Consider the following 72,089-nt stretch of genomic DNA (forward strand, 5'->3'; position numbering starts at 1 on the left):
TGAGCACTTTTTAATGAGATTATTAGCCATTTTTTGGAGAAAGGTCTATTCAGATCCTTTGCCCATTTTAATTTATTTTTATTTTTTTTTCCAATTTGAAAGCAGTCACTGTTTATTAACTGACCAGATTACAAAAATAATCATGGCAGATACCTTAGTTCATCTTTCTAATAAGCCTGTTGATCTGGTCTTCCCTGTTGCCAGCATCTCCACCTTCTACCAAATGGGCGGTCTTTTTCTTCATTCTGCTTTGTGGAGAAAACAATTTAAAGGGCCACAGCAAGTTGTCTGCTTCTTTGAAATGTTTTCCAATGGTATAGATCTCATGAATCAGATCCTTCCTGCAGATGGTGCCATATTTGCCAAGAGATGGAGCAACCAAGGCGTCATCTGTCAGGGCACTTCGCTTCTGTTGAGTTTGCCATAACCACGCTTGTAGATCAGTTCATTTACTGACTTCAGGTTTGGGTGTCCCTCCGCAATGTACGGCTCCACAATTCTCAGCATGTTCATTAACATGCTGAGAATTCACAAAGATGCCATTGAGCTTCACAAAGGTGCCACTGAAGATCTGATGGAGGCTAAGAAGCTGCAACACTTTTCGAACCTTTGGGCTCACACGATTGACACCTCTGATCCTGATGACAAATGCCAACTTGGGTTCTGCAGGTACATAGAAGTTGCCGGCTTTTCTTGCCATCCTAGCCATTCGAATTTCTGTTCTGTACATCTGCCTGTATTCCTTGTGATAGTGATTAGCTTCTTCATAGATAAGCTTCCTCCTTGCCTTTCGAAGCATCTTTTGGGCAAACTTCTTTCTCAGGCACTTGATCTTAAGCTCTGCAAAATTCTTTTGCTTTTTCTTAAGGGTTTCTGGCACAGCAGGAACCTTCTTTTTCTTCTCTTCTGCACCCTCCATGTTTCCAGCTGGGAAAGAGCTGCCCATTTTTAAATTGGGTTATTCATTTTTTAAAAATTATTGAGTTATAAGAATTTTTTATACAGTCTAGATACAAGTTCTTTAGATATATGATTTGCAAATATTTCTCCCATTTGGTGGGTTGTCCTTACGTTTTCTTGATGGTGTCTGTTAAAGCATAAAAAGTCTTAATTTTGATGAAGTCCAATTTATTTTTTTCTTTTGTTACTTGTGCTTTTGGTGTCATACCTAAAAATTATTGCCTAATCCAACGTCATGAAGGTATTTGCAGGCTTGTTTTCTTTTGAGTCTTATGGTTTTAACTCTTACAATTAGGTTTATGATCCTTAAAGTTAATTTCTGTATATGGTGTGAGGAAGGAGTCTACTTTCATTCTCATGCCAGTGGCAGTCCAGTTGTCCTAGAACCATATGTTGAAAGACTATTCTTTCTCCATTGAATTATCTTGGCACCCTGTCAGAATTCATTTGACCAAAAAGGTGAAGTACCAGCTTCTCAATTATATCTCATTGTTCTATATGTCTAATTCTAAAAATTCGTTTGTTGATTTGCAGTATTAATTCCAAAGGTTTGACATGGTGGGAAAGTAAGAAATTTCTCAGGATGGTGGAGTTGGAAGGTAATATTGCTTGGTGGCCAAGCTAAGATTTGTGAAGAATCAAACCAGTGTCCCGTTCTTTGCTCTGCATCAAAGTAAACTGTTGACAGGCAATGTTTTTACACAGGGTAATGGTTTCTTGGGCGGAGACTGAATAAGCTATTATGTTGTATTTCTGTAGATATTTGGGTAGGCCTCATGTGGTTAGGAAGATTTTTTGGGTAAGGTTATGTGTGCCTCAGAACCAAGGAAACATGGAACAGCTGGGCCTCAGGAAGTCAAGGAGCCGTGATAGGGCTGGTCGTTGTAAAAACTGCAGTCGGAAAGCCTTTTCTTTTTTTTTTTGGCCGCACCGCACAGCTTGTGGGATCTTAGTTCCCCAACCAGGGATAGAACCTGGGCCCTTGGCAGTGGAAGCGCAGAGTCCTAACCACTGGACTGCCGGGGAAGTGCCTCTGGTCTCCCTTTTGATTGGTTTATTTTTCAGTACCTCAAAGCTTCTCAGTTTTTCTTCTTTTTCCTTAAAAAACCCCAATTTGGGACTTAAATGAATGATAAGTAAATTTCTATCATGTTTGGATAGCTATACTTTTTTTTAATTGAGGTATAAGTGACATATGACATTAGATTCAGGTATACAACATAACGGTTTGATGTTTGTATATACTGTGACATGATCACCACAGTAAGTCTAGTTAATATCTGTTAACATAAACAGTTAAAAATTTTTTTTCTGTGATGAGAATTTGAGCTTTACTCTCTTAGCAATTTTCCAATCTCTAATGCAGTATTATCAACTACAGTCCCCACCCAGCACATTGCCTCCCGTGGCTTATTCATTTGGTAGCTGGGTCTGTGCCTTTCACCCCCCATTACCTATTCTGTCCGGCCCCAACTGCCATTTCTGGCAACCACCCATCTGTTCTCTGTTTCTTTGAGCTTGTTTGTGTGTGTGTGTTTGTTTTGTTTAGATTCCACATATAAGTGAGATCATAAAACATTTGTCTTTCTCTGTTTGACTTACTTCATTTAGCTTAATGCCCTCAGACTCCATCCGTGTTGTCACAAATAGCAAGATTTCATTCTTTTCTTATGACTGAATAATATTTACATCACATGTTTTTTATCCACTCGTCCATCAGTGGGAACTTAGATGTTTCCATATCTTGGCTATTATAAATAATGCTGCAATGAACATGAGGGTGCATGTATCTTTTTGAGTTGGTGTTTTCAGTTTCTTTCGATAAATACTAAAAGTGGAATTGCTGGGTCATATGGTAGTTCTAGTTTCAGTTTTTTGAGGAACTTCCATACTGTTTTCCATAGTGGCTGCACCAATTTACATTCCCACCAACAGTGTATAAGGATTCCCCCAGTACCTGTTATTTCTTGTCTTTTTGATGATAGCCATTCTAACAGGTGTGAGGTGATATCTTACTTTAGTTTTGATTTGCATTTCCCTGATGATTAGTGATGTTGGATGTTGAGCACCTTTTCATGTAACTGTTGGCCACCTGTATGGCCATCTTTGGAAAAATCTCTGCTTAGATCTTCTGTCCATTTTTTAATCAGATTGTTTGGAGCTTTTGTCTGTTCTTTGCTATTGAGTTGTATGAATTCTTTATACATTTTGGATATTAACACCTTATCAGATATATGACTTGAAAATATTTTCTCCCATTCAGCAGCCTGCCTTTTCATTTTGTTGAAGGTTTCCTTTCCTGTGCAGAAGCTTTTTAGTTTGATGTAGTCCCACTTGTTTATTTTTGCTTTTATTGCCTTTGCTTTTGGTGTCAGATTAAAAAAATCATCACCAATACTGATGTCAAGGAGCTGACTGCTTATGCTTTCTTCTAGGAATTCTATGGTCTCAGGTCTTACATTCAGATCCTTAATCTATTTTGAGTTAATTTTTTTGTATGGTAATTTTTGTATATGGTATAAGATACTGGTCCAGTTTCATTCTTTTGCATGTAGCTGGTCAGTTTTCCAACACCATTTATTGAAGAGACTGTCCCTTACCCACTGTACATTCTTGACTTCTTTGTTGTAAGTTGATTGACCATATACGTGTGGGCTTATTTCTGGGCTCTCTATTCTCTTCCCTTGTTCTATGTGTCTGTTTTTATGCTAACCATACTGTTTTGATTACTATAGATTTGTAATATAGTTTCAAATCAGAGAGTGTGATGCCTCCAGTGTTGTTCTTCTTTCTCATGATTGCTTTGGCTATTTGGGGTCTTTTGTGGTTCCATACAATTTTAAGGATTGTTCTATTTCTGTGAAAAATGCCATTGGAATTTTAATTGGGATTGCATTGAATCTGTAGATTGCTTTGTGTAGTATGTTTTTGGTGACAGGTCTTTCACCTCCTTGGTTAAATTTATGCCTAGATATTTTATTCTTTTCAATGCAATTCTATTTTATTTATTTATTTTATTAAAAAAATTTATTTATTTATTTTTGGCTATGTTGGGTCTTTGTTTCTGTGTGAGGGCTTTCTCTAGTTGCGGCAAGCGGGGGCCACTCTTCATTGCGGTGCGCGGGCCTCTCACTATCACGGCCTCTCTTGTTGCGGAGCACAGGCTCCAGACGCGCAGGCTCAGTAGTTGTGGCTCATGGGCCTAGTTGCTCTGTGGCATGTGGGATCTTCTCAGACCAGGGCTCGAACCCGTGTCCCCTGCATTGGCAGGCAGATTTTCAACCACTGTGCCACCAGGGAAGCCCTGATGCAATTTTAAATGCGATTGTTTTCTTACTTTCTCTTTCTGATAGTTTGTTGTCAGTGTATAGAAGATTTTTCTATCTTGATTTTGTATCCTGCAACTTTACTAAATTTATTAGTTCTAACAGGTTTTTTTTGGTGGAATCTTTAGGGTTTTCTATATATAATATCATGTCATTTGCAAATAGTGACAGTTTTACTTCTTCCTTTCTGATACGGATTGCTTTTTATTTCCTTTTCTTGACCAGTTGCTCTGGCTAGGACTTCTAGTACTATGTCAAATAAAAGTGCCAAGAGTGGGTATCTTCTTGTTCCTGAAAGCTTTTCACCATTGAATTTGATGTTAGCTGTGGGCTTGTCATATATGGTCTTTATTACACTGAGTAATGGTCCCTCTGTACCCACTTTGTTGAGTTTTTTTTTTAATTAACTAATTTATTTATTTTCAGCTGCATTGGGTCTTCTTTGCTGCACATGGGCTTTCTCTAGCTGTGGCGAGCAGGGGCTACTCTTCGTTGCGGTGTGCAGGCTTCTCATTGCAGTGGCTTCTTTTGTTGTGGAGCACAGGCTCTGGTGAGTGGGCTTCAGTAGTTGTGGTGCGCGGGCTCTAGAGCACAGGCTCAGTAGTTGTGGCACACAGGTTTAGTTGCTCTGCAGCATGTGGGATCTTTCTGGACCAGGGCTTGAACCCGTGTCCCCAGCATTGGCAGGTGGATTCTTAACCACTGTGCCACCACGGTAATCCCTGTTGAGAGTTTTTCTCATGAATTGGATATTGAATTTTGCCCAGTGCTTTTTCTGCATCTGTTGAGATGATCATATGATTTTACCCTTCATTTTATTTATTTATTTATTTTTAAAGATTTGTTTTGATGTGGACCATTTTAAACTCTTTATTCAATTTGTTACAATATTGCTTTTGTTTTGGTTTGGTTTTTGGCCACGAGACATGTGGGATCTTAGCTCCTTGACCAGGGATCGAACCCACACCCCCTGCATTGGAAGGCAAAGTCTCAACTGCTGGACTGCCAAGGAAGTCCCTATCCTCCATTTTATTAATGTGGTGTATCACATTGATTGACTTGAGGATGTTGAACCATCCTTGCACCCCTGGAATAAATCCCACTGGATCATGGTGTATGATCCTTTTAATGCATTGTTGAATTCAGTTTTCTAATTTTTGTTGAGGATTTCTCATCTATGTTCATCATGAATATTTGCCTGTAATTTCCTTTTCCTGCAGTGTCCTTGCGTAGTTTTTGTATATGAGGGTAAAGCTGGCCTCATAAGATGAGTATGGAAGTGTTCCCCCCCCTTCTATTTTTTGGAAGAGTGTGAGGAATGGTATTAATTATTTAAATGTTTGGTAGAACTGTTTGGGTTTTTTTATGATTTCCATTTCCTTATTGATATTCTCCATTTGATTAGACAGTGTGATCATACTTTTCTTCAAATAGTTGATTTGATTTTTGCCTGCTAAATCCAATATTTGGCCCCTCTCATAGGCAATTTCTGTTGCCTGATATTTTTTTTTCCATGTGTATGGTCACACTTTCCTGTTTCTTTGCATAACTGGTAATTTTTTAAAAATTTGACATTTTAGATAATATACTGTAGTAACTCCAGTGTTAATCCCCCCTCCCTCACCCCAAAAGGACTGTTGTGTTTTGCTTATTTTTCTCAATAACTTGGCAGGGCTACTTTACTAAAATCTATTTTCCTTGGCTATGTGCACCCTCTGAAGTTGCTCATCAGGGGGTACAGCCTTAGGCATACATAGTCACCTCTCTTTTTCTGATCTTTTTTAAGTTGTCTGTCACTTTTGGTATCACACCCAGCTGTTAGTCTTCAATAATTGCAGGCAAATTGCTCTACTGTCTTTAGCAATGCCCTGGAGCATACGTTTTGCCACATTCCGATTCAACTAAATTCAGGTCACTCTGCAGGGGTAGTCTTTAAGGCCAGTCTTTGGGTTTTGCTCTTATCCCAGTAGGCTCTTCTTAGCAGTCTCATTCTTTGGTTCTTTTTGGTAAACTTGCAGCTGGTTTATGATTTAACTTTTTGCTCTACTGAATCTGCCAGCCTCCTCTTCAGTGCTTACCGCCAAACTTTCCTTTACTTTGGGGAGCACTCTTAGGCTTGAACTTCCTCGCATTCTATTCCAAATAAGGTCAGATCCCTTTGGAGCTCTCCATTCTTTTTTTTTTTTTTAACTTTTGGCCATGCCATGTGGCTTGTAGGAACTAGCTCCCTGACCAGGGATTGACCCGCACCCTTGGCAGCGAAAGCATGGAGTCCTAAGCACTGGTCCTCCAGAGAACTCTCTGGAGCTCTCTATTCTTATAGCTTGCCTCTGTACCACTACTCTGGAGCTTTTCTCAGAGTGACAGTGCCAGCTTCTCTTGGAGTGACAGGCATGATTTATAAGCAGGGTACTGGGTGGGGCAGTAGTCTCTGGTCTTCTTGGCTTTTCTCTCCTGGCATAAATCATCTGCACTTTATTTGAGCTGGGGTGAAGACTGTTGGAGCCCCAGTGTTCTTGGTCTGTTGTGCCTGGGGGTAGAGTTTTCACCCTATGAGTGGGTACTAGGTAGAGAAGAAAGACCCAGATCTCTCAGCCACTTTTGCCAAGAATTAAGCTTCTTCAACATGTATTTGGGAGAAAATGAGAAATGCTGGTGCCTTGTCCTTCACAGAAAGATACCGTAGCTGATAGCTGGGAGGTGGGAGAGAAAGCCTTATGTTTTTGTGTGGATCTGCCCAGGGTAGAGCTTCATCACACTGAGCTGGGCCAGGGAGGAGGGGGAAGGAAGTAGGTGGTACCTCAAGTGCTAAAGACTCTCCCTGCTCTCTTAGAAAGATTTAGATTTTCTTGGATCAATGTTTCTTCATTTGTTGTATGCCCTTAACACATTTCCAGAGACTTTAAAATAGTTGGTTTCTTAAAAATAATTTTTACCTGTTAGAGTGGTTTCACTAGGAAAGGCTCCTCATATCATTATTCCAGAAATCATCTCCATGGATTAGATTTTTATTTTTAAAAATCTTTTATTTATTTATTTTTTGGCCATGCTGCGAGGCTTGTGGGGATCTTAGTTCCCTGACCAGGGGTTGAACCTGGGCCCTGGCAGTGAAAGCACTGAGTTCTAACCACTGGACCACCAGGGAACTCCCCTAGATTTATTTTTAAATCTCATGTTCTATTTGGGATAAAATTGTATCTTTTATTATTATTATTATTTTTTACAACACAATGGTGTTTGTTTTATGTTTTTTACTTGGTATTTAAATTTTTGACTTTTTCATCTCTCTGTATATAGCTGAATATTTTTCATATAAAGAGGTATTTTCATATAATGACATAACTTTTATTCTTTTAAACCAGTTGTTCACCAAGTGTTTGGCAATTAAATCTCTTATTTTCTTCCCTCCTCCTTCCCTCCTTTATTCCTCTTTTTTTAAATTCTTATTTTATATTGGAGTATAGTTGATTTACAATGTTGTGTTAGTTTCAGGTGTGCAGCAAAGTGAATCAGTTATATATACATACATATATCTATTCTTTTTCAGGTTCTTTACTCATTTAGGCTATTACACTATATTGAATATAGTTCCCTGTGCCATACAGTAGGTCCTTGTTGGTTATCTATTTTATATATAGTAGTGTGCATATGTTCATCCCAAACTCCCAATCTATCCCTCTTCCCCACCTTCCCCACTTTGGTAACCATAAGTTTGTTTTCTAAGTCTGTGAGTCTGTTTCTGTTTTGTAAATAAGTTCATTTGTATCATTTTTTTTTAAGATTCCACATATAAGTGATATCATACGATATCTGTCTTTCTCTGTCTGGCTCACTTCACTTAGTATGATAATCTCTAGGTCCATCCATGTTGCTGAATATGGCATTATTCATTCTTTTTTATGGCTGAGTAATATTCCATTGTATTTAGGTACCACATCTTCTCTATCCATTCATCTGTCTATGTACATTTAGGTTGTTTCCATATCTTTGACGATTGTAAATAGTGCTGTTATGAACATAGGGGTGCATATATCTTTTAAAGTTAGTGTTTTCATTTTCTTAAATTGTACCTTAAGATTTAGAAGGGACCTCTAATGTCAGTAAGGTCAACCTTTCAGTCAATGAAGACATACCTAAATATCCTTGATTCATAGTTCTTTCATCTCTGCTTGGTGACAATTTTTGATTTCCTACACAGGCAAATGGTTTGATGCTGGACAGCTTATGTTAAAAGGTCATTTTGACCTGAAATATGTCAGCAATTGATAACAGTTTTGAAAGCAAATAAATTGTCTAATCCTTCCTGTGTTAAACAGTTCTTCAAACATTTGAGACCAGGCATCAAATCTCCCTTTACTCTTCTCTTTTTAAAATTAATTAATTTTTTTCATTAAAAATATTTATATATTTATTTGGCTGTGTCAGGTCTCAGTTGCAGCAGGCAGGATCTTCGTTGTGGTGAGCGGGCTTCTCTCTAGTTGCAGCGCATGGGCTTAGTTGCGGGCTCAGTAGTTGCACCACGTGGGCTTAGTTGCCCGGCAGCCTGTGGGATCTTAGTTCCCTGACCAGGGATTGAACCCGCATCCCCTGCATTGGAAGTCAGATTCGTAACCACTGGACCACGAGGGAAGTCCCTAAAATTAATTAACCAACGTTTCTTTTTTTAAAAAAAATATTTATTTATTTATTTGTTGATTTGGTTGCACCAGGTCTTAGTTGTGGCTCCAGGGCTCCTTAGTTGCGGCACGTGGGCTCCTTAGTTGTGGCATGCAAACTCTTAGTGGCAGCATGCAGGTGGGATCTAGTTCCCTGACCAGGGATCGAACCCAGGTCCCCTGCATTGGGAGCATGGAGTCTTTTTCTTTTTTTAAAAAATAAATTTATTTGTTTTATTTATTTATTTTTGGCTGCATTGGGTCTTCGTTGCTGCGTGCAGTCTTTCTCTAGTTGTGGCACACGGGCTCAGCAGTTGTGGCTCGCGGGCTCTAGAGTGCAGGCTCAGTAGTTGTGGTGCACAGGCTTAGTTGCTCCGTGGCATGTGGGATCTTCCTGGACCAGGGATCGAACCCGTGTCCTCTGCACTGGCAGGCGGATTCTTAACCGCTGTGCCACCAGGGAAGTCCCACCAATGTTTCTTTAAATGAGGAAATTTCTGAAACTCTAAACATCATAGCTGCTTTTAAAAAATGTCTCTTTTAAAATTGTTCTAAGTTAAATGCAAAAACCTAAATGTGACCCAAATAATTCTGTGTATGAGAATATTATTTTCAGTACAGGGGTATAGGAAGTAAACAGATGGATAAATAGATCAATATACATGGACAGATAATTAGATTAGTACCTTTCAAAAATACATTTGCTCAAACTTCAGAGGCCAAAATAGGAGAGACAGTGAACATAATATTCAAAGCTGGAACTTGGGAAATTCGGCTCTCCAACAAACTCAATTTATCAATTCCTTCAAAAACCTCTGGGGAAATGAAATGTGCCTCTCCCTTACTTGAGAAACGGGTGTGAGGTGAGTCTGAGAGATGCCACGAGAGCAGTGTCCACCTTGCACTGACACCAGCAGAAATGTGAATGTAACCTCTTTGGGTGTGTGCTCCTGAAAACTGTCTCAGTAACAGAACTCAGACCAGCATCCTGGGGAGAGCTAACACAGGCACCATGTTGGGCAAAAGTGCTGATGTCTAGCCCTGGGGTTTGTATCCCATCAGAAGTGGACTGCCAAGTTCTTCTGGTGGGCTTAGATTTAAATGAATTTATATTTGATTTTAACTCAATTTATTAGTTGCTGTTCTTGGATAAATTACTTAATTTCTGAACCTAAAACTGCCAACTATTAAAAGAGGGTATTGTTGGGACTTCCCTGGTGGCACGGTGGTTAAGAATCCGCCTGCCAATGCAGGGGACGCGGTTTCCATCCCTGGTCCGGGAAGATCCCACATGCCGTGGAGCAACTAAGCCCGTGTGCCACAACTACTGAGCCTGCGCTCTAGAGCCCGTGAGCCACAACTACTGAGCCCACGTGCCGCAACTGCTGAAGCCTGGACGCCTAGAGCCTGTGCTCCGCAACAAGAGAAGCCACCACAATGAGAAGCCCGCTCACCGCAACGAAAAGCAGCCCCGGCTCGCTGCAACTAGGTTAGTTTTAGCTTAGACAATGGCTATCTGAAGGGGGAAAAGGATGTGAGTGGCTGCATGAGCAGGAGGAGGTGAGATGAAGAGGTTAGAGGAGGAGGCGCAGCATGTGCCAGTGCCACAGGCACAGTCCCGGCCTTGTACAGGCCTGCAAGTAGGAAAGATCGTGAACTTGTATGATGTGTCTCCACCTGTGGCAAATGCGTGTCAAGCGTATTTTGTGCCAGGTCCAAGTCCTGTGTTTGGAAATGGCAAAGTAGAAAGATTTCATTTTACTAACTAATATCTTCTGGGTACTCTGTTCAATATGGCAGTATTCCCCCAAGTAGTTCTAGAGTACCAGTGGAAACCAAAGAAGTACGAGGCCAGGTGAGGGGAGTTTTCTACAGGAGATTCCCAGTTCTTATTCAGGTGTTTCCTTATGTCAGCGCAAGAGCACTCTTAGCTTTCAACTTCTTTCCGTAGTAAAAACAAAAGAAGGATCACAGTGGAAACTACTCACAAAGTTTTCTAGGTCTTAGGTAACCGGGGTAGCTCATAAGGAGGTTTAAAATTAAACCTGTATCCATGCAAGAAGGTATTTATTTAGCTGAGGACTATTTAGTGCTGTTCCTTCACTCTTTTGGTTTTTCTTCACTATCTCACATTAAAACATATTTGAGATTTATATTTGGAGCCAGAATTTTAAAGGACATCAAGGAGGCTTTCCATTTGTATGTTATTGTAGTATGGTTGGAGTTATTTTCCAAATGAAAACCAGCAGATAAATAGTCCTCTGGTTACTATCCTACAAGGATTCCAATTTTCCATATGAAAAAAGCCATATTGTTGGACAGAATTTCAGCTTGATGTTTCATCCCAGTAACTGCAATTAAATTCTACTACGGGTTATAGGTAAATCCTTGTCTATGATGTAAAAATCCAACTGTTTTTTTGAATAATCTCAAATGCATTGAACTCATGTCTGGGGAGTATCTGATACTTCACTTCCTAATCTTGCTTCATTTTTTCCATCACAAATAGCTCATTATAGAAAAGAAAGGGGGCTGGGCTTCCCTGGTGGCGCAGTGGTTAAGAATCCGCCTGCCAATGCAGGGGACATGGATTCGAGCCCTGGACTAGGAAGACCCCACATGCTGCGAAGCAACTAAGCCCATGCACCTAGAGTCCGTGCTCTGCAACAAGAGAAGCCACCGCAATGAGAAGCCCGTGCACCACAATAAAGACCCAACACAGCCAAAACTAACTAAATTAATTAATTAAAAACAAAAAAAGGAAGGGGGCTGAGTCCTATTTCGTGTTGGTGAAATAACAGGGATCACTGGTAGGGGGAAGTTATAATGGCCCTATGAGCTAGAACATGAAGAAGAGAAAAGGATAAAAGAGTTTCAGGAAGAGGGTAGATTCTAGGGCAGCAGCACTGAGGGGTCTGAAAGTCCCAGATTCTCTAAGGCAATGATTATCACAGTGCAATCCCAGACCAACACCAGTAGCACCACCTGGGAACTTATTAGAAATAAAGAATCTCAGGCCTCACCCCAGACACACAGAATCAAAATCTGCATTTTAACAAAATCCTCTGGTAATTTGTATATACAGTAAAGTTTGAGAATCACTGGTTGAAAAACACCAAGAGTTTTATCCTTTGATGCCATAATATTCTTGCCTTATTGAGGACTTTTATAACGGAGTCACCCTAAAATGGACTTGGACTTGGAAGAGGGTTCACGATCACAAGGGATAAAGTGGTCCCTTATGCCGTCCACGTGTCAGCTCACAGCTCACCCTAATGACTCAGTCAGGAAGTTTTAATAAACTCCTATGAGCAAAGTACTAAGATATGTGTTATGGAGGATGTATACTCTTTACAAAACCTTAATTTTCATGACTGGGAGACAGGCTATCCTTAAAATAGGAAATAATCCACATATCCTGTTAGGGTCTACTCTAATTCTCTAATGTATTAGACTTTTAAGGTTCTAACTAGCTGCCATGAGAAACAAGGCATGTGGCTTTAATACATGTTTCATTCAACCAAATGTAAAATGCATGTTATTATATGGAATTAGATTTGTTCTCCCTGTGCACATCCTGCTCTTCATTAGATGAGTCAAATTTAAATACTACATTGAAAATTCAAGAGTAGTTTCATAAGCTCTCTGCTAAATAAATACAACTACAATTTTAAGCACAGTGCAGTATAAAGAAAACAGCAGTAATGGCTGTGGATAGTTTAAAAATGCTGTACAGGAGACTGCATGCATTACTTCAAGATCATTCAGAGAAATAAATGTATCATTGCCAATGAATTTGGTTATCTTAAAAAAGAAAAGTTAGGCTATAGCACTTTTTCTACCAACATTGGCCAAGAGTAATCTACTCTCCTATGAACCAACCGACAGCTACAGATTACTGAGTGGCTCTGTATAACCAACATTGTGAAAGACATAAAAGTATAGGAAACAAAACTTGTTCCCCAGGAATTTATAGTCTAGACTGAGAGAAAAACTAGATGCACATAAAAATAATGGTCAAGACAGTATATAAGTCTCAAATGAGGGATACAAACAAGTGTGCAGAAGTTAACCTTTCTTGGATGATCACTGAAGCTTCACACAGCACACAGGATTTGAGCTGGGCATTGAAGCTCAATCTAAGCTGAATAAAATGATAGAATTGATATTTGTCTGGAGTGAAACGTTCTCCGTCAGCCATAGTTCTCACAGTGCTTTTCTTAAAAGAAACATTTTCTTGCGACTATCTCATATCAGAGGTCTAAGGTCCAAATGTGTTAGTCTTACAATGTTATTATCCATTCAGTTAAAAAAAACACAACAACAGGGCTTCCCTGGTGGCGCAGTGGTTGAGAGTCTGCCTGCCGATGCAGGGGACATGGGTTCGTGCCCTGGTTTGGGAAGATCCCACATGCCGCAGAGTGGCTGGGCCCGTGAGCCATGGCCGCTGAGCCTGTGCGTCCGGAGCCTGTGCTCCGCAACGGGAGAGGCCCCAGCAGTGAGAGGCCCGCGTACCGCAAAACAAACAAACAAACAAAAAAACCCAACAACAGAATGACCATTTTTGAATGATAAGTTAGCTAATGCTACATGGAACTTTGTTTATCTGGCAAAATGTTAATGTATTAGCTTCATTTCACCATCCTGGTGGATTTTTTTCCCTCATGCTTTGGCCGAGCAGGATTCTAGTTGAAAACAGTAACATGAAACTATGCAGCAACATCCCTCCCTTGAATGCATGTTCACTGTGTCCTCCAGGGCCATGCTCTTCATACACGGGGCTTAACAAATGTTGTTGGCAGATGGATTAACAAAAAGAATGATCCTGGTGCAGCTCTCTAGGCCATCTTTCCTGGGTTACAGCAGAAAAAACACTCAACAGTGAAAGAAGAAGGAAAAAAAAAGGCTGGCTGGGATTGGATACCAGCTGACTGGTTTCTATCAGTAATAGTATATTTTTTTGTTTACCAAACAACCTAAACTACTTAGAGGCTAAAGTAAAAGTGAGGGTCTTAACATTATACCAAAGAATAATTTTCAAAAGGCTAAAAACACGATCTCTCACATATAAAATAAATGCGTGGTGAATGATTCTATTCAACTCATTAGTTAATGAGGGAAATGGTAAAAGACTGAGTTCAAATGAGAATTGGAGCAGCTAAGTATTAATAAATTTAAAAAGGAATGTTATGACAACTTTACTAGGTTAGATACAAAACTAGTTAATGTCCCACAGGGCCACAACCTACAACCTCTAGGATTATCTTTCCCACTGGACAGAAATTATTTGTATCTCTAACCAGACAAAAATCTACAAGTTAACCTCTGCTCCTACAGAGATGTCAAATAACCTAGTCAACAGTCAAAGGGGGCTTCCCTGGTGGCGCAGTGGTTAAGAATCCGCCTGCCAATGCAGGGAACATGGGTTCGAGCCCTGGCCCAGGAAGATCCCACATGCCGCGGAGCAACTAAGCCCGTGTGCCACAGCTACTGAGCCTGCGCTCTAGAGCCCGCGAGCCACAACTACTGAAGCCCGCGCGCCTAGAACCCGTGCTCTGCAACAAGAGAAGCCACCGCAATGAGAAGCCGGCGCACCACAACGAAGAGCAGGCCCCACTCGCCGCAACTAGAAGAAAACCCGCGCGTAGCAACAAAGACCCAACGCAGCCAAAAATAAATAAAATATATAAATTAAACAGTCAAAGGTGCAAGCCCGGCAGGGCATTGGAAGAACACCCAGTAATCTCATCGCTTGTGTCTATTTCGAGTTTTGAATAATTGTTCTGACACTCAGAAGAGGCTTTCAAAAGGCAATGGCAAAGGTCCAACATCATGCTAGAATAGTATGCAGATCTTTATAATGCATATGACATTGTACCAATTATAAAAGAACATTGTTAGGGCAGGTATTCATTCTGTACAGTTTGAGGTAACATGATTTGATTTATGTAATGACAAGACTCAGAGAAGTAGGGCACAAAAAAAATGTTCTGGTGAATATTAATGACCACAGAGTTCATATACAGTGGCAACCTCAGTGATCTGGAACCTAGTTGGGAACCAAACTAGATATAAATTTAAAGAGTATTTAAGTCCAATTTTAGATTTAATTCTAACAGTCTTGCTTGTCTGAAGAATACTGGACACAGTCATAATTCAGCAGAGAGGTGCCTTTAGAGAGGAATACATAATCCAAAAGCACCTGGGTCACTTAGTTATAGGCTGTAGCACTATAAACCTCTGAAGGCATCAGTGCCTTATATAGTAAAGTCCTATAAATCATCTTCATATAAGGGTCAGTTATCAAAAGCCCTAAATTGTTTTTTAATAAGCTCTGCTGAAGAAAATGTGCAAATATAGAATTCAAAACTACTTCTATGAAAAATGTTTTAAAATGTAAAAGGGTTGGTATTTATAGAGTTAACAAATCAATTCAACCCCCAGTATTGAATATATATCACGTGCAGGATACCTTATTGGGCCCTGAGTTGTACTAAAAGGAATAAGATATCGTTCCTGCTTTCTAAAAGCTTACGACAGCGAGATATCTTTGCAAACATATTTAATACGAGAAAGTCTGAATGAAGTGTTAGTGCACATATCGAAACACACAGGAAAGAAAGAGTGACTCAGACCTAAATTAGAGGAAGTCATGGAAGACTTTGTGGAGAAAGGGACATTTAGGTTGGGACTTGAAAGATTTAATATTCATTTGACTGGGAAATTCTCTAAAAGGAATGACTGTGAATAAATGAAATGTTGCTATATTTTTTCTCAAAATGACTCCAATTATGTAGAAAAATACACGTGATACTATAAACAAAGACAAGTGACAAATTGAGATGAAAACATCACAAAAGACAGACCCATATTGTGGACAATTCACAAAAGAAACAGTAGTGGCCATGAACATCCAAAATTGTATTTGATCTTGCTAATAACCAAAGAAATGCAAAGTAAAATCAGATACACTTTTGCAGAGAGCAGCGTGACAAAGATTAAAGCGAGAGATAGTACTTGTGGTTGGTAAGTGTGTGAAGAACCTAGTGCCCTCGTGTACAGTTATTAAGAATTTAAACTGGTATAACCTTTCCTTTAGATAAAGGATTTATCCTATGAAAATAATTACACAGTAGTACAAAGATTATATCCATACGAATGTCACCAAAACACATAACAATTTTTTTTTTTTTTTTTTTTTTTGCTGTACGCGGGCCTCTCACTGCTGTGGCCTCTCCTGTTGCGGAGCATAGGCTCTGGACGCGCAGGCCCAGCAGCCATGGCTCACGGGCCCAGCCGCTCCGCGGCATGTGGGATCTTCCCGGACCAGGGCACGAACCCATGTCCCCTGCATCGGCAGGCGGACTCTCAACCACTGCGCCACCAGGGAAGCCACATAACAATTTTTAAAAGGAAAAAGCAAAGAAAAAAATATCCAACGGTTGAGAATTGGTTAATAAATTATGGATCCATGTTATATCATGTGGCATTAAAAACTGGGCCTCCCTGGTGGCGCAGTGGTTGGGAGTCCGCCTGCCGATGCAGGGGATACGGGTTCATGCCCCGGTCCGGGAGGATCCCATATGCCGCGGAGCGGCTGGGCCTATGAGCCATGGCTGCTGAGCCTGCGCATCCGGAGCCTGTGCTCCACAACGGGAGAGGCCACAACAGTGAGAGGCCCGCTTACCGCAAAAAAAAAAAAATTAAAAAAAAAAAAAAACTGTAATCACATAAAATCTAATGATGTGGAAAAAAATACAAAATATTAAGTGAGAAAAAAAAGCATGTTATAAAGGTCTGTCAGTCAATATGGTCCCAGTTTTGATTTTTAAAACACAAGAAAAAAAGGATCTTTGTTTTCCTGTTCGTTTCCAGATTATGCCTTTAGGTCTCATCTCCCACATTTAACAATGATCTAATTCTAAGCTGATACATTTTTTTTCCTTATAAGAAACTCCGGAATCAACTAGTGAAATAATGTTTCTTAACTATTATAATGCTTAAGAAAATCTGAGAGAGTATATACACCAATAAAGTTAATATAACTTTTAATTTTCTTATTCTGTAAAATGTCTGTGATAACATATATTACTTTAAAATCAGAAGAGCAAACATACAATTATTTATAAGTTGAAAAAAATGGCCTTATTTTATTTTTGGTATGGGATCTTAGTTCCCCAACCAGGGATTGAACCCGCGCCCTCAGCAGTGAAAGTGCTGAGTCCTAACCACTGGACCTCCAGGGAATTCCCATGGCCTTATTTTAAATAGCGTTAACATTTCTAGGAATTTAGTGTAAAAAATTAATCATAGGGCTTCCCTGGTGGCGCAGTGGTTGAGAGCCCGCCTGCTGATGCAGGGGACACAGGTTTGTGCCCCGGTCCGGGAAGATCCCACGTGCCGCGGAGCAGCTGGGCCCGTGAGCCATGGCCACTGAGCCTGCACGTCAGGAGCCTGTGCTCTGCAACGGGAGAGGCCACAACAGTGAGAGGCGCACGTACCGCGAAAAAAAAAGGAATTAATCATAGATATACAGAAGAATGTTTGTACACCACTGTCTTAGCCTGTGTTCCCAGAAAAAGAACATGAGGCAAAGCGTACATACTAATAATTTCTTAGTGAGGGGAAGGGGAGTCAGAAGAGCATATCCAGGGGCACACGGCAAGCTTGCCACGGCACCCTAACAGTCAGCATGGTCTCACAGGGTGTCTTCAGTGCGCTGTTATAAAGTGCTGTGTCTAGGAGCAGTCCATTCAGGGGGAGGAAGGGAAGATAACTCATATAACAGTTCCCTTCCTTTCCTGAACTCTCGATTGTCAGTCAGCCTCAGAGGACATTAAGGCCCCTAAATTTCCAGGTTGTGCTACCTGGCCTCTCCAGGCAGTTACTGGGGAGGCCAGTGGGCAGGCACAGCAGATGGGCTTCATTGTCAAGTTGGTGGATGGGGCTCCTTGATTTGCAGGGCTACGGTGGCAGCAGCTGTTACTGGGTCCACAACCATGGAGAACTATGAGCCACTGCAAGTGTTGCTCTGTGTGTGTGTGTGTGTGTGTGTGTGTGTGTGTGTGTGTGCGTGTAAGGGGGTAGGGGGTAGTGGGGTGAAATAGGCATGGCTGTGCAGATTTCGGTTGGCACACCACAGAGTAAGATATTGTCAACCCCCTTGCACCACTTGGATCTACTCATATCCTCTTATGATATCCAGATCTCGTAAGAGAGCACGATGCCCTCACTTCCTCTCCAGAAGAAAGCAAAGAGTCATCTTAATGGTAGTAGCCACTCATCTCCTTGAAGCACACCAAGACCCACTCTCTGCCGCTGTAGCTGGCCCCAAATTTGTAACTAGTATTGGTGTCATTTCCTGTCACCTCTTCCAGATTGCCCTCCCTTTCAGCCAAGCATTTTGGCTGTTCTGAGTTGCCTGCTGGACATAGTTTGAGCCCTTCACTGTCTTGTCCTTGTTGGGTCATGGATGCTTCAATTGCTCACTTACAGTTATCAGTGGCATGGAAACATCACAAGATACTCTCATTTGATAGAATAAAGTGTACCTACTCATTTTACACAAGAAAGGCATATCTACCACCCATACCAAATCTTACTACGGTACACTGCTGAGGCACCTCCCCACCAAAAAAGGCAAGTCAGCGGGTGGTGGGGGGATCAGTCTGAAATACTGGTATCTGTGAGGATTCCTTTAATCAAAGAACCATAAACCCACAGCAGGTTTTCATGCTTCCCCTCTCTTATTCATTAATGGTGGGATAGCTTACAGAGTGCGTCCGTGGAGAAAACACAATTCTTTTAATGACCTAACTAACATCTCTGATTATTTAGAAGAAGGCATCAGTTCTGAAGGAGAATACCATGTGAGCAAAGAGGCATCTACACAAAATATTGAAGGCAGAGGATGCTCACTTCATCCAGGCAATAAAATGGCAAGGATTTATGTCCTCTACCTACTACCTACCTACCTGCCTACCTACCTGCCTACCTACCTACCTACCTACCTACCTGCCTACCTACCTGCCTACCTACCTACCTGCCTACCTACCTGCCTGCCTACCTACCTGCCTACCTACCTACCTACCTACCTACCTACCTATCTATCCATCCAATAATTCAAATAGTCAAGATTTATAAACATCATCTTGGGAAATCCCAATCTGTTACAAAATGCACTTTCTCTGCATTTTCTGAGTTCTTGACAAGGGGAAGGAACTTCGGCCATGTGCTTGTCTCAGTTGTCTATTTCAAAGAAGAGGGATGAATATTTCCATGTTTACTTCTGACAGATGAACTTCCAATGAAAGAAACATATATTCCAGCTAAGTTAAACCTTCATATTAATGTTCTAATTTCACTAACTTTTAGATTACTGGATTTTAAAATCCATACTTATTTTTTAAATTGGGGCAAGTCTCCTTCCTGATGCTACCCATCAACTAATTCTGTTCATTTATTCAGAACTACTATGTACTTATAAAATGCAGATTCAACTTACACAGCTTATGAAGAAATAAATTTCCAGCACATTTACTTTGTGTTACCCATTATTTATCAATATTTGAAATACATAGGTTGTTTCAACCAACTGTATTCTACTAAGAGCTGTAGTAATTATTCAGTTATTTAATACTTGGAACCTTAAGATCACAGGAGAAAATTGCTTCTAATTTAAATTTATATACATATTTTTGTTGCAGACATGTGATCAGGTCAACAGTCAGTAATGGACTTTTAAATATAAAAAATATGTTAGATCAAACTTCTGTAGGGGGAAGGAATTCAGGAAACTAGTAATGATGTAAAAATTTTGACTATTAAATACAAGCTTTACTTTTAAATCTATTTTTAATTTAAAAACCGGCGGTAGGGCTTCCCTGGTGGAGCAGTGGTTGAGAATCCGCCTGCCAATGCAGGGGACACAGGTTTGAGCCCTGGTCTGGGAAGATCCCACATGCCGTGGAGCAACTAAGCCTGTGCGACACAACTACTGAGCCTGCGCTCTAGAGCCTGCGAGCCACAACTACTGAGCCCGCGTGCTGCAACTACTGAAGCCTGCGCGTCTAGAGCCCATGCTCCGTGACAAGAGAAGCCACCGCAATGAGAAGCCCGCGCACCGCAACGAAGAGTAGCCCCACTCACCGCAACTAGAGAAAGCCTGTGTGCAGCAGCAAAGACCCTATGCAGCCAAAAATAAGATAAATAAATTTATTTTTTAAAAAGGTGTTAAAATACACATAACATAAATTTACCATCTTAACTATCGTTAAGTGTACAGTGCAGTAGTGTTAAGCACATTCACACAATCTCCAGAACTCTTTATCTTGCAAACTGATACTCTATAACCATTAAACAACTCCCCATCTCCCCCTCCCCCCAGCCCCTGACAACCACCCTTCTACTTTCTATGTATTTGATCACTCTACAAAACCCACATAAGCGGAATCACACAGCATTAATACAAGCTGTACTTTTGTATTTAGAAAAAGGGTGGTAGGTATAAAATTGCTATGATATGTAGATTTCATTGGATATATTTAATAAACATTTTATTTTAAAGTATTAATATGTCAGAAATCAAACTTTTTGCCACTATCTAAACTTATGAATTCAAGTTCTGAAGGTCAGTTCAAAAGGTGTAAGGCAATACTTAATTTTCCAAATTTCATTTAGGGAGTATGTGAGTAGAAAAGAAGCCCAGTGATCCCAATTTACTCTGTTTGTTTGTTTTTTTGGCCGCGGCCTGTGGCTTGTGGGATCTTAGTTCCCCCATCAGGGATTGAACCTGGGCCACTGCAGTGAAAGCACCAAGTCCTAACCACTAGACCGCCAGGGCATTCCCTACTCTTTTTGTTTTATACACAAGAGATTAAACAACTTGCATATAGTCAAGACCTAGTTGACTGTAGCTCCTGAGAGAGAACCTAAGACTCCTGATACCTAAGAGCCCCTTTGCACCACAGAGTCTGTTGTCCATACATTTTATATATTTATCTCAATTTTAACCGCATTATTCACATATAATCTGTGTGAATACTTAGTATAGTCAAGAATCCTTTGTAATAAAAAAATACTTTATATCTCTAGCATGAGTTAGACTTTTATATAATAAATTTAAATAGATGAATCTGTATTTGGTAATATGGTATTCTGTTTTAAGTAAGATTAAGTGTATCAACCTATAAATGATCAGTACACTAACATGGACTTACAGAGGTAGGACAGGCCTCAGAGGTCATCTAATCTGAAAAATACAGAATAAATTAAGGCACAGTGAAGTACATTGCCCACAAATAGCCTTCAGGAAATTCTGAAACATATTTGAAATGTTAAAGACATGAGTTATGTGACTATCCATAAATATTTCTTAATCTTTTAAAAGGGATCCTTTAAGAAATTTCAAAATAAATGAATGAAATCCAATAATTTAAAACTCAAGTGCTGTTATTTCTACGAGATCTCTGATTATATGTTCATTTGTTCATTGGAAGAAAAATCACATTTTCATTTCTTATATTTTATTTATATTAGAGCACTTCAATATTAATTCAAATATCTATCCATTAAATGCAAAAACGTTAATGCAATATTAAAAATGAAATTTAAATGAAAGCAAGGGGATATCACATTAAGGTTCCCATGGCAACTCTCACTACACTTTTCAGCTTCTGAATTGTAACATGGTCATTTATTACAGGCTCATATAAAATATAATTTTGCAAATATTTACAGATGTATAGGTTAATTCATGTCAATTTAAGGCTTCATATGCAATGTAATATAATACATCAGACCAAGAATACTCTAAATATTAACCCATATTCTTAATTTAGACATACTATATAAAACAGATGCAAACTCCCTAAATTTTGAATAATCTGTTATTAAATAATTTGTGTTTTGAATAGCACTCACATGCATTATAGCATTTTGCAGTTACCATCATGGTTGAAATCTGAACTTTATGTTACGTAAATACGAATATAGGCGGGGTCAAGTGCCTCTCTCTTTAGCTTAGCAAGAGTTTGAAATTACAGATTACACATTTTGCCAGAGTAGGCACAATGTAAATTCATTAGTTCACACAAGTTAAAAGTCCAGGAACTGAATTATGTAGAAGATCAAACGATACTGTCAGAGACCTCCTGGCTCTGCTGTCCTACAGCCTTCAGCAGTACACAGTTACGTACTGAGAACTCAAAAAAGGAACCATCTGTTAACCAAGCAATATCTCTTTATTTATCTAAAGGAAAAAATGGGACTACCACAAAGCTATATGTATAAGGATTTAGAAAAAAATGTGGACAGTCTAAATATCCATCAATAGGCTAGGTTAAGCAAACTACGGTATACAGAGCTTTGACAATGATTAGACCAATATCGATGTGGAAAGGTGTCCATAGCACGTTGTCAACTAAACAAAGTACAAAACAGCATGTACAGTAAGGAAAAAACCAGAACAAATCGAAACAAAAAGCCAAACACTATCTCACAAACAATGTGTATACATGTATAGAGAAAAGTCTAGAATGATATACTCCAAATATTAATAGTAGAGATCTCTGGGTGGTGGGATTATGACTACTCTATTTCTTGATATTATTTTTCTGAGTTTTTGCAAGTGAATATAATTAGAAAATAAATATAAGGTGTAAATAAAGTAAATACTCTCTGTTATTGGTGTGAAGATACTGATATTCTTCTCCAGAGAGCAGGAGTATCAATTGGAAACAACCTCCTTGAGATATTTGATATCGTGAAAACGTTGCAGCAAATCTACTTCTATATTCTATTTTTTTAAATACTCAGGAAATTGGAAACCACTCACATATTCAAGAATGATTAAATAATTATATATCTATAAGAGGGAATACTAAATATCATGTTGTAGAATATTTCTATGTGAAAATACTATTGATAACATGTCAGATCAGGATGCCCTTAGGGGCAAGTAATAGAAAAAACCCTGACTCAACGTACATTATAAAATTTCTGGGTAACCACAGCAGTCGAACATAGCCGTTTACTTCTAATTCCTCCTGAAACCAAACTGCAATGACAGAAACGGGGAAAAAGTAAAAACTCAAAAAGACTAAGAGGGGGGAAGAGACAATAGCAACACAATTTTTGAAGCTAGAAAGCTGGTGGATGGGGATGGGTCTGTGGACCCGGTAAAACAGAGGACGTGGACGGCTCAGAAGAGCCCAGACGCAGGCTGATTTACCCAGTGGAACTCAAAAAATACTCAAGAAATGAACACATTTGGAAAGTGGGAGCGCCATGGAGGAATTTATATGAGAAATGAGAAGAACCCAGGTCTCCCCCAGAAATCAAGACCTACTGGGGGTTTTAGAGGCTAGTGCCTCCCCCACACCCAACCGTGGACCTTTTACAAAAGGTTGAGGCCAGAGCGCCCTACTCCTATGTGTTCATGCGTATATGTGATAATTACGGTAACCTATGATAATGTTATGAGACGCATTAAAAATGAACCTTAGTGAACTGACCAGAACTTCCCCAAATCTCATTCTGCTGTGCCCTTCTTCTTCTAACTTTAGCATACAATATTTAGTGTCGCTTGTCTTTGAACCCTTTATTTTTTTAAATACTTGGTTTATTTTTTATTTTTTGGCTGTGCCCACGCAGCAGGTGGGATCTTAGCTCCCCAACCAGGTATGGAACCTGCCCCCCCACCCCCCAATGGAAGCGCTGGCATCCCATCCACTGGGCTGCCAGGAAATTCCCTCTTTGAACCTTATTTTTTAAAGAATCTCCACATAAAAAATGTACGAGTGTTCACGGCAGCATTATTCATAATAGCCCCAAATTGGAAGCAATCTAAATGTCTTTCGACGGATGGAATTTTTAAAAAGTGGTATATATTTCCATAATAGACTATTACATGGCAATAAAAAGGAATGAAGCACCGACACTTGCTGCAACAGGGAAGAATCTTGAAAACATTATCCTGAGTGACAGAAGCCTCACAAAAGGCCACCTATTGTGTGATTTCATTTATAGGAAATGTCCAGAATAGGCAAATCTATAGAGTCAGAAAGTAGATTAGTGGTTGCCAGGGGCTGGGGAGAATGACTGATAGTGGATATGGAGTTTCTTTTGGGGGTGACGAAAATTTTCTAAAATTAAAATAGTTGTACAACTCTAAATAAACTAAAACCCACAAGGGTATACTTTAAATGGGTGAAGTTCATGGTATGTGATTTATATCTTAATAAAGCTATCAAAAAGGTATTATGCTGAAAGTATTCTTCTGCAATGTTTTTTTTAAAAATTGTCCGTGCCATGTGTGGCATGTGGGATCTTAGTCCCCAACCAGGGATGGAACCTGTGCCCCCTGCATTGGGAGCGCGGAGTCTTAACCATCGGACTGCTAGGGAAGTCCTTCTTCTGCAATCTTTTGAGAAAATACAACATTATGTTTCTAAGATTTATCTAATGTTTATGCATCTTGCAGTAGTGCATTCATTTTTAATGCTGCACTGTTGGCTTAATGCTCTTCAGGGCTTAATAGTATGGATAAACTACCATTTGTTTATCCATTCTATGGTGAGTGGATGTTTTAGTTGATTCTGGCTTTTGCTGGTACAATGCTAATATATTTATACATCTCTCCTGCTGCATAGGAGCAAGAACTTCTCAAGGGTATATGCCAGACGAAAGGGATATGTGTGTTACGTGCTGTTCCACACCCAGCTGGTTTGCATTCCCACCAGCACTGAACTGGGCTTCCCTTTGTTGCCTACCTTCTTCAGCACTTAGTACTGCCAGCCTTCAAGTTTCTGTCAACCAGGTGTGTATGAAATGACATCTTAAGATCTTAACCTGTATTTCCAATTACCAATGAGGCTGAACCTCATTTCATGTTTCTTGACTATTCCTGTTTCTCCTTCTGTGAAATGCCTCTAAATGTTTTGCCCATTTCCCTATGCACTAATTCTTCCTTACTGATTTGTGTGTACACCATATGTATACACAATTATAATGAATTAGAAAAGCTAATGAACAGAAAAAAATTACAATGTGTATATTCATCTGTGTATATATTTAATTTGGTTTGGATATTAAACATGTTGCTCACATGGGTTGCAAATATACTTTCAGTTTGTAGCTTTTCACTATCTTTTTTTTTTTTTTTTTGCGGTAAGCGGGCCTTTCACTGTTGTGGTCTCTCCCGTTGCGGAGCACAGGCTCCAGACGCGCAGGCCCAGCTGCTCCACGGCATGTGGGATCTTCCCAGACCGGGGCACAAACCCGTGTCTCCTGCATCGGCAGGCGGACTCTCAACCACTGCGCCACCAGGGAAGCCCGAGCTTTTCACTATCTTTTGATGAATAAAAGTTCAAAGTTTCAATGTTGTCAAAATTTTTCTTTTCTATTATGGCTATTGATTGCTTTTTGTGTCTGTTTGAAGAAGTACTTCCCTACTCCAAGATCACAAATATATTCTCATATATAGTCTTCTGTAGTGTTTAATGTTTTGCTTTTACATTTATGTCTTTAACCATTGAAATGGATTTTTCAAATATATATATATATAAAGGTCCAGTTTCATTTTTTTCCACGTGTCATACATCCTTGCTACAATGTGAACAGTCCACCCTTCCCACAGTGATTTGCTACTTCTGACATGTATTAAGCTCCATACTTGGGTGGGTTTGTTCTGCTGCTCTATGCTGTTCTATTTGCTTATCCTTGTCCCAGTAAGACACAATCTTAATTACTTTAGCTACATAATATCTTTCCACATAATAGGGTAAGGCTCCCTACCTCAGTCTTCTTTCAGAACATAGAGCAGCATTAGAAGTGCACCACTCGGGGCTTCCCTGGTGGCGCAGTGGTTAAGAATCTGCCTGCCAATGCAGGGGGACACAGGTTCGAGCCCTGGTCCGGGAAGATCCCACATGCCACAGAGTAACTAAGCCTGCAAGCCACAACTACTGAGCCCATGCACCACAACTACTGAAGCCTGCATGCCTAGAGCCCATGCTCCGCAAAAAGAGAAGCCCACGCCCCCCCAACAAAGAGTAGCCCCCCGCTCGCTGTAACTAGAGAAAGCCCATGCACAGCAACGAAGACCTAATACAGCCAAAAATAAATGATAATAAATAAATATTAAAAGAAAAAAAAAGGGCTTCCCTGGTGGCACAGTAGTTGAGGGTCCGCCTGCCGATGCAGGGGACACGGGTTTGTGCCCCGGTCCGGGAAGATCCCACATGCCGCGGAGCGGCTGGGCCCGTGAGCCATGGCCGCTGAGCCTGCGCGTCCGGAGCCTGTGCTCTGCAACGGGAGAGGCCCCAACAGTGAGAGGCCCGCGTACCGCAAAAAAAAAAAAGTGCACCACTCAGATTTCCTTTGAGAATGAATCTGCCATAATGTGTGGGGTTAGTTAACAGCCTCCCCCTATCTGGATCTGCTGCAGCAATTGAGCCGAGGTCATGTCCTTCCCAGGCAGCTAACCAATGCCCGAGCAAGGCGGGAGTACTAAGGACTGGCCCGACGTAGGACCCTCTACCGTCTTTGCACCGGCGTTCCCTGTGGTCAGGCCGAGACTTTCTCGGAGCTGTGCAGCCAGTCTGAAGCCCTTCCCGCCAGTCCTTCTTCCTTCCCTCCTGCACCCACAGGTGGCAGACCTGCAGCACACGCTGAAGGCTCTCCCTGCCTATTCCTGCTCCTTCGCTGTATCCTTTACACCTCACACTTCCAGCTGCATTTTTGCATCTGTCTCCTACAAGACTTGAACTGATACAAGGGTCTTGGCTGTCCTTGGCTCCTTGCCCTGCTAAATTTAAGAACCATTTAAGCTCCAAAATGAAAGAAAACAAAAATACTTTGTTAGGATTTTGACAGGAATTGCACTGGATCAATTAATCAGTGGCAGAATTGATGTCTTTATAACACTGAGTCTCTCAGTCTATGAACATGCTACCTCTCTCCATTTGTTCAGGTTTTCTTTAGTTTCTTTCAATATAGCCTTGTGATTTTCTCCAAAAGGGCCTTGCATATCTTTGTGAGATTTCTAGGTATCTTATATTTTTAGTTATGATTGAAACTGTGTACTTTTAAAATTCCATTTTTCTAATCCTGTTGCTGGTATTTAGAAATATTTAAATGTTGATCTTTTAACTAACACATTTGCTAAACTCTTAATTCTAATATCTATTTACAGATGGCTTTTGGGTTTCCATGTACACAACCGTACAATCTTACAATAATGACAACTTTGTTTCTTCCTGACGCCTTTTATTCATTTTCCTTGCCTTACTGTGCTGACCCTTGTAGTACAAATGTTGAAAGTGACGGCAGACGTTTTTGTCTTGTTCTTCATTTTAAAGGTAATGCTTCTACTGTTTCACTATTTAGTAATGTTTACTGTGGGTTTTTTGTAGATACCTTTTATCAGTTCAAGGAAATTCTCTTCTATTCTACAGGAAGACTTAATATTGTGAAAAGATGTTGAATTTCATTAAAGGCTTCTCTGTATCTACTAATGTACTCACATTATTTTTTACTGTAATCTCTTCATGAGAAACTTACAGTGACCTATCATGAAATAACTGAATTTTATCAAGCACTTTTTCTGCATTGTTTGGTATCTTAACTTTTCCCCCTTTAATCTAGTTTATGTGGCAAACTTTACCGATTTTCAAATGCTAGGCCCACCTTGTGTTCTGGGATAAACCCAACTTGGTCATGATGCTATCTACATTTCATTGAATTGTTTGTTGATTGTCTTTAGTGTTCTTTATGTATATATGTCTTTTTTCTTCCAGTTTTATTGAGATATATTTGACATACAGCACTGTGTAAGTTTAAGGTGTACAACATAATGATTTGACTTACATATACCACGAAATGATTATCTCAGTAAGTGTAGTGAACATCCATCATCTCATATAGATATAAAGTTAAAGACACAGAAAAAATATTTTATCCTTGTGATAAGAACTCTTACCATTCACTCTCTTGACAACTTTCCTACACAACATCCAGCAGTGTTAATTAGTCATGTTGTATATTACACCCCTGGTACTTATACCTGGAAGTTTGTACCTTTGACGGCCTTCATCCATTTCCCCCCATGCCCACCCCCTACCTCTAGTAACCACAAGTATGACCTCTTTTTCTATGAGTTTGTTTTTGAAGTATAATTGACCTACCACACTATGCTAGTTCCTGTTACACAACATAGTGATTTGATATTTCTATACATTTCAAAATGATCACCATGATAGGTTTAGTTACCACCCGTCACCAAAGATATTACATAATTATTGACTACATTCCCCACACGGCACATTTCATACCTGTGACATTTTGCAACTGGAAGTTTGTACCTCTTAATCTCCCTCACCTATTTCTCTCATCCCCCTAACCCTCTCCCCTCTGGTGACCACCTGTTTGTTCCCTGTATCTATGACTGTTTCTGTTTTATGTTTGTTCATTTGTTTTTTTAGGTTCCAGATATGAGTGAAATGATACAGTATTTGTCTTTGTCCCACTTATTTTACTTAGCATAATAACCTCTAGGTCCATTCATGTTGTTGCAAATGGCAAGATTTCAGTTTTTTTTTAAATAAAATTATTTAATTTTGGCTGCATTGGGTCTTTGTTGCTGCACGCGGGCTTTTCTCTAGTTGCAGCGAGCAGGGGCTACTCTTCGTTGCGGTGCGCAGGCTTCTCACTGCACTGGCTTCTCTTGTTGTGGAGCACGGGCTCTAGGTGTGTGGGCTTCAGTAGTTGTGGCACACGGGCTCAGTAATTGTGGCTCGTGGGCTCTAGAGCACAGGCTCAGTAGTTGTGGCGCACGGACTTAGTTGCTCCGCAGCATGTGGGATCTTCCCAGACCAGGGCTCGGACCTGTGTCCCGTGCATTGGCAGGCTGATTCTTAACCACTGCACCACCAGGGAAATCCAAGATTTCATTTTTTTTTTTTTTTTTTTTTTCTTTTTGCGGTACGCGGGCCTCTCACTGTTGTGTCCTCTCCCGTTGCGGAGCACAGGCTCCGGACGCGCAGGCTCAGTGGCCATGGCTCACGGGCCCAGCCGCTCCGTGGCATATGGGATCCTCCCAGATCGGGGCACGAACCCGTATCCCCTGCATCGGCAGGCGGACTCTCAACCACTGCGCCACCAGGGAGGCCCAGATTTCATTTTTTTTATGAGTAATATTCCATTTTGTGTGTGTGTGTGTACATTCCACATCTTCTTTATCCATTCATCTACTGATGGGCACTTAAGGTTGCTTCCATATCTTGGCTATTGTAAATAATGCAGCAATGAACATGAGGTGCATCTATGTTTTCTAATTAGTGTTTTCATTTTCTTCAGATAAATACTCAAGAGTGGAAATGATGGATAATATGGTAGCTCTATTTTTAATTTTTTGAGGAATCTCCATACTGTTCTCCATAGTGGCTGTACCAATTTACATTCCCACTAGCAATGCACTAGGGTTCCCTTTTCTCCACACCCTCACCAACATTTATTTGATGTCTTTTTTTTTTTTTTTTTTTCTTTTTGCGGTATGTGGGCCTCTCACTGCTGTGGCCTCTCCCGTTGCGGAGCACAGGCTCCGGACGCGCAGGCCCAGCGGCCATGGCTCACGGGCCCAGCCGCTCCGCGGCATATGGGATCCTCCCAGACCGGGGCACGAACCCGTATCCCCTGCATCGGCAGGCGGACTCTCAACCACTGCGCCACCAGGGAGGCCCTGATGTCTTTTTATAACAGCCATTTTGACAGGTGTGAGGTGGCATCTCATTGTGGTTTTGATTTGGATTTCCCTGATAATTAGTGATGTTGAGCATCTTTTCCTGTTGGCCATTTGTATGTCTTCTTTGGATGAATGTCTATTTATATCCTGTCCATTTTTTATTTGGGTTGGTTTTTGGATGTTGTATGAGATCTTTGTATATTTTGGATGTTAACCCCTCATCAGATATATCATTTGCAAATATCTTCTTCCATTCAGTAGGTGGCCTTTCTGTTTTGTTGACAGTTTACTTCACTGTGCAAAAGCTTTTTAATTTGATGTAGTACCATATGTTTATTCTTGCTTTTGTTTCCCTTGCCTGAGATGATATAACCAAAAACAATATTACTAAGACCACTGTCAAAGAGCGTCCTGCCTGTTTTTTTCTAGAAATTTTAGGAGTCTTACATTTAAGTCTTTAATCCATTTTGAATTTACCTTTGTGCATGGTGAGAGAAAGTAGTCCAGTTTGAAGTCTTTAGCATATAGCTATCCAGTTTTCCCAATACCATTTATTGAAGAGACTGTCTTTTCCCCAGTGTATATTCTTGCCTCCTCTGTATTGGCTTTATTGATCCCTTATTACATTTTTCCCATTTTATTTATCTCTGCTTTTGTTATTACATTTCTTTTATTTGGGGAAGGGGATTTAATTTACTATTCATTTTCTTCTTTAAGGAAATGCTTATTTAGCTCCTTTTTTAGCCTTTCATCTGATCTAACAAAAGGGTTTAAGGCTATAAATTTCCCCGTAAGTATTGTTTTAACAATACTCCTCATATTTGATATAAATTTCATGAGTGAATTAAATATTTTATATTTTCTATTGTGATATCTCCAATCTATTTTATTTTGAAGTTTATTCCTTACTTTTGAAATATACACAGATTTTCTATTATCTTTTCATTACTGATTTCTGGTGAATTGTATCAGCACTGGAGAACTTACTCTGTGATTTCAATCCTTTGAGTTTTGTTGACACAGCTTTATGGCCCAGGATATGGTCCCTAAAAAATGTTATAAGCATGCTGGAAAATAATGTATTCTGCACTTGATGAGTGGTGTGGTGTTTGTGGATCATCCTGTTCTATTTTTAGTATCCTTACTGATTTTGTTTTGTTTACTGTTTACCAATTACTCGGGTGTTAAAATCTCCAAACATAATTCTCAATGTCTCTATTCCCCTTGTATGTCTGTAAACTTCATATTATCCTGGTGAATTGAAAGTTTTATCAACTTCACTTTTTCTTTACCTCTAGTAAAGATACCTTCTATCCTTCTTACCTTAGTATCTTTTGTCTGATATTACTGTACATATACCAGCCTTCTCTTAGTTCGCATTTAATGGAGGATCTTTGTCCATGACTTTAATGTGAAAAATTATAACCTTTTTTTTCTCCTCTTGAGTCGTTATTCTAGAAATCATAGGATGCAATCTCTTTATCAGTGTCTAACGTTGATACCTTTCCTTCTCCCAGACAATGTAAGGACCTTAGGACACCCACTCCATCTACCTGACTCCTGACTCGTGGTGTTCCTGCCATGTATTCTTAGTCTGCATGAGTTGTGGATGTATTGATATATACATTCATGTCTGTGTGGGGGGGTGGTCATTTCTTTCTGCAGTTTCTCACCCACAGAGACTCGTCTTTTTGTGTGTCATAATACCTTAGATTGTATTTTGGACACTGCGTTTAAGAATTCACTTTTAAAAATAACTTGAGGCCTATGAATGATATTGTCGTCCTCCAGAGAGGATCTGTTTTGGTAGGGACATATTCTGCTATTACTGGAAGTCCCCCTAAATGACTGTGGAGAGAGTTCAAATTACTGATTCAAGTCCTGTAATGATTACAGTATTTTTCAGGGTCTTTTTTTGAGATTGTTTTGATGTGTCCACTGTCTCAGTTTTCAGATGTACTGATACCGGTTGTTACCGATATAAAGTCTCTGCTCTATTCACAGTCATGCCTTCCTGTTGGCTCTGAAAACTGTTTCAGCCCTTGCTCTTGGCAGTCATTTGACTTTGTTGCTTCTCTTGTGTTTTCTATTTCAGTAATTTCTTCTCAGTTTTTCTCCTGTGTCCTTTGTGTTTATTCTTTTTCTAACAATTTGTATGTTAGTATCTTCTAATTGTGAATATGATTTCTTATGTGACCTATTCATTATCTAGAAATTTAAACTTTTTTCTAAATTTGGAAACTTTCTAGTTATCCTTTTTGTTGTCGACTTCTGACAATTGCATTATAATGAAGAAAAATGATCTCCATGATACTGACTCTCTGAAATTTGATGTCTTCTCATAGCACATGATCAGTTTTCATAAATTTTCCTTTTGTGTTCAAGATATGCATTCTCATTTTGTCTGCAGAGTTCAACATATGTTTATTAGATCAAGTTTGAGCTTGTGCTTAGATTCTCTCTCTTTAACTGATTTTTTAACTGCTTGGTCTCCCAGGTATATTAAAATGTCTACCATGATGGTGACTATCAATTTCTCCTTGTAGTCTCTAAATTTTTGCTTTATATTTTTGAAGTTATCTTACAGAGGACATATAAACTAAACCTTCTATCATTAACCAGTTAAGATAGAAAATATTACCACAGTTAAAGTTTACTTATACAGCTCCAGGAGCTCCCTTTGATACTTTTCTGGTCTTTTTAACCTTTAGGCTCTCAACATTTCTGTATCTTTGTTTTAGATGTATTTCCTTAAAAAGCATATAGCAGATTGTTAAAAATCTAGCCTAATTATCCAAGATTTTTCACAGAAGAGTTCAACACATTTATAACTGGATTTATCTCTACTGCATTATTTAGTGCTCATTTGTCCTATCCACTTTTTCTGTATTTGTACATTTTTTGTTTTTCTCTTTTCCCTTTTGCCTCAACATATACTACTGGAGCATATATTAATTTGTTTCTTTTAGAAGCAGCTCTTCAAATTATCAAGTTAATACTTAAGTCTAAAGTTGGTCCATATCTTTACTCTCCTTCAGAATAATACAAGCTATTTAGATTGATATAATTTCAATTACCTACCTTATACGTACTAGGCTTATAGGCAATGGGATGCCTAGAATTTTTACTTTATATTGTTTCTTCCTCCCATAAATTAGATGTTGTTTTACACTATCAATATTTCTTTAGATTTATTCAAGTGCTTACTATTTTCTCTACTCACTATTACTTCTTACATTTCAGGCTTTGGGATCATATTCTTCCTCCTTGAAGTCCAACTTTCAAAAGTTCTTTAGTGAGGCAATTTTTGTGGTAAATTCTCAGTTTCTATTCATCTGAAAATGTCTGTTTCATCCTCATTCTTAGAAAATCCATACAGAAGAGTGGTCTGCATCAAAGTTTTCTGGAATGATATTAATAATCCAGCATTTGAGAGCTGAAAGCTGAAAACTTTAAACAATGGAAGTGATAAGGTGAGCACTATCTTGATTTTTTATAGCATTTATCTGATGAACATCTGAAATATCTTTCATATGCATTTTTTAAAAAACTAGATTCTCACAGCGGTCTCCCTGAGAAGTTCACTTATAAGAAATGTATTTTATGATCCCCCCCTTTTAAAACAAGTAAATGGGATAACTATCCTAAGATCTGTAATCCTCACTGCTGTTATTCTTTTGGTTCTATCCAGCATCCCCATTATCTGCCATCTGTGGCTCAGGATGTGCCGCTTCTACCCCTTTAAGGTTGATTCTTTTTACAAGTATTAATTTTTCTACAGTGTTCAAGAAATCCCATTGGTATAACTTTTAGTTTAAAAGACTTTTTTATTAGCCAGGATTAATTCCTTCCAACATGTTAGATAACAAATCTTTTTAAGATAACTAAGTCTTTGGTCTGCCACATTAATATATAATTGATAATTTAAGTTCATATAAAAGTTCATTATTTTTTAATCATGTTCCTGAAGAATAAGTTATAAATCTGTGAATAACAGCCCATTAAATTAGCACTTCATTTATACAGAGGAGAAATGGAAACTCCTATCACAGCCAAGGCCAGAATTCTGCTAAGAGTCGCTAAGTTTTTCATAAACATGTGTAACACACACCCAGAGCTTGATAGGGAAGGTAACAGAATTTTCACATCTCAACAGCTAAAAGGAGAAGTCCTCTTAAGTACAGCAAGAGATTGTCACTCTTACTGATCACACACTCTTATGGGGGAAAAATAAGCATATTCCCTCAACATACAAATATTTATAAATTACTTATGTGTAACATGTATTGCATGTAGTAACATACAGAAAAATATAAGCTGAAAAGGATGAACTATGGATAAAATATGTAAATATTTAAAAGTATATTAATGGCAAGATACCATTTATTGATGGCACACAGGTAAGTGGGTATGAATGACAGTAATGTGATCCAATGTAATTTAACTTGACAGCCAACTAGAATGCCATCATTTTAAATTCCATAATGTGGCTAAAGAGCAAATACTGAGCCTAGAGGGGCTGTTAGTCTGACGCCTGCCGACAGTTTGGTTCCCCCTCAACCCACAACAAAAGCAGTTCCTAGACAAGGATTTGCTCATTAGGGAGACAATCCCAGGAGCCCCACGAGAGTGAGGAAGTGAGAGGGAAGGATGGGAGGCCATAAACAGTGAGTTAATGAATAGATTATTGCTCTAAGTGACTGGGGATCAGTCCTACCAGGGCCACCCTGAGAAATACGTCGCCGTCCTCAATGAGGGGTGAGGAAGCAGGTGCATTAATCTACCAAATCGTGACCCTTACTGCTTAAGGACTGCCAGGTTTGGGCCCCATGCAGCCCAGCAGGCTCTGGCATCCAGAGACACCTTCAGAAGCCTTTGGGTTTTGGGAACTGCAGGTAAGCAACAGGAGCTCCAGGTGTGGACGGCACACGCTACATCTGCTACGCCTGCATTATGAAGATGATCCTTTAAGCCCTCATCAAGAATCTTCGTTAGATAAGTGAACGTACCGTTCATAAGTTACATATAAATGAACATACCTGTGAGAACACCACTGGCAATTCTTTCCACTTTTCCCAGAGGATACCTCAAATATACATGTGACATAAGGCAATCTGATATACAGGTTGAGTGAGTGCCAGGGTCAATCTGACAATCAAATATTGATATAATTTAATCTTTTCTTAGATTAAAATATATAAATCAAAGTCCTAAAATTTTCTTCCTCTTCCACAATACACTACCTTGTGTGCCCCTGGAGGTGCATGCTCAAATTTCTGATCATTACTGGGCCAAAGTATATAGAGCCTTGTCCAGCTCTCAGCTGGAAACATTTCAATTCATTTCAGAGTATGTCTGAAGTATTCTAAATGGGTAAGAAAACACAAGTAACATACAGTTACTATATAGTTTTAGCATTTATCTATCACTTAACAAGAAAGATGAAAATTTCAATATTCACAGAACTCCTTGAATGGGTATCTTATTTCCCTGTGTTTTAAAAATTATACAGAACCTCAACCATAATGCAGCTCCCTCTTTGAATTCAGTAAAACAGATCAAAGTGCTCTGACTTTCCACAGTCTTTGGTGTGAAAGGCAGATTGGGTAAGCTCCTTGTTTTCATCCTTTTTACAGAAATAACAGCTCTACAGAAACATTCTCCAAATTTACAGCTTCTTAAAGGAGTTACATATGAAAAATCAGAAATGCATTTCAACTTTCCTAAACAAGTATTTAACTGAATTCCAGAAATGTGACACAAAGTTAGAATATTCCACTTTATTTGGACTGAAATGTATATCTTATTTATTTAGTCTTGAAACAACTTAATACAGCTTAATTGTTATTATCACTTTGAATAATCTTCAACAACCTAGGGAAGAAGAGTCTAAGGTTCTACTGTACTAGTTTAAGAAATCCATTCTGTATAGGAACACAGTTATGTTAAATTCCCTTAGAGTTTAAGAACTTTAGAATCAAACCATTTTAGCCTATTAAAGACGTTTTAAAACTTGCGTCATATCCTACAAAAAGACTATTTTATGATATATATCAACAAAACTCAACACCACTTTCTCCAATAATAAAAAAATGTTTTTTTAAGTTGTTACTTTTTAAATGACGTGAAACTAAAGAAAACTGGTTGCTGGTTTTGGAATCATCTTGTTTGGAGAAAAATATCCTATGCTTTACCACCTGTTGCCACGCCTTACAGAGATAGGGTCTATAGTCTACATCCACATCACTCTGGCGATTAAAGGCACAAGAAGGCCCTTCTGCTGAGCTTGACGCTTTCTGCATTATACTTTGTGTTGTTGCAAAAAGAGCCAATCGATACTCATTGACCAGCTTCTCTAGGAGTTGGGAACATTTCTTCAGAGTGGACTCCTGTAAGTGAACACTTTCTCCTCCGTTGACACGGTCTATCCAATAAAAAGCTGACAGGCTATCCAAAATCAAAAGGCAGAGGGAGGGGTGACTACAGAACATAGTTTCTAGTGAGTACAGTGTGAGAAGTAACTGGGTGCTACTACTGCAGTACACCAAAAAAAATCTCCCAAGGCAGTATTTTATTATTTCTTCAGAACTTTCGGATAGTCTGTGCTCAAGAATTGTAACAAGCCGAAGTATATCAAAGTGGTAATCTGTGTCAATAAACAAGACTTCTACTTCCAGTCCGCCTTCCGATTTTGGAAGTATACATCGTGCTGTTAAATGATAAAGCATTTCTGTTTTTCCTGTTCCTTCTGGGCCATGAAATTCAAGAATATCACCTGTGTAAAATTTAAAAATGTCAGTCAAAATGCAGCAGCACAATAATGATAGCCTACAAAATGAAAAGTGTGCAAAAATGTTTAAAAAGACATTTACTGAAATTTTTTTCTTTTGAAAGAAAATCTAAATCCATTTGCCAAAACGGATTTGTATAAGCAAATACAAATAAGGAAATAAAAAGTAAATCACTAAATTTCACCTCTGAGAAAGGTGCTGGCTATTAATTAGCACAAAGAAAATTTGAAAAACAAAATGACATGGTTGAAATGGCCCTAAGGGAATCTCCTGGTGAGGGGTCCACATACACTCACACTTAAATTGGTGATATTATAGCACTAAGAATAAAGTGCCACAGATCTAGGGTCTTTTAAAAAGCTACTGACTACTGGTACACACCATTTCTGGTAGTTAATTATCCCATATCCAGTTTCTCATTTTTCCTTAAGTATAAAACCCCAATTTGGGGGAAAAGTAATGTGCCCAGCTTAAAAATGATTCTTCTCAGTTTTCCTTGCAACGAGAGGCCAGCAGGCAGCACAGCTGTAGCCAATGAGACACAGGTGGATGTCTGTTGGGGTTTCCAAGTTGTGCTGTCCTCACACAGGCGCCACTTCTGTCTGCTCTGCCGCTCCCTCCTCTGAGACGACAGCGAAGATGACAGGTATACACTGAGGAGGGCAGACCCTAAAAGAGGGTGGGGCAGGAAGACAGGAGGCACCCAGGACGTGGATGACAATACGGAACCTCGCACACCAGCCTGCCTCCATGCCTGTGTGACAAAAATAAGCCACTACGCTGGACTTCTGCTATGTGCAAATGAAACAGTCCCTAACTAGGGCTTCTCAAAATTGCTGGCATTATGGGTGGAACAGTTCTTGATGGTACAGTTTCACACATACAAGGCAGTGAAGACCCACAGCTTTCAGGCCCTAAGTGCCAACTGCATCCCTCAGGTGAAAACACCCCTGCACGTTTCCAAACTGCCTTCAGTTACCCCTTGCTATATGGATATCGCTTGATACTGTCTTGCTGAAATGACATGTGCACTGTGAATTATTTTTCCTAGCATTATAAATCAAAGTCAACTAGTCTAAACTTTGAAGACCCCAAATCTCTTTCTATATAGTTTCCAATAACTCTCTTTCATTGAGGACAGCACAGATAAAATAAAACACCTGGGGAAACTGTCCAGCCTCCAGAGCTTTTCAAAATCCACTCTTAACAGTGGCCTTCCAATTCTTGTTTGCTTGCCATTTATTTTTTTTAAGATTTATTATTTATTTATTTATTTATCTTAGGTTGCGTGGGGTCTTAGCTGTGGCATGCGGGCTCTTCGTTGTGGCGCACGGGCTTTTCTCTAGTTGTGGCGTGCGGGTTTTCTCTTCTCTAGTTGTGGCGCACAGGCTCCAGGGCATGTGGGCTCTGTAGCTGTGGCAGGCAGGCTTAGTTGTCCCGCGGCATGTGGGATCTTAGTTCCCCGACCAGGGATCAAACCTGCGCCCCCTGCATTAGAAGGCGGATTCTTTACCACTGGACCACCAGGGAAGTCCCTGTTGGCCACTTAATTTATGGCTGAACTACATAATTGGAAACACTATGTTAAAATGCAGATTCTTAGGCCCTAAACAAACTACAAGTCCATCTGAGAATCCAGTTACTTTATTTCCTGTTATTCCTAACAAACCATTGTATATTGGAACATTCACAAATAATGTGTAAGGAACCTAGCAATCTGTCACCATACCATATTTAAGGTAGTATAAAACTTCAGCCAATTTCCATTATAATCTTATATACAATTTGCAATTCAAAATTTTAATTAAAAGGACTCCCCCAAACCCCTGCCCCCAAGATTCCAGCCTCAAGGAGTAAAACTATTTTCATATTAACAATTGCTCATGGATGCTCTTATTAAAAGTTAACAGTGACTAAAACTATATTCAATCCAGATGTTCCAGTTACCCTCTCCTACTATACAACTGATGAGCTAAGTGGAAATCCTCCCTGCCCCCAAATAAAAATCTTTTACCGCCCCCTATTATAGAAAGAGAATAAGCGACATGCACTAGATGAAGAAACATTAACACTGAACCAATATTAATGATAGGGAAGGAAAGCTGAAAACACAGCTTAGCAAGATTAATCTGAAAGTGGTCTGGAGGACACAAAGGACCACGCAGAAACGCGATGCGGAGACAAGCAGACCACACACAAGCAAGCACCTTCTCTCCTTTCCCCAGGAAAGGCAGCCTAAGAGGCTGAGAAGCAGTAAGCAACCTTTTTATAGCGCTTTCCAAATGAAAAGGGACGGCTGCACATCTCGTTGGATCCTAGTAACAAGACTCTGAGGTGGGAAGAGCAAACTTTACCATCTTCCGTCATCACATTGAACGTGCTATGTCATTTCTGATGATCTGCTTGACTGATTCTATGTCTTGCTCACTACTTTTTTTTTTTTTTTGGCGGTACGCGGGCCTCTCACCGCTGTGGCCTCTCCCGTTGCGGAGCACAGGCTCCGGACGCGCAGGCCCAGCGGCCGTGGCTCACGGGCCCAGCCGCTCCGCGGCATGTGGGATCTTCCCGGACCGGGGCACGAACCCCCGTCCCCTGCATCGGCAGGCGGACTCCCAACCACTGCGCCACCAGGGAAGCCCAGTACGGTATATTTTGAATGCATTTCATCAGATGACTTTCTTCTTAAGAATTTCTTAGAAGAAATCTAAAGAATGAAACCATAAGTTCTCATTTGGTGAAGAAAGTCAATTTGGAACACGGCATTTTGAAAGGGAGCAGGTGTGGTAGGGAGTCACAGGTGGGGTGCGGCTTCGGCGGGCGTGAAGGCCAGCTGCCCCTGGGCCCGAGCGTGCTGACACTTCATTTCTATCAAGTCTTCAGCCTCCTTCACTTAGAAGGTAAGGGTTAGACCTAAGGTAGTGATTTAAAAGTTCTCAGAGATAGGCGTGGAAGTGCTGTGTAAAAAAAAACACATAAGCAGAGCAGAGATTTTTAATGCACATAATCATGTAAATATCCAACAAGAATTTAGCTTTCAAAAAAAATAATTTAGCTTTCAAAATGGTATGTTAAGATGTATCTCTAGGTGTCACAAATAAATACGTCCTACAGCCGCTACGATTTAAGATTCACGACAGTAATAAGAGGCTGGATATAGCAATCTAGGAATAAGTTACACAGAGATAGAGAACAGAAAACTCTCTGGGGGGTGGGAGTGAACCTAAAACTAAGATAGAGGGCGGACCAAAATTCAATTCTTGGGATAGATCCACATTTAGAGAAGTCAGCATAAAGACAGATAAAACAGAAATTTAATAGAAATAGTACTAAATAATACTAAATGCAGCAGAAAAGTTCTAAAAATAAAAAAATGGCAGGGGAGAGGTAGGAAACAGATCACTAAACTGGTCCTGGATAGTAACCTTACAGCAGTAAATGTGTAGCCTGCAAAAGCACATTTAATGTAAACATTATTTTATGAACCAAACTTTAAAAACTGAGATATTCAGAAGATAGGCTGAGGGACTTCCCTGGTGGTCCAGTGGTTAAGAATCTGCCTTCCAATACAGGGGACACGGGTTCGATCCCTGGTCGGGGAACTAAGATCCCACATGCTACGGGGCAACTAAGCCTGTGCCCTCTAGAGCCTGTGTGCTGTAACTACTGAGCCCGTGTGCCACTACAGAGAAGCCTGTGTGCCAAAACGAAGAGCCTGCACGCTGCAATGAAAGCTCCCACGTCCTCAAACTAAGACCCAACGCAGCCAAAAACGAATAAATAAATAAATATTTTTTTAAAAGTCTATTACCAAAAAAAAAAAGAACTCAATAAGCTGAAAAGGCAGCACAGGGAGCAGTCACTGCCTCTAGAGTAAAAGCAAGGAGAGAAATCAGAGTGGGGGAAGGTAGGGACACATCAGGGACTAGAAAAGAACATAATGGTTTAGGCTCATTTAAAAAGTAAAAGATTCAGTAGCAGTTTCTTGTGGCTGGAGAGTTAAATGAAGATAAATTAAGATAAGAGAAATGTAACATATTCTGAAGTAAAAGAGGAGGGACTCCACAGAGAGCTAGAAATACTTGATATTGGTCAGAGGGTAACTGTGAGATATCTCTGGATATTTTCTGGAATTCTCAGAACAGGGGAAAAAATGAAAACTTTGCCAAGTATTTTCTTGGAGAGAGGGGTGGTGCTCGTGAACATTTTTCATCATAACTCAAAAGAGTAAGGCTTTCCTACATGGTTTAACAAGGCTTTCTAAATCCATGTGTTAACTAAGGACTAGCTGGTGTGGTGTAAATATGGACTCCTTAGAGCCTTGGTTCAGCACAAGTTAAACTGAGGCAAAGTTTAAGGCTGGATAAGAGATTATTAGGTACACAGAAACCCTCCTGTCCTTTTACAGATTAATAGCAAAGTGGGGGAAAAGGTCATTTATAACAACTGGGTAAGTAAAATCTGCAACCTTGGAAATTACACATGAATACTATCATTAACTTCTTGAACTAGATTCCCTGCAAATATGTTTAATGATGAACTAAGATCAATTTCGCTGATTTTTATGAACATTTACTATCTAATCATAAGATCAAAAATAATATTCAGGGACCTCCCTGGTGGCGCAGTGGTTAAGAATCTGCCTGACAATGCAGGGGACACGGGTTTGATCCCTGGTCCCAGAAGACCCCACATGCTGCAGAGCAACTAAGCCCATGAGCCACAACTACTGAGCCTGCGCTCTAGAGCCCTCGAGCCACAACTACTGAGCCCTCACGCCGCAACTACTGAAGCCCACGCACTTAGAGCCTGTGCTCTGCAACAAGAGAAGCCACCGCAATAAGAAGCCCGTGCACTGCAACGAAGAGTAGATCCCACTCGCCGCAACTAGAGAAAGTCCACTCACAGCAATGAAGACCCAATGCAGCCAAAAAAGTAATAATAATAATAATATTCAAACATTATGTTCTGTAGAGGAGACACGGTCCTTTTAACTGAATCACTATCTCGTAAGTTTCTGCGAGCTGTTAAAAAAATCTCACCCTAGTCCAGGCAAAGTACTGCATATTACAACTGGTAGTTAAAGGAAACAACCCCCCCAAAAAAAACCCCAAAAATCTCCTCTACAGTTTGACATTAGACAAATTAAACTAAATCAGAAAATCTGGATGGTTTGGCCTTGATAGTTACTCTCACAAATAGAATGCGTAAGGGGTTTGGGTAACAGATTGTCGGAGTGAGTTTACGAATCTAAAGAGCCTTCAAAATAAGTAAAAGAAAGAAAAGCCAAAAAAAAAATACTCCATCTAGGTACCAACCTACTAATTGTATAACAAATATGTTGAATTTGCAGAGTACAATCATTACGGTACTGAAGAGGTAATGAGTCTGTATATGGTACTGAATAAGTACTATCCAAAAAAAGTATTAAAAATATGTTTTACAACAGCATTAGAGATCCCTGTAACACCTAAATCGCTTACAGCTTCAACTTGAGCTTCCCTATAACAGTTTTTGATAAACTGCTGTTGTTGATAAATAACTCTTATAATCCCAGTCTTATGTATGCTGTTGCTCCAATGAATATTCATCTAACCAGTTCTTTTTTTCCATCTAACCAGTTTTATAGCTCTAAGAGCTATCATAGTTTTAAGTAAACTTTTTTGTTAGTGACTGAACATAATGGTGTTTTTAAAGTTTCTATAAATGTAATATTCAAATGTATAAGCTGTGCTTCAAACCTATTTTTTTTTTTTGTTTTCATTTTATTTATTTTTGGCTGCACTGGGTCTTCATTGCGGTGCGCAGGCTTCTCATTGCGGTGGCTCCTCTTTGTTGGGGAGCATAGGCTCTAGGCGCGTGGGCTTCGGTCGTTGTGGCACGTGGGCTCAGCAGTTGTGGCTGTCGGGCTCTAGAGCACAGGCTCAGTAGTTGTGGCACACGGGCTTAGTTGCTCCATGGCATGTGGGATCTTCCCGGACCGGGGCTTGAACCCGTGTCCCCTGCACTGGCAGGAGGATTCTTAACCACTGCGCCACCAGGGAAGTCCTCGAACCTATGTTTTAATGTCAGTTTCGTAAGGTTCAACTTAATAATATCCTTTCTGATAGAATAAAAACAGTTCAATCTTTTGTCTAACATGTTTGATCAAAATGTGTCATTTATTATTGATAGTTTAGAATTTTTTTTTAACTAACAGATATGCTCTATAGGAAATACTAAAAGGAGTCCTTCAGGCTGCATGAAAGGAGAGCAGTAGACAGTAACAAATCCAAATGAGTTAATAAGGAACACAGGACTACATAGGTAAATATAAAAGACAGTATAAGTGTTTCATATATACATATATATATATATATATATATATTTTTTTTTTTTTTTTTTTTTTTTTTTTTTTTTTGCGGTACGCGGGCCTCTCACCGCTGTGGCCTCTCCCGTTGCGGAGCACAGGCTCCGGACGCGCAGGCCCAGCGGCCACGGCTCACGGGCCCAGCCGCTCCGCGGCATGTGGGATCTTCCCGGACCGGGGCACGAACCCGCGTCTCCTGCATCGGCAGGCGGGCTCCCAACCACTGCGCCACCAGGGAGGCCCAGTGTTTTATATTTTTAATTATTTTTTCAACTGATTTAAGAAACAACTGCATTAAGTAATTTTAATGATTTTAACTAAGCAAAATTGTAAGTGTGTTTAAGGGCATACTGTATATAAATATGTAATGTAAAACAGCACAAAGGAAGGGGACAGGAATGGAGCTATACGGTAGCAAATTTTTTATAAAATATTGAAATTAAGATGGTATTTAATCCAAACCAGATTGTTATAAATTAAGGTGGTAACTGTAATCCTCAGGGCAATCACGAGGTAAATAACTCAAAGGAAAAAAAAAAGTAAAAATAACGACAAGGAATTAAAATGCTACAGTAGAAAGTATCTATTTAACACAAAAGAAGACAGTAAAGGATGAACAGAGAAACGAAAAAGATGTAAGACACATATAAAACAGATAGCAAAACGGCAGCCATAAACCCTATCTTAACTAATAATAGTAATCAATGGATTAAACTGTTCCAACAAAAGGCAGATTGACAAAATGGAATAAAAAAACATGATCCAACTATAGGTTGTTTACAATGGGCACACTTTACATCTCACGTCACAAGGTTGATAGTAACCAAACAGTAACCAAAAGAGAGCTGAACTGCTAGCCTATTATCAGACAAAATATACTTTAAGACAAAAATTGTTATTAGAGACAAAGAAGGACATTTTGGTTTTTTATTGTGGTAAAAGATGCTTAATACCATTAGCCATCAGCGAAATGTAAGTCAAAACCACAATGAGGTATCACTTCATACTCACCAGGAAGGCTATAATCCAAGAGGCAGACAGTAACATGTTTGCAGGAAGTGGGGAAATTGGAACCATTATACACTTCACTGATAGTGGCAAGTAAAATGTGGCAATTCCCAAGCAGCTACTTTGGAAAACAGTCTGGCAATTTTGCCAAAGGTTAAACACAGAGTTACCATACAACCTGGCAGTCCCTCTCAGAGGTATTATCCAAGGAAACTGAAAACATTTCTCCACAGAAAAACTCGTACACAAAATCATCATAGCAGCATTAGTCATAACAACCAAAAAGTAGAAACAACCCAAATGTCCACACCAACTGATGAATGGGTACAATAGAATATTATTATTCAGTAAAAAGGAATGAACTACTGATGCATGCTACAATATGATAAATCTTGAAAATATTAAGCAAAGTGGAAAAAGTCAGTGACAAAACACCGCATACTGTATGATTCCAATTACATGGAATGTCCAGAAAAGGCAAATCTATAGAGGCAGAAAGTAGATTAGTGGTTGCCTAGAGCTAAGGGATGTGAAAGGAAATGGGGAGTGACTAGTAATAGGCAACCGTTTCTTTTTGGGGTGAAGAAAATGTTCTAGAATTGATTGTGCCGACAGATGCCTAAGTGTGCAAATTGTGCACTTAAATGGGTGAACTGTATCTCTTTAAGGGTGTTATATTAAAAAAGAAGAAAACCACCTAAGCACACTACCTTCTTTCTAGTTCTCCCTCGTGTAGAGGGGCCAGTAAAACAAGTGGGTATTATTCTCCCTATCGCAAAAATATTAACAGAGCTACCAAGTACCGAAGGACTTTCCTGTGATTCTCAAACTTGTAAAGAATAAAAATAAATAACAAAACTCCGAGTAAATACTGTGCTGGGATAAAAGAGGTTTTCATACTGAAGACTTAACTGCAAATAAACCAAACCCCATCTCATCTGACACAGACAAAGAAGGCTTAAAAGTGTCTCATCAAAAAAAAAAAAAAAAAAAGTGTCTCATCATCATCTTTCTCAGTTTTTAATTTCACAGTGTAACCTATATAGGCTGTTGCTAGAAGTGTGTGTATGTATATGAATATACGTGGGGGAAAAACTTGTTTTATAAAACTTAATTTATGACACTATAGTTTGGCTTGAGATTGTGTTTTTACCATGCACAGGTGAATCTTCATCAGCAAACAGATGTGGTTCTATTTCTTTCAAGGAACTTCTACCTTCCAGTCGGGCAAGGAGCTTGCGAAAGGGGAAAAAAAAGAGAAGGAAAACTCATTGTTTAAAAATACAAAATCCTAGAAATCGATATTTATTCAATTTTCCAAAAGTCTGTAAGAGACTTTTCATCATTTTGAGGATCTGAAGGAAATTATGAAATAGAAAATACAGTTTAGGAGAAAAGTTGTGCTCATTTATTCAGAAAATACTTTATTTTTTGTTAATGTACCATATACAGTTGGTATAAAATGAGTCCCTGCCCTCAAAGAAGCTGATAGGGTCTTTGGGACACAGGACCAAACTGCTAATTGCAAAGTATTTACCTTCCTTACTCATTATAATTACCTTTCTCACTCTGCTCACCACACTTGTTATCAGGTATCAGCTTTTAATCTGTCTGCCCATTATATCGCCAGCTCCTTATCTAGGGGAGGGGAAGGGAAGGGAGAGGATAGGGAGAAAGGTGGAGAAAAACTTCCCTGAGAAGCTCCCACGTGAATTCGTGAACAGGGCACAAGCAGGCGTACCTGGCAGATGGGACAACATCAGCCAAGGTGCAAAGGTTATAATAGCACAGTGTGTGGGTAAACTATAAGCAGATTTGAATTGCTAGAGCTTGTGGCACGAAACTGGCAGGAGATAATGAAGTAAACTGGCAGGAGATAATGAAGTCCTAAAAGAACAGAAGTCAGATCACAAAGGGTCTTGGATGTCACCTTTAGGAGTTTGTTCTTTGGCTCGTAGATAAGAGCAAGGGGTTTTACGAAGCAACCTAGAACAGTTAAGAGTAGACAGCTAGGTCTTTGGGCCAGAGGCTTCTCATCAGTAAAGTGAGCAAAACAACAGTATTTCCCTCACAAGACTGTTGAGGATTCAGTGTGTTCCAAGAGTGCCTGGCACAGTGTAAGCATAAACTATTATTATCTGCATTTCAAACAGATCATCTTGGTGGCTACCGAGGGGATGGATTTGAGAGCAAAGTCAGATGTGGAGAAAAGGCTCGAGTCCATCACACTAACCTGGAGAAGTGCCCGTACCAAGACAGAAGGAGCTAGAACTACAGGAAGCAAAAGTCCAAGACAGACTGAAATGTCAACGTGGGAAATAAAAGCAAAGTTGATTCTCAAGGTTCTAAGGAAACAGTACAGATTTGACAACCCTGCTAAACAACAAAAACGCGTATCACAAACGAAGAAAAGCAGTCATCCTTGGTGGGTTTTTTTTTTTTTTTAAACAGAAGCAAAAGTTTTGGAAAGATTACCTGCAGTGATGAAAAGGTTCTATATATTAATTTGGCAAATATTTATTGAATGTCTATTATGTACAAAGCACTATGGCAGGTAAAATGGAGACTACAGAAATGAAGATAATTAAGCTACCCTCAAAGAACCTGCACTTAGGTCCTCTAGGAGATGAGATTTTATCACAAAACAAGCTAAAGACTGCTAACTACACTCAAGAGTGCTTTGAGTTAGAGCGGAGCTTCTGAGGGCGTACCTGTGGTCCATGATTTTCATAAATGTTAAGATATTATTTGTCTTTCTCACTATGCTGACGCTTGCACTGATGGTGCAGCAGCAAAGGTGGGTAAAACTGCTGGCACCCAGCACAACCAAGGCAGCGGCATCAAACCGTATGAGTGCACGTAGTACTCTTCACCGCTCGCAGAAAAACAAAGAAGCAAGCGAAACTACTCTTGCCTAAGCATGTTTTTGATGTGGCAGTAAGTAAGTATTGACTCTATATTAAATCATAACCTTTGAGTACTGGTGAGAATATTCCCTGTGATGACGCGGGAAACATATTAGTAGGAAAGAATTTAACCTTGACCAAAGAGAGGTCCGGCCTTAGCCCTTGGCTCCTGGGAGATAACCTCTAGGCATCTTGGAAAATCCTGCTGATAAAAGGGTCTTTGTTTACCTGGGGGCCCTGAGCCACACCAGACAGTCTCACAGCTATCCTCACCTAAAGGTGAGGGCTTTGGGTCAGCTCAACCTCTGCATCAGTGGCTGGACACAGAGGCCAGCTGGTTGGGGGGCTGACAATGTCTACATGACAAAGCCCCATAAACACTCTGGACACCAAAGTTCAGGGGAGCTTCCTTGGTTGGCATATTGTCCCCCACTGTTGCTGGGGAAAGTTAGCACTGTCCATACTGCACTAGGACAGGGCAATTGGAAGCTCCATATTTGGAATTCTGGATTTTGTCCCATCGTATCTCTTCCCTGGGCTGATTTTAATCGGTATCCTTTTGCTGTAGTAAACTATATCCATGACTGAGCTTTCAGCGTATTCTGTAAGTCCTTCCAGCAAATCACGAAACCTGAAGGTGGTCTTGGGGAACCCCAAACATGCAATTAATGTCGGAATGAGTGAGGTCATGAGGACCTGGGACTCTGCAGTTGGTGTCTGAAGTGAAGGCAGTCTTGGGGACTCCCCCCAAGTTCACACACAGATAAAGAAAGCACTTTTGCCCCAAACTGAAATACAATGTGTTTTCTCTAGGAAAAGCACTTGTGTGATCACCTGAGCTGGATACTTTTTCATAGAACAGCCTTTTATTTGAAAGAATGACTGACAAATTAGGATGGCACTACTTTGTTATTTGGCAGACAATTTACTGAAAACAAAGAAAGTCAGCTGGCCACTTTAAGGAAACTAACTGACAGTATTTGTTGCCAATGATAAAATTTGAATTTTGGACAACTTTTATCCACTACCGTGAGCTTGACAGCATCCCAGTACTTAAAGCACTGGTGAAATCACTAAGTATTTTAAATTTCTCCATTTCACTGACAGATATAAGCCGCATAAACAACAACCCTTTGGTTATGGACGTTAACTGGAACTGCTGTGGTGACCATTTTGTACGACATATGAATATTGAACCATTTATTATGCTGTAACTCAGTCCTCAGGCCGAAAAGTATGAGAACCACTGGGTTAGAAGGTTGAGGGTCCAAAAGAAGAAGACAGAGGAACTTTTGTGGACAAGATGGAACACATGAAATTACTATAAAATGTTTTAAAAAGCATGTATACAAATGACCAACAACCTCATCAGAATGATTAACGTGAGAAGTTACTCCAACTGTTTACCCTTACTGTCATTGCTCAAGATATTTTAGAATCCTCCCCTGGAGAATTCCTTGTAAGACAGAATTCAGAAAAGGATTAGAATTTTATTGACATGACTCTTAGATAAAAATGGTATTACTCCTCTTATCAAACTGGCTGACTTTACCGATTTGCATCTGACTTTCCACTATTACTAAAAAGTCAAATTCATTTTCAAAGGATGAAAACTACCTATCAATGAGAAATTTCAAAACAGTGTTTTACAATGCCTAAAGCAGAGTATACCGAATACAGAGAAAGTGAAAGTACCTCCCAGAACTTGGAAATAGATTAACTCGACAAAAATAGAGAATATTAACAATTTATAGAAGTCACTTGATGGGATGAGATATCTTCCAAACCTAAGCAGAAAATACCCTAAAAATTTGGCATTAACCTGACCACTGTATAAACTAAAATGAACGATGTTGTCCAGATTTGAGGAGTAAGCTGAAGGAAGCAAGGTATAATCAATCTAGAGTTTCAGAAGGGCAAAGAGTAAATTAAGCCAGGGTAAAGGGAACCAAAGTAAGTTCAGTCTGACATGGTAGTTTAATCCTTTTAGGGAAGAGGAACACATCAGGCAAACAAAGCTTGGTGATGGTAGCTATTAAGATAATTCAACTATTTCTCTTGATCCTCTAAGCAACCTTTCTGAGCCCAAAGTGCCTAACTGGGAAAGAATACACAGTGGACACAACAATTTTACTCTATTTGGTAGTTTCACTAATCTTGTAAATTAATAGATGTGGCATTTGGTTTGTAAATCAGTATCTGCCAGGTTTTATTATCACAACAATAGCTATCTAATAATAGCTACTATTTGTACTTGCTGTGGTACATAATTTATATACATTATCTCTTTTAATTATCACATTAACTCTATTTGTTATCATTCTATTTTTCAGATGAGAAAACTAGGAGACGCCAGAGTTGGGATTTAACTGAGATCTCTGGCTCCCCAAGCCTGGAATTCTTCCCCTGTGCTACAGAGCCTCAGAATCGGTATCACTGAGTCTGAAAAAATCTGAGTACAGGGATGACAGTTTTTGGACCTACTCAGCTGAAGATCAAACCAATCTGAGGTCCTGTCTAGGCAATTATCTGGTCTCTCTCAACCATCTCTCTTAGCACTCCCTCTAACACCACATGGAGCCCCAAATGTTTTCAACAGCAACATCAATACTGGAGCTAGTATACGGCCTGCAAAAGGGGTAATTAATACTCAATTATACAGATATTCATTGGTAAAAATTTCAAGCAAGTCAAGTGTATTCCAGGAACTGAGTAAGGTGCATAGATACAACACCTTACTTACATAGATACAACAGACACAGTTCCTATCCTCAAAGAATTTAATGATGGAGAGTCAAAGGTTTACAAAGTAAAATAAAGTATTGTAGGTGCTATAATATCAATAGAAATAACATGGGGCTCTGTGAAGGCATAAAAAAGGAACAGTCGATTCTGTGTGAGAGGCAACTTTAACTCTGAAAGAGAGATTTAGCATGTAGTTCTTTCAGGCACATACGAAATATTCATTGATAGAACAATGTCCTTTCCCTATCCTCTCAATTAAATGCTCTAAGGCCTAGACTACTGAATGAATGAAAATTCTACACATTCCTCAGGGCCAGCTCCTTCCATGAAGCTATTCCTATACTCAGGAACACATTACCTACCAGTCTCCCTCATCTGGATCTAAGAGCTTGAAAGGAACTGGCTCACCACCAATTCCAAAATGCTTTACATTTGGCAGAAACTTAGTAGCTGCCTATTAAGTTGAAGGTAAACAGGTCACAGGTAGGTAGAATTGGAGGAGGATGGAGAATAAAAAGAACCTCAAACTACACAGATTTTCACATGTTTGGACAATCTATGCAAACTTCTACTAAACAAAAGTCCTTGAGTATTCTTACAGCTATCATCAAAGTTCTTAACACTCATTAACAAAAGTCTGTTTTATAGACAATCATATAGCTTCAATGCCTGTTAAGTAGAATACGTATCATACAGATGTTTTAAAACATCATTTGGTTATGGAAAAGCTTACACTAGAGCAGGAAGGAGAGCTTAAAGATCAAATTAACCAGAAATGAATGACATTAAGGCAAACATGTGTATGTAATTGTCATTTGGATAAAGGCTCATTTCCCCTGACCTTTTGTGATTAAATCTGTTTGCAGATGGACCCCAGCAGCAAGGTTTCAAACCAGTTAAGTATAAAAGTCTACCTAAAGAAGCAAACACTCTAAACCAAATATTCCCACCCCTGCCCTATAACAGGCCTGGATTTCCACTACAAACTGAATACAATTCTTAGTAGTTTTATTACATATATACCAAGGAAATTCACTCCAGGCAAATATGTGTTAACTGTAACATACAGAAAGAGAGGAGTTGGAATGTGTAGGATGGCAAGGGAAAGTAGCAGCTATGTTAACATGTATGTGATCAGTGCAGAATTTGGCCCTTACCATGGTAGTCCCTTAAATTCACGGACTAATTCTTTTTCACTTGTGAAATTAGGCTCCTCTGCCACTTAGAAAATTCAATTGCCCTTCAGGGCAGAGTGCTAGGCCTGGCTCTTAATAAAGCTTTCGTCTCAATTATATGGAAAAGACAATTGTTACTCGAATACCAAATCATACAAATTCCATTGTTTCTACGTATAGTCCCCAAAGAGCTGCTGCCTTTATAACTAATAGTTTTTAAAAAGCAATCATCCTGGGCTTCCCTGGTGGCGCAGTGGTTGAGAGTCTGCCTGCTGATGCAGGGGACACGGGTTCGTGTCCGGGTCCGGGAGGATCCCACATGCCGCGGAGCGGCTGGGCCCGTGAGCCATGGCCGCTGAACCTGCGCGTCCGGAGCCTGTGCTCCGCAACGGGAGAGGCCACGGCAGTGAGAGGCCCGCGTACCGCAAAAAAAAAAAAAAAAGAAAAGAAAAGAAATGAGCATTTGGCAACATGAAGCTCGATGGTAACCCTGAGAAGAGCATTTTTGGTGGTACGTGGAGACAAGCCAGATTACAGTGGGCTAAAGAGTGAATGAATGAGAGAAAAGCAGGCTCAGGCCAGAGCACGAGGGAGGAGTGCTGTACAGAGGAGGAAGGGAAGGGGGCTGGTAGGGGCTGGTGTGTAGGGAGTTTTCTGGTTTGTTTTGTGTGTACTGCTTTATGTTAGGATACTGACAGAAATGATTGGTAGAAAGAAGACTGCAGATGCAGAAGACAGAAAAAATGGGGATACCTGCAGGAGTGCTGTCCTTGAGGGGGTGGAGTGGGGTGGATGGAATTCATATCACAAGTGGAGAAGCTGCCCTTTCTGAGAAGCAAAAATGTTCTACTTTACAGGAAGGAATTCAGAGAAAATCAGTACATGTACTTTTTGTCAATACAGACTTGATGAAAAAGCAGGAATTGCTATATTACTACCCAATAAAGTAGACTTCAGAGCAAAGAAAATTACTAGAGACAAAGAGGGACACTACACAATGATAAAAGGATCAATCCACTAGGAAGACATGTGATCCTAAATGTGTACATATCAGACACACCTCAAAATACACGAAGCAAAACTCATACAGCTGAAAGGAGAAACAGACAAACTCGCTAGTTGGGACTTCAACACCCACTTCTCAGAAACCAAAAGACTTACCAGAAGATCTGAACAACACAACCAACAGGATCTAATTCATATACACAGAACATTCGACCCAACAATAGCTGAGTGTACATTTTTTTTCAAGTGCCCATGGAACATTCGTCAAGCTAGATCACACCCTGGGCCATAAAACAAACCTCAATAATCATAAAAGAACTGAAGTCATACAGAGTATGTTTGACTATAATGGAAACAAACCAGAAATCAGTAACAGACAACAGGAAAAAATAAGGGAGTTCCTGTGATTTTGTTTGCTTGTTTTCTCAGTGACACATGAGGCAAGGCAGAAAGGAGAAGGAAGAGAAGGGAAGGCATGAAATTTATCATTAAACAATTACTGAGCACCTACTGTGGGCTAAATATTGTTCTAAACACTGAAGCTTAAAGGAGTAATGCCAACAGAGAACAATCATCATCCTTCAACGGCAGAGGTGGGGAGGAAGACAACATATAAACAATATAAGATGTCAGATGTGGTACACCAGGGGTCCCCAACCCCCGGGCCTCAGAGGGGTTTGGGCCCGCGGCCTGTTAGCAGCAGGTGAGCGGCGGGGGAGCAAAGCTTCATCTGCTGCTCCCCATCGCTCGCATTACCACCTGAACCAACACCCCTACCTGTCCATGGAAAAACTGTCTTCCACGAAACCGGTCCTTGGTGCCAAAAAGGCTGCGGACCGCTTTAGGACACCACTACTTAACAAGTATGCGCAAATGAAGCCATCTGGTGGATGATACCAAAATATTGCCAAAATCTTTTCTAATGCTCTCAGAGGAATGTAAAAGTAAAAACTGCCATTGTTACTGTGCAAAAGTAAGGTAAAGAACAGATTATTCTACTGTAAATTGCATTCCAGTGTGTGTCTTCTTTAAATCAAGGGCTCCTTATATAAGTTTTCCACTCAGCTATCTGGCCTACGCTAAATTGCATCCCTAGAATCTGTTAAAGGAAAATATTCTTTGCGACTTTGTTTTCTTGGAAGACCCTGTATGAAATGTCTCTTCCCTACTACTCACAAAATGTGGGAAAGGTTAGCTATTTTATAAGGTGGTTATTCTTGTGAATTAAAATTTTAAAGTAGTTTATTTCCCTGGTGGTCCAATGGGTAAGACTCCACGCTCCCAATGCAGGGGGCCTGGGTTCGATTCCTGGTCAGGGAACTAGATCCTGCATGCATGCCACAACTGAGTCCACATGCCACAACTAAAGATCCCGCATGACGCAACTAAGACCTGGCACAGCCAAAATAAATATATAAAATAATAAATAAATAAATAAAATTTTTTTTTCGGTACGCGGGCCTCTCACTGTTGTAGCCTCTCCCGTTGCAGAGCACAGGCTCCGGACGCGCAGGCTCAGCGGCCATGGCTCACGGGCCCAGCCGCTCCGCGGCACGCGGGATCCTCCCGGACCGGGGCACAAACCCGCGTCCCCTGCATCAGCAGGCGGACCCTCAACCACTGCGCCACCAGGGAAGCCCAATAAATAAATATTTTTAAAAAATAAAAAAAATTAAGTAGTTTATTTCAGCTTCTTGGGATAATTTGTGACCTCAGATAGCTTCCTCAACACAATGCCTCCAGGTAGGACCCATCTAGTAGACTGATGTACAAAGAAAGACAATAGAATCCAAGCAAATTAAGCAATGGCCATACAGTGCCCAGCACTTAAGGGAAAAGAGGGTTGCTTAGTTGGTTTTGATGACAAAAAGGAAAAAGAATAAAGCAGCACCAACTGCCCAGCTCACTAATCTTCTCCCCTCCACCCCACTGTACTCCAAAGTAATATGAGTGAGGTAATCTTGCTTAGGATCTCCAGACAGCCGTGGCAGGCAAACTATATGATGCTAAATTCTTTGTTCAGTGCGTCGACTGCACTGGGCTCTCATTTTTTGGATGTTAGGCTTGTTCTGATTGCAAAAGTCATCTGAGTTTAACCTGCGTTTCAAATTATCATCTCAATCAGTAAGGTTGTAACTGTAGCAGTTCTTACAGGGAGCAGCGCCTCTACTCTGAAGGAGCAAGGGTTGGCACACTATGGCCGGCGGGCCAAATCCTGAAGTTTAAAAAATAAAAGGTTTACTGGCACACAGCCATGCTCATTTGTTTACACACCTCTGGCTGCCTGCACATTACAACAGCAGAGCTGAGTAGCTGTGACCGAGACCGAATGGCCCACAAAGCCTAAATATAGACGATCTACTCTGGTCCTTCACAGAAAGAGCCTGTTGATCGTTTAAGGGTATCGCTTCCCCTCCCTCCTCTGTATAAAAGATCCTCCATAACCTGCCTCTGCCTATTTCTCAGGGCTTACTTCCCGACAGTTTCCCCACTAGCTTTGTCCGTCTACAGAGAACTACTTGCAGTTCCCCTAAATCAGTGATGCCCTTGCTCAAGGCAGAACCCACATACTTGCAACTCCCTGCCCCGAATGCCACCCCTTCCTTGCCAAGCCACCGACCATCCAAAGGTCCCTAAAAACCTCAGCTGTCCCCTCCTCCTCCCAGTTAGTCTTCCAGCCTGCCCGCCCCTCGGCCGGACGGCACGATTTACCAACCGTCCTGTAATTTGTAGGCAGCCTCCCTTACTTGTCCTGCAAAAGCAGAAGCCGTTTCTTGCGTTTCTTAACCAGCGGTTAACACGTAGTAAGTGCTTGATACTTGCTGGTTGAATTCCTGAATAAATCTTTGCAGACACCACATGGCTTGTGTGGCCCTGGATGCTTAGGCTGTAAATGTAAGCTGCGATAGCGAGGCTGAATGCCGTAAGCAAAAGACGTACAGAACAGAAGCAACAGGTGGAGCCATCTACTCAGATACCACTGTTCCAGAAAAGTCTATGAGCGCTCCGCCTGGCGATGCCCTGCTTTTCCTAGCCTCTCTTGCACACCGTACCATGTCTGACTGGTTCACGCATGACAGGTTTGGCCCGTAATGCTAGCGGTCTCGGGGGCCGGCTCGGGGGACACAGGTTTGGGGGGCGGGGCTCTACTCTAGCCGGCGTCCGGGCCCCGCGCACCTCCCCCTCCCCGGGGCGCCCCGGCCTCCCGCGCCCTCGGGGCTCCCTCGCCCGCCCACGGCCCTGTTCTCGTCTCCCTAGCTCCCACCTCGGCAGCTCTCACCTCCGTCCCAGACTCAGCCCTATGGAAGTCACTACACATCGCCTCGGAGGCTCGGCGCACCAGCTACTCAACTTTCCCGCCAGCGTCGCCATTTACTGCGCGGCCTCGGCCCCGCAGCCAGTCAGAAACCCTAACCCACTGACCCGGGCGCGAGCATGCGCACTGCGCCCGCCCTCAGCCGGAGAGCCGGCGGGCATGCGCAGCAGGGCGTGCGACCGCCCCCGGCCCCGCTCAGTGACGTCAGACCACGTCTCCTAGGAGACCGGGAGGTAACTGGGGATTTTCTTTTCTTCTCTCTCATAAATTTCCATTTGTTTTTATTGGGTAGAACTAGCAGCATGTATTTTTTTTTTTTAAGTATTAACAGAACACTTACTGAGCAAACGGGTCTTTTTGTTTATTCTTGGGTTAAAAGCCTCTGGCTGGCTGTGGGTGTAGTTTACGGTTGATTCTGAATAAATGAAAAAAGTATACTAAATTCAAACGAGTTTTTAAAATAAAGCGAGCCGGCGGATATGTCCAGTTCTTTGTGGAGGTAGAAGAATTCTATTACTGTTTGTTATCAAGTGCCTATCCATTAAGATAGATAAATATTAGATGGACAGATGATAGAAAGATAGATGGATGTTGAGTATTTGCTCTATGCCAGACCTTGTGCCGAGCCCTGGGAACAGAACAAAGAATAAGAGACATGCATGAATGGGGTTTACAGCCTATTAAGCCATTTACTGGAATGTGTCCTTTAAAAATTCGCTTTCCAATAGCTGTAGCTGTTGTTTAGTTGGGCAAAACAGTGAGGTTGGCAGTGTAGGGTTCTCTTTTTCTTATCCTTACACTTGCAGCTGTGTAATTAAGAAATGATTATAATATTAGTAATGATAGGTAACGCTTCCAGAGTGTATTATGTGCCAGGAACTGTCCTAAGGTCTTTATATATAATAACCCATTTAATCTCCACAGTCCCGAGGTGGGTATTGTTATTATCCTTATTTTAGAGATGAGAAAACTGAGGCACCAATTTTGGCCCATTTTACTTTGTTGTAATGATTGTGGTGGGCCGACACTTTAATGGGAAACAGGAAGGAAAGACCATGAATACAGACAGTTCTTCACAGAAACTTGGCTGTGAAGGAAGGAAATAGCATATTACACAGAAAATATATATATAGGATAAAGGAAGAGGATAGGATAAACGATAAGGAGGCAAAGCCTGGTTCAAGTTTAAATGCTGATAGGAAAGAGCTAGTAGAGACTTAATGGTTAAAGACACCATCTGAGAAAGGATACTTGATGGAGCTGGACTGGAAGAGGAAAGAGGGTGCTGGGTGTAAGAATCAGCTCTAGATGGGGGAGGGCATCTCTTCAACGTGAGCAGGGACAAGGAGTCAAGAATGGGTGCAGGGCTTCCCTGGTGGCGCAGTAGTTGAGAGTCCTCCTGCCGATGCAGTGGACACGGGTTCGTGCCCCGGTCTGGGAAGATCCCACATGCCGCAGAGCGGCTGGGCCCGTGAGCCATGTCTGCTGAGCCTGCGCGTCTGGAGCCTGTGCTCCGCAATGGGAGAGGCCACAACAGTGAGAGGCCCGTGTACCGCAAAAAAAAAAAAAAAAAAAAAAAAAAGAATGGGTGCAGACTATTCACAGTAGCCAAGACACAGAAGCAACCTAAATGTCCATCAACAGGTGAGTGGATCAAGAAGATGTGGTATATATATATATATATATATATATATATATATATATATATACACACAATGGAATACTACTCAGCCATAAAAAAAGAATGAAATAACACCATTTGCAGCAACACGGATGTACCTAGAGATTATCACACTAAGAGAAGTAAGTCAGACAGAGGAAGACAAATATCGCATGATATCACTTATATGTGGAATCTAAAACATGACACAAATGAACCTATTTATGAAACAGAAATAGACTCACAGATATAGAGAACAGACTTGTGGTTGCTAGGAGGGAGGGCGGTGGGGGAGGGATGGATCAGGAGTTTGGGGTTAGTGGATGCAAACTATTATATATAGAATGGATGGACAACAAGGTCCTGCTGTATAGCACAGGGAACCATATTCAATATCCTGTGATAAACCATAAGGGAAAAGAATACAAAAAAGAATGTCTATATGTGTGTATAACTGAATCGCTTTGCTATATGGCAGAAACTAACACAACATTGTAAATCAACGATACTTCAATTTAAAAAAAATGGGTGCAGATGCCAGATACAGTTTGGGGTGGGGAGCTCAAAGAGGTTGAGGAAAGTTCTAGTCTGAGGACTTATGCTTTTTCTCTGAAGTAAAAAGCAAGGTAGTAGAAATGTAAGATTTGAGTTTCAATTCCTCTGGTGAAAATTAAAGTGAGCACCCAAGTCAAATCCCTAAACAAATGTTACCCACCTACGCACTCTGCTAAACCTTCCTCAGAAAACCATTCCTGGTCCACTTGAGTACACGGAGCAGCGAGTGACAGACCTAACTACTACCCTAGACTATGGCAGTAATTGTTCTAACTAGGGAAATTGTCCTGTAATTGTCTATAATCACATTTAATATTCAACATACATTAGTACTATTCTTTCATTGCACAGAGCTCTTCCCTGAGTTACAATGTTCTTGAATTCTAAGATGAATTTTCTGAACTCACCATGGATTTTGATGTCAAAATTTTGAACCCGGTTCTGTCACTTATTACCATCATTTAAGTTACTTGCCCCTCTGGGCTTTAGTTAGCTAGAGCTGTGATGACTAAGGGAAACTGTGTACTACCGCAGCTCCTGATACAAAATATCGATTCCCTTCCTACCTCCCTACCTTTCTTAGATCAGCACTTAACAGAGCACCAAAGATATAATAAATACTCAGTAGATAGCTCCTGTTCACCGTGATGGTAGTGATTAGGGCCAGATTAACAGATGAGCCTGTATGGCAGTAGTTATAAAGAGTGCAAAAACTTCTCTGGGCTCTAAACTGCCACAGAAATATGATATGGAAAAACTCTTGTTTTTTGGCCGTGCCGCGAGGCTTGTGGGATCTTTGTTCCCTGACCAGGGATTGAACCAAAGTTTGCTTCCTCTGCCTTCTCCCCATCTACTCCCACCCATACACGCAGGATTATGAATCTCTAAAAATAGACTGAAAAAATTTTTGAATACAGTCTTTTTTTTTTTTTTGGTCGCACCACGTGGCTTGGGAGATCTTAGTTCCCTGACCAAGGATTGAACCCCTGCCATGGAAGTGCCGAGTCCTAACCACTGGACCACCAGGGACTTCCCTAGGCAAATATTTTTAATATGTCAAATTATATTATTTGTTCCCCCAACCAAGTCCATAAATCTTAATCCAATTCGGATGGTATTGATGATGGTGATGACTTGAGGTATTACCCCTTTTGTACTGGGGTCCTGGATTTCCTATCTTAGACAAGTGAAGTCTGTTTATTTTTTTAATTCTACAGGATGTCAAAGTCATTTGTAGAGTGAGCAGAGCAAAGTCAAGTTTACGCCCATTCTAAAAGATTTGGGCTCCCTAAGCTGAAGTTTCCTCTCCTGTAATGCAACCCATTCCATGTGCGGGTGTTACCTCACCCTTCTCCCATTGCCCTGTGGCTACTAGGGCTCTGGTAAGCAATGCAAGGAAATGCTGATATTCTGGCTGCTGCTGTTACTGTGAGTAATAAAATCTTCTGTCTCGGACTTGGACTTTTGTGTGGTCTGTCAGCATCCATGAAACTGTGGTAGGCTAACTTGTTAGCTTGCAGGAAGAGTTAAAATCCCAAGCTCTTCATAGGTCTTGACAACCCACACCAAACAATCTGTAACAGGATAAATTAACAGTTTTGAGTGAGCAAAGCAGAGGCTCCGAGAAGCGGGAATATAATTGTCATTGAGAATGGCAGGAAGACTATTTCAAAATGGTGGGAAAGTGCAGCCAATATCGATGTATATGTCTTTCATTCTGACCTAAAGATGTTTCATGCCTTGTTAAACTTTCTTGATAAAGTTTTGAATCTAACTTCTAGGACTTGAGAACTACAAATTTAGACCTGGCAATATGAATCCCCACTTCAAGTTCTAAGAGGCAAGAATATGGAACTAGTAGTATTGGCTGTTAATATCAAGATGACAAGCTGTTTTGTGGAATGAAAAAGCTTCATGCAAAGATATATATTTTTCTGGGTGGACAAGATCCTACTGTATAGCACAGGGAACTAAATTCAATGTCCTGGGATAAACCATAATGGAAAAGGGTACAAAAAAGTATGTATATATGTATAACTGAGTCACTTTGCTGTACAGCAGAAAGCAACACAACATTGTAAATCAACTATACTTCAATTAAAACAAGATACATATTTTTTTCACCCATCTATTCTTTGAAAAACCTAGGGAATATCATGTACGTATGAAATATTTCTTATAGGTAATACTGAAGTTGCTCATTGTATAAATCAGAATGTTTTCTCTTTTAAAAAAGTGTTTGGGGCTTCCCTGGTGGCGCAGTGGTTAAGAATCCGCCTGCCAATGCAGGGGACACGGGTTCGAGCCCTGGGCCAGGAAGATCCCACATGCCGCGGAGCAACTAAGCCTGTGCACCACAGCTACTGAGCCTGCGCTCTAGAGCCCGTGAGCCACAACTACTGAGCCCGTGTGCTGCAACTACTGAGCCCGCGCACCTAGAGCCCATGCTCTGCAACAAGCGAAGCCACCACAGTAAGAAGCCCACGCACCGCATTGAAGAGTAGCCCCTGCTCTCCGCAACTAGAGAAAGCCCGTGCGCAGCAACGAAGACCCAACACATCCAAAAATGATAAAATAAATGAAAAAAATAAATAAATGAAAAAAAGTGTTCAAGGCACTCATAAATTTCTGGTAGAAATGCAGAAGTACAGTCTTTTGGGGGGTGGAATTTGGCAATATCTTACAAAACTATACATTTATTAACTTTTTGACACAGCAATCTTACTTCTAGGAATTTATCCTAAAGTCATACCTTCAATTCCAGTCCTAGGTATATACCCATGAAATCCATTTAAAACGATTTTTTTTTTGGCCGTGCCACTCAGCTTGTGGGATCTTAGTTCCCTGACCAGGGATTGAACCCGGACCATGGCAGTGATAGCACCAAGTCCTAACCACTGGACCGCTGGGGAATTCCCGATGATGGATTTTAAGTATCCATATTTAAAATCTATTTAGGGAATTCCCCGGTGGTCCAGTGGTTAGGAATCCATGTTCTCACTGCCATGGCCTGGGTTCCATCCCTGATTGGGGAACTAAGGTCCCACAAGCTGAGTGGCACAGCCAAAAATAAATAAATAAAATAAAATCCGTAATCAACTCTGCTCTTCCTATAGGATCCTGGATATGCCTCCAACTTCCATGAGATGGTAGTGTCCATTCCTTCTCTGCGAAGTGAGGGATTTGGACTAGATGATAGCTCCCATTTATTGGAAGTCAACTGTGTCCCAGACACTCTGCTTATTGTTGTACGTGTATCATTTCCAATCCTTCTCTGCAAGGTATTTATTACACCCTGATTTTATAGGTGAGGATTTTGAGGCCCCAAGAGGTTTAGCAAGCACACAGTCCTCCAGCCAGTAAGAACCCAAGTCTCCCTGACTGTAAAGCCTGTGGTCTTCCTAACACATTAAGTTCCTTCCAGAAGATGCAAAGGATCTAAGTCCTTTTACAACTCTAGATTCTGTGATTCTTTGTTAAGAAGCAGGAAGGTGAGAATTGACATATCCGCTAAGGTGCTAATAATTCATAACCTAAATGTTCATTCCGTTTTTCTATTGGAATTAAACAACAGCTGGTATCACGTGCCCTTACCCTATCGTCATTTTCAGCTCAACCTCTTTTTTATGTACCTTGGTGTTAGTTAATGGTACTTTTCGGTTTGTGAGCAGGTATCTTTCTGCTCCTGCAAAGCCCTGCTCTTGTTTCATTTATTTGTTTATTCCCTTTTAGCTCCATTTCGTACTCCCTGGCTCATCCCTGCATGGGCAATTATTCTCATCTGTTTTCTATGTGTCCCTCATTTTGTAGGTTCTTTGTGAAATAAGTTTTGTTTTGAATGTGTATGTATTTGTAATTTACATAAATAACTACGTGCTGGCTGGTGTCTTTTTTTTTTTTTTTTTTTTGCCGTACGCAGGCCTCTCACTGCTGTGGCCTCTCCCGTTGCGGAGCACAGGCTCCGGACGTGCAGGCTCAGCGGCCATGGCTCACGGGCCCAGCCGCTCCACGGCACGTGGGATCTTCCCGGACCGGGGCACAAACCCGTGTCCCCTGCATTGGCAGGCGGACTCTCAACCACTCTGCGCCACCAGGGAAGCCCTGGCTGGTGTCTTTGACTCTCAAATCCATTTCTTGTTCTTTCCATGCTCTCTGCTTGGTATCACAGGGCAGTGCAGGGTGGTGTGACGTGCAGAGGTGGGGGTGGACTGACGTCTGCAAGCAGCATTGCCAGGTTCCCTGGTCAGCCTCTGGCTGAGGTTAGCTAGTGGGGGGCATGGCAGGAGCTCGGAGGACGGGCGAAGGGAGAAGAGGGTGCACGCTCCTCTCTCTTTTTTAGGATCTCCCGCAGCAGCTGCGTTTCCCCACAGCTCCAGCTCCCCCTGCCACGGGTCCAGCTCTGCCCAATGACCTCAGCCCCTGGACTCAGGTCACATCATTTCATCCCCTTGTCCCTCCAACCTTGGATGGTGGTGATGACTTCCTGCTGTTGTGAACACCTAGGCGGCCTCACCTGTCCCTTGGTGGTTTCCCAAATATTTCTTCACCTGTGTAACCAATTCCCCATATTAAATTCCCTCTCTGTTTTAAAATGCTTAAAATGTTTTCTGCTTTCCTGGTTAAATCCCCAGCTAACACATTTGGTTTTCCCCTTTTTTTGTGCAACACCATATTTTCAGGTCCGTCTCTGTTCTTATTTGCATATGTAGCTCTCTAACTGCTGAATAGTGAACTACCGTGTATCCACCGCATTTTATTTATCCGTGTCCTCCGTAACAAGTGTCTCCAACTCCTGCCCCCCCCCACCACGGCACTTTGATGAACATTCTCATACACATGTTCCTTCGTGGATCTTTTCTGAGAATTTTTCTGCAATATATACACTGGAATGGGATGGCTCGGTCACAAAGTAAACACGTTTAACTTGACTAAGTTCTACCAGGTTGGTCAATAAAAGTTACTCTTTCCTCATATCCCCAACACTTGGCATCATCCAACTTTCCCATTTTTGCCTTATTTAATTTCATAATACTACTACTATTAGATAACAGCACTAACTAGCATTTGTTGAGTGCTTTACTATATGCCATCCACTTTACATAGTTTCATCATTTGGTCTTTATCTCACTTCTGTGAGTAGGTGTCAGATGAATGAACAAAGGATCAGAGAGGTTAAGCAACTTGCCCAAGGTCACAGAGCTGAGAAGTTGCAGAGCTGGATTACAAATCCAGGCAGATCGGTTCCAGAGCTCATGACTCTGACTGTTACAGCATACTGATCTTAGATAGGTGGTGATGTCCCATTTTATAGATGAAGAAACTGAGACTGGAGAGAGGAAATAAATTACACGATGAAGTTCACATGGCTGGGAAGAGTTAGAGATTATTTTGACCTTGGGTCTGACCCAAAGCCAGTGCTCTTGACTTCACACAGCGCTGCCTAATAGATTCTACGTCCGGGAGAACAGAGAACCAAGTCAGAGAGCTTGTGACTAGGCATGGGGCTTCTGAATTCTCTGGATCATGCTGACAGATAATAGGGTTATCAAAATGACCTACAGAAATAAGATTGCACTAAATTTAATTACTTAGGAGGTGAAACGGTTGAGGTTAGCATCCCCATTAGAATAAGAGTTTTGAGGAATTTGGGCATCTAAAGCCTGAGAGGCTAGAATTTGCCAGTTGACAATCTTCATTTCCCAATGAAAAGACCACAACAAACCAAAGCCACAATGAGATGCCTCTTCACACCCACCAGAATGGCTAGAATTTTTTTTTTTTTTTTTTGGTGGTACGCGGGCCTCTCACTGCTGTGGCCTCTCCCGTTGCAGAGCACAGGCTCCAGATGTGCAGGCCCAGCGGCCATGGCTCACGGGCCCAGCCACTCTGCGCCATGTGGGATCCTCCCGGACCGGGGCATGAACCCATGTCCCCTGCATCGGCAGGCGGACTCTCAACCACCGCGCCACCAGGGAAGCCCTGGCTAGAATTTTTTAAAAGGAAAATAACAAGCGTTGGTGAGGGTCTGGAGAAGTTGGAACCTTTGTGTGTTGTTAGTGAGAATGTAAAATGGCTCAGCCCCTGTGGAAAAGTCTGGCAGTTTGTCAAAATCTCAAACATAGAGTTACCATCTGGCCCAGCACTTCCACTCCTAGGTTTATACCCAAGAGAAATGAAAACCCATACTCACATAAACACTTGTCCACTCCTGTTCACAGCAGCATTTTTCATAAGAGCCATAAAGTGGAAACCACCCAAATATCCACCAGCTGATGAATGAATACCTAAAAGGTGGTATAGTCATACAATAGAATATTAGTTGGCAATAAAAAGAAATAAAATACTGATTCATGTTACATCTGTATGAACCTTGAAAACATGATGTTACGTGAAAGAAGCCAGTCACAAAGGATGACATGATTCCATTTATATGAAATGTCCAGAATAGGTGAATGTAGAGACAGGAAGTAGGTTAGTGGTTGCGAAGGGCTGGAGGGTGTGGGAGAGCTGAGGGGCGATGGCTAATGGGTACAGGATTTCCTTCTGCGGTGATGGAAATGTTCAGAAATTGATTGTGTGATGGATGCACAATTCTTAAATATGCTAAAAGCCATCTCATTATACACTATATGATATAGGAATTATATTTCAGGAAAGCTGTTTAAAAAAAGGCTATGAGGGCCTCCCTGGTGGCGCAGTGGTTGAGAGTCCGCCTGCCGATGCAGGGGATACGGGTTCGTGCCCCGGTCTGGGAGGATCCCATATGCCGCGGAGCGGCTGGGCCCGTGAGCCGTGGCCGCTGGGCCTGCGCGTCCGGAGCCTGTGCTCCGCAGCGGGAGAGGCCACAACAGTGAGAGGCCCGCATACCACAAAAAGAAAAAAAAAAAAAAAAAAAAGGCTATGAGATTGTGACTTTACAGAAATGGGAGTTGGGAATAGACTAGGATGACATTATCCTCTTTTTTTTTAAGGTAACATTTTAATTATTTTGACACACAATTATATACACTTCAGCTCATACCAGAAGAAATTTGTATTTCTCAGGGACAGATTTTTTACTCACGTGTATGTATTTTCTGGGTTCTATGGGATGGGGCTTCCAATTCCCTTTTCCTTTTTCCTTTTTATTTATATTTATAGACATATATGAATAAGAGTTGTTATAATAAAAGCCTATGATATGGGTGAGGATGGAAAGAGTAGATAGAATTTCCCCACCTTTGTGAGGTAAAAAAAATTCAAAAGAAGATCTAAGATCCAGATTGAATTCAAATAATCATTTTACTGCAGCAGTTTTCAGAAATCTTGGGCTGAGGAACGCTTTACACTCTTAAAAATTAAGGACCCCAAGGAGCTCTTGTTTATGTGAATTATATCTATTGATATTTACTGAATTACAAGTTAAATTGAAAAAAAGTTTTGAATATATACTTATTCAACCCATTACATATCAATGTATTTTATTTTATTTTTTATTTTTTATTTTAAAGGTTTTATTTATTTATTTATTTGGCTGCGTCAGGTCCCATTTGTGGCACACGGGCTCTTCATTGCGGGCTTCTCTCTAGTTGTGGTACGTGGGCTCTAGAGTGCAGGCTCAGTAGTTACGGCACTCGGGCTTAATTGTCCTGCAGCACGTGGGATCTTAGTTCCCCGACCAGGGATGGAACCCGCACCCCCTGCACTGGAAGGCAGATTCTTCACCACTGGACCACCAGGGAAGTCTCTCAATGTATTTCATTTAAAAAACTATTTTCTGAAATAAAAAATTAGTGAGAGGAGTAGCATCGGTCCACATCTTTGCAAACTCTCTGTGACAGAATCTCACACCTGGCTTCTGCATTCAATCTGTTGTGATGTGAGCACAGTGCAAATGTCGGCACCACGGAAAAGGAAAGTGGCATCTTAGTCCTTTTATGAAATAGTTTGGATCTCGTGAACCCCTGAAAGGTCTTGGGGTTCCCTGGGCTCTTAGATCATATGTGGGAACCGGGGGTTTAGTGTTCACTAAATTACTGATGGCAGCTCCTTTGACTAGGTTTCACATTTCATTTTAATAGGATCATCATTTAATAATTGCATCTCAAAATATGTGCACAGATGCCCAGGTATATGTACAAAGATTAAGTAATAAAGCTTCTGCCTCAAAACTAAACATTTACTTTCGCTCTGTGAGAATATGGAAACCATTTTAATCATGGAGGAGGAATGGTCATAACAGAAAAAGAAAAACCTGCTCATACTCCACATGTAGAGCACACTGCATTTCTACTCAACTTTGGATACGCTTTCTAGTAGAAGCCCAGAGGCTAGAACCAATGGTTTTCAGTCCTTGTGTGACAGACTGAAAATTCAGCAGGAAAGAAGCAGGTTTCAGTCCAGGCTAGTTCAGATGTTAGTAATATAGGAGAAAATAGCAGAAACACTGTTCCGGTAATTCTTGGGACAAGACAACAGGATTTAAATGAATCCGTATCCCTGTAACACATGATATGCCACATCCAGACGCTGGGTACTAAGCAAAGTGAACTTTGAATACATGAATATGGAAAATGGTCTTATAAAGTCACTGAGAATGAGCTATATCAAATTCATCATATGAATAAGAAAATAAGGGAGTACACTTTGTTCTCAAAAAAAAACATATTAAAAGAGAGATGACCTGGTACTTTTTATCCAAAACTTATACACCTGTTGGGGAAATACACATTCTAGTAGGGAAATGGTGGAAAGCATTTGGGAAAGCAGAAATGAGGAAGGGGGTGCAGGAGGTGTGTTGTAGGGAGACCACCAGACCACATGGAGACAATGAGTCATGTTTTCCCCAAATGAGATGCAAAACCAGCACAAGAAACACAAAGAGGATTGAATTGTCTGTTCATTGATGAAAAGTCTCATTCTGTTGAAAGTGGAGCATCAGATATGTCCTTAACTTTCTTGGTTGGAAATTAAACTGTTAAATTTTATTTATTTATTTATTTATTTATTTATTTATTTGATCTTTGTTTAATTTGCTCACGCTGCGCAGCTTGCAGGATCTTAGTTCTCTGACCAGGGATCCAGCCCAGACTCCAGCAGTGAAAGCGCCAAGTCCTAACCACTGAGCCACCAGGAAAGTCCCAAACTGTTCAAATTTAAATGTTAAATGAGAGTAACTGCTACACAAGGCTTAGTCCTGACCACTTTGGAGGGATGTAGTGGAAAATGACCACATTATCTTAGAGGAAACGTTGGGTCCAGTCAGATATGTCCTGAACCTAAGAATAGTAGAATTTTAGAGGGAAAAAAAGCTATAACCCTGTGGTTTAACAAGAGAATTTTAATTTAAAAGAGAACAAGACCAAAGGAAGATGTCTTCAAAAATAAGTCCCTTAGGTCGTGGAATTGTCATAGACATAACACATTTTGATTAGACCAAGCATTTACTAGTTTGTGAATAAAGTAGAGAAATAAAAGCTGACTGGTAAAATAGCTTTTGTCAAATCTTCATCTCTGGGAGGCTGAAAGGAGTACGATCAGTACCCCTAGACCTATTAATACCCCTGTAAGAATCTGTCCTCGAAAATACCAGCTAAGGTATATTTGCAAGGATAAATACTAGAGCTTTACTTGTAATAGAAAAAAGTAAAATAATACAAGTGTCAGTAAATCGGTTGTTAATTTAATAAAGTATGGTGATTCACTCATAGTGGAAGGTAGCCCTCTATACAGATATGAAAAAGATATGAACACAATATTGTTCAGTAGGAAAGCAAGAGGCGGAGCGTGGCATAGTCAGAGGGTCTGAACTCCGACATGTCGGCAGCTGAAACCGCAAAGGGGGGCCTAGGAGGGGCAACAGGGAGGGCAGCTGGAGGCGGAGTCTGGGGCAGAGCCCAGACCCTCTAAAGGCAGAGAGAGATGGGAAGAAGGTGGATCCTGGGTGACGTCATCTGAATCACTGCAATTAGCTCACCTGAATCTAGACCTTAACTTTCTGTTACATGAACCAAGCCAATTAAGTTTTGCTTTTCTTTACTTGTTAAGCATCCCCCTCAGAAAAACTTAACACACACACATACATGCACACACACACACGGCACTGCCCACGCCTATTTTTTGTTGCTGTTATTTTTAACTTTATTTTATATTGGAGTATAGTTGATTAACAATGTTGTGATAGTGTCAGGTGTACAGCAAGGTGATTCAGTTACACAGATACATGTATCGATTCTTTTTAAAATTCTTTTCCCATTTAGGTTGCTACATAATATTGAGCAGAGTTCTCTGTGCTCTACAGGAGGTCCTTGTTGGTTATCCATTTTAAATATAGCAGTGTATCTAGAAACAATAAATGCTGGAAAGGGTGTGGTGAAAAGGGAACCGTCCTGCACTGTTGGTGGGAATGTAAATTGATACAACCACTATGGAGAACAGTATGGAGGTTCCTTAAAAAACTAAAAATAGAACTACCATATGACCCAGCAGTCCCACTACTGGGCATATACCCTGAGAAAACCATACTTCAAAAAGAGACATGTACCATGCTCATTGCAGCTCTATTTACAATAGTCAGGTCATGGAAGCAACCTAAGTGTCCATTGACAGATGAATGGATAAAGAAGATGTGGCACATATATACAATGGAATATTACTCAGCCATAAAAATAAATGAAATTGAGTTATTTGTAAGGAGGTGAATGGACCTAGAGTCTGTCATACGGAGTAAAGTAAATCAGAAAGAGAAAAACAAATACTGTATGCTAACGCATGTATATGGATTAAAAAAAAAAAAAAGGTACTGATGAACCCAGAGAGCAGAAATAAAGACGTAGACATAGAGAATGGACTTGAGGACGTGGGGTGGGAGGGGGAAATTGGGGCGAAGTGCAAGTAGCATTGCGACATACACACACGACGAAACGTAAAACTGATAGCTAGCGGGAAGCAGCCGCACAGCACAGGGAGATCAGCTCGGTGCTTTGTGTCCGCCTAGAGGGGTGGGAGAGGGAGGGTGGGAGGGAGGCTCAAGAGGGAGGGGATATGGGGACATATGTATGCTTATGGCTGATTCACTTTGTTGCACAACAGAAACTAACACAGCATTGTGAAGCAATTATACTCCAATGAAGATGCATTAAAAATATATATATATAGCAGTGTGTACATGTCACTCCCAAGACCACGCCTGTTTTATGTGGCTGAAATGTTTCAGTATGACCTGGTTGGAAGGAAGAGAACAGACACGAGTCCTCATGGGCTTCAGGTCTTTTATCTTCATGCTCAGCTACGTAATGGTAGGCCTTGGGAACAGTGAGTTCTCTGAAAGCCACGGCCAGTGCACATCTGGCAATCTGCGTCCTCCTGTCCTGGTCACTCATGATACACTGCTTTTCATTTATTGCTTAAAAAGCTTCTGTGAAAAATGTATGGTAATCCAGCTTTAAAAATGCACGTGCAGGGCTTCCCTGGTGGCGCAGTGGTTGAGAGTCCGCCTGCCGATGCAGGGGACACGGGTTCGTGCCCCGGTCCGGGAAGATCCCACATGCCGCGGAGTGGCTGGGTCCATGAGCCATGGCTGCTGAGCCTGCGCGTCCAGAACCTGTGCTCCACAACGGGAGAGGCCACAACAGTGAGAGGCTCGCGTACTGCAAAAAAAAAAAAAAAAAAAAAAATGCACGTGCAACTTCCTGTTTCATCTCCGACTTCTAAAGTGCTTGGAAGTCACCACGCTATCCCGGAAGTCACCACGCTATCCCCACAGCAAGAAAAAAGCTGAATAAATTGAAAATCAATAGCTTCTCCTAGACTCATGAAAGAACTAAAATATCAGGGGGAAATCACTCTGAAATCTGGAGAAACAGGTGAAACCAGAGGCACAGGTGAGATCTGCTTACTGGAACAGAAGCTGCTAGAGCCATAAACTCTGGTAATTTTGATGATTTGCTGGAGGCTGAGTGTGGACTAGTATGAAAATTAGAAACTCCAGGGGGCTGCAGTCTTAGAGGACTCCCACAGTTTTGTGGGTCTTACCTCCAGCAATTCCACTAGGTTCTCACAGCGCAGAACCAAGAAAGATCCCTTCTTGTTTGGGGGTCACAGGGGGGTAACCTTGTAAAATAACATATTCTCCATTACAAAGGCTTACTCTTCAGTGCAAAAGTCTTTACCAGAGCCTCATCCAGCCTTGGGAAAGGGTATTTCCCAGTTCCTCCCAGTTGTCTCACTAAGAAGGGTGGGGGGAAGCTAAAAAAGATTTGTGAATATAGGTTCACTAAAGGACTAATAGTTGAGAGTTCCCTGGAGGTCTGGTGGTTAGGTCTCCAGGCTTCCACTGCAGGGGGCAGGGGTTTGATCCCTGGTGGGGGAAGATCCTGCATGCTGCATGGCCAATATATATATATGTTTTAAAAATATTTTTTAAAAAGGAGTCTCCAGGGAAACCCAAAATCAAAGATACTAGAGGAAACTGAAGACTCAGTCATGTACAACTATAGCAAGCATTGAACAAAGCCCATTCTTAGCCAGATTAACATAAAAACCTCAAACTAAAGGCCTAATTACCTCCATTCCTATTACCCAATACATCATGTCTCACTTTCAATGAAAAAGTACAAGGCATACTAAAAGGGAAGAAAAAACCCACAAGCTTGGAAGATCCCAGGAATGAATACAGATTACGACAAAAGAATCTAACTGAATTACAAATGTATAAAACATCCTCACTGAAGGGGATGAGGGGAAATGTGCTGCACTTAGTAACTTTGGAAATGTCTTTAACACTAAAGCCAAAGGGAATTGCACTTAAGTATTGCAGTCTAGTTGACAAAGTTGTTTCCACTGGGGGCCTGGGGTATTGTGTATATACAGGAACTGAAAAATTAAGCATTAATAAATGGATGGCAGATGATGGTAGCTAGTTTTCTTATTGTTGGAATGATTGATGCGGTAATGCATTAGAACTGGAGACATTCGTAAGAACTCATGTTTAGCTTAATATAGATACAGATAGTAACATAGAGAAATATGAAATATAGAGAGACAGAGAGAGGCAGAGAGACAGAGAGATTAGTATACTCAAATACGAGGGTCTAAAAGAAATCACAAGGGAAATCTCTGGCAGTCCAGTGGTTGTGACTCCTTGCTTCCACTGCAGGGGTCATGGGTTCCATCCCTGGTTGGGGAGCTAAGAGCCCACATGCCACATGGCAAAAAAAAAAGAAAGAAAGAAAGAAAGAAATGACACTACAGTAGCACTAATCACACATATCTTGGTTTGTGAATACCATCTCCTATAAAAGGAACCAGGGCTCCTTGGAGAAATGGCTGATTCTGTGACTCTAGCAGGAAATATACAAAATGAGCCTGGAGCAGGACTCCACTGGTGGTCCAGTGGTTAGGACTCTGTGCTCCCAATGCAGGGAGCACTGGTTCAAACCCTGGTTGGGGAACGAAGATCCCACATGCTGCATGGTGCAGCCAAAAAAAAAAAAAAAATTCTTACGTTGGTAGAGGGGTATCAAAGGTGCACAAGAGCCAACTGAAAGAGCTCCCAATGGCCAAAACTGGAAAAAAATTTTTTTTACAGCTGTGTTTTAATTTTATTTATTTATATATTTTTATTATTATTATTTGGCTGCCTTGGGTCTTTGTTGCTGCACGCAGGCTTTCTCTAGTTGCGGCGAGCGGGGGCTACTCTTTGTTGCGTTGCACGGGTTTCTCATTGCAATGGCTTCTCTTGTTGCGAAGCACAGGCTCTAGGTATGCAGGCTTCAGTAGTTGTGGCACGTAGGCTCAGTAGTTGCGGCGCGTGGGCTCAGTAGTTGTGGGGTGTGGGCTCTAGGGCATGCAGGCTTCAGAAGTTGTGGCGCACGGGCTTAGCTGCTCCGCGGCATGTGGGATCTTCCAGGACCAGGGATCGAACCCATGTCCCCTGCATTGGCAGGCAGATTTCTTTTTTTTTTTTTGAGTATCAAAACAAAATTAATTGAAACTAATGTCGATGTTTGTATAAATTCACTTTTTAAAAGTCTGGTACAATGCTTGTGAGCAAGAATATCTGTATCCTGCAAAGCTGAACATCTTTCTATCCAAACTTGGCAAAGAGGCCACATAAACACTGTTCTAGTTGGTGGGGGAGATGAAACTGGATTGCAGATGCACCATCAGTTGTAAAGGAAAGATAGTAAATGCCAAGCAATACATTGTCCTCAGAAACAATACATTATTATTATTATTTTTTTTTTTTTTTTTTTTTTTTTTTTTTTTTTGTGGTACGCGGGCCTCTCACCGCTGTGGCCTCCCCTGTTGTGGAGCACAGGCTCCGGACGCGCAGGCCCAGCGGCCATGGCTCACAGGCCCAGCCGCTCCACGGCACGTGGGATCCTCCCGGACCGGGGCACGAACCCGCGCCCCCTGCATCGGCAGGCGGACTCTCAACCACTGCGCCACCAGGGAAGCCCTACATTATTATTTTTTACTGTCAGTTTGCCTTTCTTTGTAGGCAAGCCTAAGCGTGGGCTTGGTAGAAAGGCTAAACATTTATAGAAATTGCCAGATAAGGTACTTTGACTAGTTAGAATTCACCCCTTTACGTGGTTAACTTACTTCCTTGGGACTTTAACATGTATCCAAAGTATGATGGTAATTAGGTGAAATAAGGCGGGAGGAGATTAGAAAAATAAGCAGAGGAGTTTGGATTCTCAGAGGTGGGTTTGCCACGACCGGGGTCATTCGTGTTAGTATATGGAGCATAATCAATGCTCTATGTTAAAGTATCTGCTGTTTACAGCATGTGTTTGGAAAAGGTGCTTTCTGTAATTTACGGGGAAAGTACTGGATTATTGGCAGGCAGATTCTTAACCAATGTGCCACCAGGGAAGTCTCCAAAACTGGAACAATTTGAGCCGCAACATAAATAAG

The 72,089-nt window shown here is 40.8% G+C and overlaps 1 protein-coding gene and 1 pseudogene across 2 annotated transcripts in view; both read right to left on the minus strand.

Moving 5' to 3' along the window:
* LOC308622517 (large ribosomal subunit protein uL30-like) overlaps positions 1-928 on the minus strand; it is a 943-nt pseudogene extending 15 nt beyond the window's left edge. Inside the window, exon 1 of the transcript in view lies at positions 1-928. This exon is cut by the window's left edge and continues 15 nt beyond it. The product of the transcript in view is annotated as a large ribosomal subunit protein uL30-like (transcript).
* A 34,129-nt stretch (positions 929-35,057) lies between these two features.
* XRCC2 (X-ray repair cross complementing 2) lies at positions 35,058-55,071 on the minus strand. Its single transcript, XM_081244878.1, has 3 exons — positions 54,938-55,071; positions 44,980-45,061; positions 35,058-36,456 (listed from the first exon to the last, which is right to left on the minus strand). The coding sequence occupies exons 1-3, from the start codon at positions 54,974-54,976 to the stop codon at positions 35,735-35,737; spliced, it is 843 nt and encodes a 280-aa protein (XP_081101004.1). The 5' UTR covers positions 54,977-55,071; the 3' UTR covers positions 35,058-35,734.
* Between the last annotated feature and the right edge of the window lie 17,018 nt (positions 55,072-72,089).

Source organism: Mesoplodon bidens (genome assembly GCF_964165515.1).
Source record: "Mesoplodon bidens genome assembly, chromosome: 9".
Lineage (NCBI taxonomy): Eukaryota > Metazoa > Chordata > Mammalia > Artiodactyla > Ziphiidae > Mesoplodon > Mesoplodon bidens.

Coding starts and splice junctions, on each gene's coding strand:
- XRCC2 (XM_081244878.1), bottom strand. CDS start 54,976: ATGTGTAGTGACTTCCATAGGGCTGAGTCTGGGACGGAG. Junction 45,062..54,937: donor GGGCTGAGTCTGGGACGGAG/GTGAGAGCTGCC, acceptor CCCTTTCGCAAG/CTCCTTGCCCGACTGGAAGG. Junction 36,457..44,979: donor TGAAGATTCACCTGTGCATG/GTAAAAACACAA, acceptor AATTTTACACAG/GTGATATTCTTGAATTTCAT.